The sequence below is a fragment of the Blennius ocellaris genome (assembly GCF_963422515.1).
Source record: "Blennius ocellaris genome assembly, chromosome: 7".
Classification (NCBI taxonomy): domain Eukaryota; kingdom Metazoa; phylum Chordata; class Actinopteri; order Blenniiformes; family Blenniidae; genus Blennius; species Blennius ocellaris.
In genome coordinates, this window is record NC_137656.1 from 6,410,312 (window position 1) to 6,482,400 (window position 72,089).

A 72,089-nucleotide genomic window follows, 5' to 3' on the forward strand; every position below is an offset into this window, starting at 1 on the left:
CTTTGTAATCAGCAGCGCCAACTGGACACGCGGTCCTGCACTCCACCGTATTCATTAGAAAACATGGAGGAGAAATAACGGTCCCCTTTAAGTCCACACTCCGACCAGGCAGGAAAAGCTGCAGCTCATCAAAGTGAAAAGAAGATTCTTTTGAGGCCGCAGCTCACTTTTCCAATCCAGTGACTCAAAATCCAAAGACATTACTTTGTAATTGGGGCTTTTTGATGTTTTAAAAATCACTTCAGTGTTTCATCTTTTTTTTTTATTTCACTGGCAGGGACAAGTTTGTTTTTTGCTCGAGGTGCATCTGGTACTAAAACAAACACATGCACAAGCAAACACTAATGAAAAAAAACACCAAACCAAAAAAAACCCAAACCCATACTACACTTTCATTCCCAAGATGAGTTTGTGTCATGAATAATTTAACTCCCAGAGCCAACTGCCAAGAGACCGGAGCAACTTTTACTGGATAATTCAGATGACATGGCTCCCTCCCTGGTGGATTTCCCCACGTTGTTTTGTGACGGGTCATAGAAACAAAATGTGAGTCACACAATTGTCAGGTGGAATTTCAGTTGATACTATGTCACGACCACGTCGCACAAACTCCAGGGAAAGTAGCTGTACAAACTTATCAGCAGTTTTCATGTGTGCTGCACAACAGTCGCTTGAGATTTGCAGAATCCTCATGTCATTTGCATGGCACACCCTCGATGCTTGCTTTTTTTTTGGCGTCTGCAATGATACTGAAAGTGGCTAGATGAGGACCCACGCCTTAAAACTTTCAAATTCGAGAACATTAAATGATGATTAATTCGATTCCACAACCACTATGGGGTTAATTAAGCCCCGGTCCCACCGCACACAAGTGCCGGGACGGCGCGGAGCGGCACGGAGCAGTACGGAATAGAGACCCCCGACCGAAATTTTGGGTCGCGTCCCCACTGCAGAGAGGAGCGTGGAAAGTGGGCGGGGCTTATGAGCTCCGCAGAAATGTGACATTATAACAGAAAAGAACGTCGTCAGATGTAGATCTTATGAATCCTCTGTTGTTGTTTAAATTCTCCACTTTGCACTGTTATTTTTTGCAGCGGAAAAAAAAAAAAAGTTACTTTTTGCAGCAGTCATTTTTTGCAGCGGAGAGCTGCAGCCGCAACTTCCGTGTTTGTTGTGAGAGAGCGAGCGCTCGGCCACTTGCCGGCGACTTGGGGCGACGTGCCCCGCACTCGAGCGCTCGGGTGTGGGGCAAGTGGCCGGAGCGTTCCCCCCCAGTTGGCTGAGGCACAGGAGTCTGAGCATTCTGCTCAAACGCAGGAGGCTCTCCACTCCGGCGCTGATCGCGGTCTGGCAGCACGGCACCGGAACACGGAGGCGCCGAGCTCCGAGCTCCTTTTCATCGCTTCCGCGGTCCGTCCCCGCGATAAAGCGCCACTGACCGCGGCTGAACAGAACGCTGACCGCCTCTGGAAAGCGGAGCTGCCGGAGCGCAGTCAGCGCGGGAGACAAAAGCTCCAGACTCCGGTGTCCCGGACGCACATCCACGCCACGGCGAGCTATGCTGCAAACAGAAAACTCCAACGCGATGCAAAGTCCCGAGCCCCGGTCTCCCCCTGCCTCAAGTCACTCTTTCACAACAAACACTAAAGTTGAGCCGCAAAGAAAAGAAAATGAAAATAAAAACAACCAGTGCACAGCTGACCACACTGACAGCAGAGGATTCAGCCGGCACATTAACATATTGAGGGCGTGTCGTAAATCACTGACCAATCAGCAGACAGCAGCTCAAACTCAGACCCGTTCCATGGTCCCCGGCACCCCAACGGAAGGGGAGCGGAAAAGCGGTCGCCTTTGGAGCGGTCTGGAGCGGTTTAGACTGCATTCCTGTCGTGACACGCGAACCGGAGCGGTTTAGACCGGTCTAGGCAGGTACTTTTTGTGCGGTGGGACCGGGGCTTTAGTGCAAAACGAAAGTTCACACGATGAGGTTGTGAACCCCTGCAAATGTTCCAGGACATCTTGGAAGCTCTTTTCTGAAATTCACTTACAAGATGTTGCCAACATTTCAGGTGGGGGATGATGTAAAAGTAATGCAACCCCAATAAGGTGCATTCATAATTTGTAGACCAAATGTCTTCTCTGCTTGTGTTAAAATGAAACAGTGGAGCAATACACGAGATAAACAACACAAACATCCTGATCCTCAGACTGTTACAACAGAATTCTGCAACGAGAGTACAAAAGAAAAAAAGTTAAGGCAACGAATCTGACTCTGACACACAATCCACACCTTCCTCCTGTTTAGGCAAATCAATAAAAGGTATTTTAAATAAAAGGAATGTATCTGGTCTTATTTCAGTTTTGTCAAATTTCATAAAGTGATGTTTTGACACTAAATATATATATTAAAGAATAACTTAAATTGCATTTTACTTTCTAAAACAATCCAATATGTATGAATTTAAATAGTTTGGAAGTTCAAAGAAACATATAATCATTGTTAACAAGATAAAAAACATCCAATTATGATGTTACAATAATCAGAAATTTTGAGGAAAACTTGAGGCCAAAAGATATTTCTATATATATATAATTTTTTTTAATTCAGCTATTTGTGGATGCTAATGCTCGTTTATTGAGGTGAATAAGCAAAAAAACAACCACAGAGAGGGTAAAAACTCAATAACTGATGGTAGTGTTTCAGGTAAGCTTCTATTAATTTCAGACATATGACCAACACACGAGACTCATCGCATTCATTTCAACATTTTCAGCATTTTTCCCACCAGATTTGTTCATTTTGGTTTTGTGCAATTCATTGCAAAAAAAAAAGAAAAAAGAATCACCATAAATGCAGCACGGCTGTGAAATAGTTTTCGTTCTACTCCCACTCAAAAGTATACCAGCAGTGAAGGTTGGGTATCCCGAGGAGAGGCTTTGTTAGGAGGAGCCGGGCTCGCTGGTTCAGTCAGCAACAACCAGTGGTGTATTTACTTTTTTCTCAAGCGAGAGGTCAAACATACATTATCTCCTGGGTAGCGGAGAACTTCATGATCTTCTGCCTCCAATCAGAATATGACACTGCGAACAGTCTCTTGGCTCTGCTCTTCAAAACAAACTTGGGATCAGAGTCAAACCAAACACATAAAAACAGCAGCGGTAGAGATCTGGAAAACCGGAAGAGCTGAAGCCGCAACAATGAGCATCCAGGCTTGCGGCATGGTTGCTTGTGACCAAGGGGAATGCAAGACTTTGCAAAAAAAATATCTTCCCTCCGTCAGAGAATTGTATTGAACAAATTCAAGAGATGGCGGAACAATTCTATAATTTTGAACCATGGACCCAACCAACTCCTGCGACGAGTTTCCAAACAAAAGCTTTCTCAATTTCAGGCTTATTGCTTTGCATGCCGTGTTAAGCACTGAACAATACATCTGTTTTAGCAACGTTGGCCCAGAGTTTTGCATACTCTGACTCCTCCACATTAACTGAGGAGTGTGAAATGTAAACGCATGATTCGGATCACAATGGCACTGCTACATTATTGCCGAGAAGCATTGTTTGTGGGCGAGACTGGACAGGCCTGAGAAAGTTGGCGTGACGGCAGTTGCCAGAAACAAAATCAAACAGACGAAGGGGAGCAAACGGAAAGTGCCAGAATCAGAATTCTGGTTCTCAATACCCAACCTTACTGGCAGTACACTGCCGCTATGGGAGCCCTGCCTGCTTCCGGGAGAACTGTGGGGGCAATGAAGGCGTTCCCCTCCAGCTCCCAGATCCAGCAGATCAGTCTCTGTGGTGGATCCGAAGCGCCGACTCAAGCTTGTTCTTTGTCGGCTTTCCACAGCTGTTCCTTCACCTCGGTAGGCAGTGTGTTGAACAGGTCCTCCTCCACCACCAGCCCAGTCCGCTTTAGCTGCCGGCACTCTCCTAGCTCCACGGGCAGACACTCGAGACGGTTTCCTCTCAGCTCCAGTTGCGTGAGCGCCGTCAGCTCTCCGAACCGTGACGGCAGAGATTGCAGGCAGTTGTTGCCCAAGTTCAAAGTGCGAAGCTTCTTGCACTGAAACAGCTCGTTAGGCAGGCTCTCGATCTAGATTTTAACGGTATGGAAGGAGGAAACAGAGAGATATCATTATTTGTAATGACTATTGTGAGCAGTAGACAATAAATAAATATAACATTGCACGTCCAATTAACCAAGATAAAGAAGTTTGAAGACGGTGACTGTGTGCTCACCCTGTTGGCGGTCACTGCCAGGTACTGAAGATTCTGGAGGGAGCCGATGTCCGTCGGTATATAAGTTAGGTTGTTATGGCTCAAGTCCAAGAAGCGCAGTTTGCGGCAATAAAAAAGCTGGCCAGGGATCTTTTCAATTTTGTTCCTGTTCAGGTACAGCTTCTCCAGGTTGGTCAGGGTGCCTATCTGAATGGGAATGTAGGCGATCTGGTTGTACCAGAGCTTAAGGCAGACCAGCCGATGGAGGTGCTGGAAGCTGATGATCTCCTCAATGGTCTTCAGGTTGTTGTCCTTCAGGTCGATCTCCTGCAGGTTGTGTAGGCTGAAGATCGAGTGTGGGATGCGCTCCAGGTCACAGCGGATGAGCTCAAGCTCCGTCAGGTTGACCATTTTCTTCAGGCTGTTGAGCACCATCAGCTTGGTGCCTTCATTGTTGATGGAAAGCTTCTGGAGGTGCAAGCCCACATCGGTGACCACTTGAGGTAGCTTGGTGAGATTGCTCTTAAGGCGAAGAACTTTGAGCCTCTTGAGCTCTCGGAGCCCATCGATGACGATGTAACGGTTGTTCTCAGCGCTGAGGTTCCCCGTCAGGTGAAGCTCGCTGAGATTCTTCAAACTGTAGATCCACAAGGGAATTTCTTTGATGTCTGTGAACTTGATGTGCAGAGACTTGAGGTTCTCACGCAGAAACGCCAGCGCTGGGGCTTCAATCTTGGCCGGCGTGTGATAAAGCCACATCTCCCGCAAGTTGACCAGCTGTGCGATAATCGGCGGAATGGTAACGTCTGGGATTAACTCCAATTTGAGGACCTCCAGCTCCATCAGATCAAACACTGTGTCCGGAATCCCGCTTAGCATGAAAAGGTGCAGCTCCAGCTTCTCCTGAGAGTTCTTAGTTATCCTCTGCCTCAGCTTGTCAAGCGTCCACTCATTGTTGAGGTTGAGCTGCCTCAGCTTGTTTTCGCTGACCTCCGAGAGGAACACCGCGAAACGCTTGGAGTACAAAGGGTCATACTGGTCTATCATGTGCAACATGAATGCAAAGTCGTTCTTGACGTCCGGGATGTCGCTGTAACTGCTCTCCTCCCGAATCGACTCAAAGGAGTACTTCTTCAGAGAGCGCCGGAGCATCCAGCAGAGCGTGTACATGCAGATCAAACCGTACACCACCACTAAGCTGATGTAGAAACAGGCTAGGATTTTAAAAAGGGTAGCCAGTGGGTGAGCACAGCGATACACGCTGTAACCGGTGAGGCTCTCTATATTTACAGAACAGTCAACACTGAATTGAATATCGTGCACATAATACCCTGTGTAACAGATTATCAAAATAAACTTGATGACCTTGATAATAGTCTGACGGATGTACAGTCTGTACACAATGTCTCCCTCTTCCACGTGTATGCGGAACTTTTTGACTTTCTCGAACAGAGCTTTGGCCTGCTCGCCCTCCTTCTTGTCCAACACTCCAGTTTCTGTTCTGTCGACGATGCCTTGCTCAAAGCGCGTCTTTGTGCGCTGGAGCATGGGAACACTCGCTTCCACATCCTCGCTGATCACAGACTCCTTGTGGTCCATTGAGCCGTTCATTTTCATTGGCTTGGGGTCGCTTTCTTCGACCACGGTCTCCGAAAGTGCACGGGTTGTCCATGGCGAATCAAAGCATTTCAGCAAGATGGACACAAAGTGCTCAAGTTTAGAGCTTGTCCGAGGAAACTTGAACCAAAAGTTGCTGCATGCTAGGAATATGAGGGTGTGGAGTAATACTAGGTAAGGGAAATACTTGGCGAACCAGTGCAGTCTATTTTCGTAACACACAGCGTCGACGTAGTTGTACTGGTGGCGGTCCAGATCATACTGGATCCCTTTGGGCTCCAGGAATAAGGAAGCAGAGAGATTGGAACTGAAGTTCTTTTTGCAGGTCTCATTGACCACCCATTTGCAGGGCAGGCAGATCATCTTGTCCTGTGTGACTTGCAGTGTCCCGCCGAACACTGAAATCATGAGCATTACAATGGAGATGTAGTCGGTGAAGACGTCCCACCATGGCTTTAGGATGCGGTATGCTGGCTGTGTGTCCACAAAGTACCGCAACTCAGTGATGGGGATCATGGTTTACCTGTACAAGTGGATAAAAAGAGTTCATGGCATGATCATAATAACATGTAGTGAGGTAAAAAGCCTTTGAAAGTATCACAACACAATACCAAGCAAACTATTCTGTACTGTGATTCTAACAAGGTCATCCATCACGACACTTCAAATGCTTAATCTAAAGGGTGCTGGGAAAAATGAACCAGCGGTTGTGACAAAGAATTGACTGTGTGACATTTCTGAGTGGACTTTCACATTATTGATCGAACAATTGTTCAACGGGTTCAATTTATCTTCCTTTGATGGGCTGTCATGTTGAAACGTAGCATTTTAAATGGTCCGGCCAAATGGCAAAATGGGTGTCGATGAATTTATAAAGTCAACTTGTCTGCCGTTTTAATTTACACACGGCACAACTTAAGTCAGGAATTAAGGAGCTGTCACTGTAAAACAAAAAGAAAAAAAACAAAAACAAAAAACCCCAACTTGACAGAGAGGTAGCTGTCTGGGAAAAAATATGCTACATAACAAACGGACAAATTAAGGAGAAGTAACACATGCTGGCTTAATCATAGAAAAGCTGATGTAACTGATTCTAATCAGCAGCTCAACTAGTAAATATAGACACATTACATCTTTTTCTACTGGAGCTGATTATCACACTTCTTCTGAGAACTTCACATTTAGTAATTTTTGCTTCCTTTAAAATACCACCTCGAAAAAGAAGCTCTAAAATTCTCATTGTATAACGACTGCAACATCACATGTGGGACAACAAACTGCCTCAGTAATGACACCAGTACTGATCCGGGGGATTAAACAGATCCATCATCTCTAATGAGGCCTCCAGTTTGATGATGATGGATAATTTGGAGACATGCACACTTGCTTCTAGGAGACATCATCCCCTTTTAAATACATGCACGCAAGGCCGGGGTTTGAGCAGTGACATTCGCTTTAAAAGTGTCAAAGATTTAGTTGTACATCTAAAGGGATACAGATTGCAAAAACAAATAGCACTCCATACATATTTCTCCTGAAAAAATGTGATAAAATCTATCAGAAAAATCTATCACAAATTTATCAATATTGTGATAAGGTGCATACAGTGTATTCAAACTGGATTATGTTACCACGTACTGTGCATTCACACCTTATTTTAGCCATACTGCCTCAACATTTATGTAGATGACCATATCGTCTACTTAAATTTGTGTATTTATTGTAAATCAAATTGTTAACGCAAAGCTGGACATGTTTCATTTTTAATTTATTGCTAATCTTTATATCTAAATATGAGAAGCTCTCTGAGAAGCAATAAGAATATATATAAATATCTATTAATAATTTTATGTAGTCAGTCAGTTTTTCATATCTTTTTCCGCCTCACATTTGTTGCCTTACTGGACAATAAACCTTACAGACCTCCCCTTTAAATCAGAAATCCATAAATTCGATAACATGCGGTTGAATTTATATGATAGTGCCAACAATCAACTTTTAGTTGGTTTAAATTGATCAATATTGTCATTGAAATTGAATTTCAACTATAACAAAATAATTATTTAGTTATTTGATGCATGCATCCTTAATCTACACGTGCAGACCTCAGGACTAAAGCGTAAACACCTGGCAAACACTTATTCAACCTGAAAAAGCATTAAAATATGCAGTGATTAACATAATATGATATAAAAATATTCTATGGAAATAACTTTACTTACAAAGCACTCCTGAAAAACCCAACAACTCCATGCATGAACAGCCGTGTGTACATTAGAGTCCCGTGAAGCCCTCTAAATCAACCTCCTGCCTTGTGCAAGTGAGCCACACCCAGAAGTCACTCTTCTAAAGATGATGTTCCGTTTTGGCTCATTTAACCCAAACAAGGCGGCCGCCAGAGGAGCCACCTTGCTCCCCTGCTCTCTATTCTTAGCCATTTCCGTTAATAATACCCAGAGTATTGTCTGTGGGGGCCTTGAGAAGCACCTCCCTCGACCTTCAGGAGGAGATCCTGTTTACCTTATAGACACCGCTGTCTCCAGTCGGTGTCTCTCTGGAATACTCCGCCGTCACCTTTTGCACCCTCAAAGCACACACCTCCACGCACACATCACTAGGCAGGGATCAAGAGTTGGCACTCTGTACTTTGTTAGGAAGCAGTAAAAGGCCAAGAGTCCAGACGTCTAGTCTGATCCTTGCCAAATTGAGTGTATTTACCCTGGCTTCACTTCAGAGGAACTGTCACACTACTGTTCCAGTGCAGCGGGGTTGTGAGGGAAGACGATGTCGCAGCAACAAGTCGTGTAGAGACATGACACTACTTGCCAGTTTGGAGGTGTTATCTGTGCTCCTTTGCCTGATGATGATGATGGTGATGATGATGATTGTGGTGGACCAGCCACATCTCGTCACGAAGCATTGCCTCTCTCAGAGCCATGCGGTTTATTCAGAACACCTGCAAGAGACGAAGTGAAGTTACGTTCAGAGCATATTCAGAGTTAAACCTTACCCACAACACTTGATCATATATAGATTTGCATGTTTCGTGAGGATCACATGACATTAGATGAATGACACGATGTAGTTTGCATGTTTGTATTTGCCTCTCTGGTAGGGCTAGCATGGCACGTCTTTGTCATCTCTATGTATCCGTGCGAGCTCCTCGGCAAAAAGTTAAAAGTCACGATGCGTTTGCCCGTACCCTACCAGCATCTGTGACACACTACCACAACAATCAAGCATAAAGTTACCGTCCTTATCACGGATGATAACAAAGCGAGAGCATTTTCCTGATGCTAAAACACGATAGCAAAGTTAGCTGTGAGGCTAGCAGCTCATGAAGTTTTACATCCCACCGAGCGCCGCGCTCAATAACACCGCGGTACATCTGTTGCCAGCATTAAACATCATGAGGACGTTCAACTTACTTCGTGCGGTGTGTTGCTGGTTACTTCAATGAAACATCAGTTGCTGAGGAATTCAGTGCGGTGCGGCTAGCAACTGAGCTAGCTGTTGTTTCCACTGCGATTCCACCGCCGGGCCGAACGGTGGCGCTGCGGGCTGCAGACAAACAAGCGAAGCAGGATGACTTCCGTGGGAGTGATGCTCATGTCATAACAGGGCTATTTTACTTGTTTTCAACTGGATCTAGTTCATTTTAACCTCTGATATGTTGACAGCAAAGTGCCTGCGAAGCGTGTGTTCACCCCGGCTTTCTGTGCCTTCTTTGCGGCTGAAGACGAGCCTGCAGCCGGCTTGTAAAGCCGCTCCATGCGGGGCTCTTTGCAGGTCTGTGAGCTTCGGTAACAAGGACACATGGCACAGCAAGTTCTCTCCTTCGGGTACCGAATTGTCTTACTACACAGCAGGATTGTGTCCGATCAGGAGGTGCTCCACAAGTCCCATGAAACAAAGCTGTTGGAACTGTCAGCAGGTTCTTGACAAAACACCCGCTTTCTTCTGCATGGCATGCAAAGTGGTGCAACCGCCAGATGAAGGGACCTCCTATTTCAATATCATGGACTGGTGAGTGTCTTGAGTGCACAGCTTTTTGTATTAAGCCAGCTTTATCACTCAAGCCTGAGCCATTCATGCAACATGGTGCATCGAGTTTATTTTCATCCATTTGCTGGGTTCGTCTCGACCTGGGCAACATAAGGCTCGTGGACCATATCAGGTCTTTTGGATCTGCGTGACTGGCCCTGTCACTGGGAAATCCTGACTCAAATTAAAGTTAATGTGCACGATTCAAGTAAAATTTCATGATTACCAGGCATTAACTGGAATACAAACTGTTTTTTTTATTTTTTATCAGGAGATAGTTTTCTTATTGAACAAAACTGCAGTAGTCTCAGCCCTGAATAGGAGTACACATTTTTCATCTGGCCCCTTGGGGAAATTAGCTGCTCACCCCTTGTCCTCAGTAACCCCAGCACAGATAAAGTGATCAATGAGGATAGATAGATTGTTCACAAATAGTTCTTCCTTCCTTGACATGCAAATACTGTGTGCATTGATATCCTGATAATAATCCAGGTGGTCCCTCTCCTCTTAAGCTTGCAATACACAGCAGCCACACGTTCCCAACATAATTGAATACTTTTGATTTATCACATTGCTCTTCACCCGAAATTATTTCAGACCCACAGAAGACAGATGAATTCCCGAATGTTGTTAATATCTCGTTTGTTGTTTGTAGATTAATATTTTCCGAAGTTATCGCTGCAGACTCGTGTCTGGGTATGATGTTGCGCAGATGGAAATACTTCTTTGGATGCACTTTGAATTATTTTATATGATAAATAATAAAGTTGATGCAGAGAAAGTAAGTTTGACTGACTACATGCAGTGAAGTTATTCACAGTGGTAAACCTCTTTTCAACTTCACTGTCGTTAGTGATTAGAAGAACTTGCTAATGTGAGATCCTTTGAGCTACTTGCTGATGAAATCAGTACATGAAAACTGGTGGAATAGATTGTATGTACTGCTTCCACAGAGCAAAACATTGGTGTCATTTTTTCATGTGGGAATTTTACATCCTGATATATATTTTTCAAACTTAAGATGCTTTGCTCAAGTTATTCATTTGCATCAAGCTACAGCCTGATAAAGTTTCACAGTGAAATGTGATAATACGTTGGCACATTTTATACTGATAATGTTCCTGGGTGGAAGATGAAAGTTTTTACATTTCTAGCGTGATACATTTTTATGTTGCCGCGTTTCACATTCTGATGATATCGGGAAATGATGTATTATCATTGTTGCAGAAACAAGGAGATAATGTTCAGCAGCTCGAGCAGGGAGTGCAGAATGAGAATGAAATGTGGGTTTGGCTGCTTGGAGATAGAAGCTGTTTTTATTGGTTTTAAAGAGTTAGTATCTCTTTCCATGAGGCAATAGGGAGAACAGATGATATCCAGGGTCAGTACGCCTCCTTGTGCGGCTGGTCTCTGGATGGAGGTCTGTTTATAATGGAATCCGCCATCAGTGGTCGTTTGCTCAGAAAATCCAGACTCAAGCGAAGTCCAAACGTTTGGTGAAATTCTGACTTCCTAATGAATTTCACAGTTAAAGGTTTTGTTAACAGCTGTTGTGATCTATGAGCAATAAAAGTATTTGAGAAAAGGTGCTGGTAAGAAGTTTTCACTTTGAAAGTTGAAGTGAGGAGGGTATCTTCAAAACACTCATGCAACATTACATTTACATTACATCCACTTGATCGAAATCACAAACCGCACATTGCTTATAATTCCATAATCATGTACTTGTTTTGTGAGTTAAGCCATTGGATTTCACCCTGTGTTACCTTCTTTCTTTCTTTCTTTCTTTTCCCCAGCGATCACACATTCACACTGGACACGCACAAGCTGCAGAGACGATATCTGCAGCTCCAGAGGTCTCTTCACCCGGACAACTTCAGCCAGAAATCTCCGGTAGGCCAGAGGATGGAAGGGGAATAGAGATCAGCTGAATGAGATGGTTTAGTGAGTCAGAGGACGCTTTCCTATCTATTAGCCACACCGTGACATGGGAAAATTGGGTCCAACCCCTTTGTCCCCTATTAGGATGCTTGAGTGTGCATTTCTGTTTTGTTAGCAAGATTCATTGTGACTTGACCAAGGGAATAACTCCGGGCAAACTTCAGAGAGATATTCGGTGAAAGACATTGACAAATTATGGCCCTCGGTGTGCTGCATTTAATGTTTCAGGCAATCAGTGGCAAAGCAAGCAAAAGCAGAGAAAAATAAAAAAGGAGAAAAAGAACTCATACAAATGCAAATATTATTGATATTGAGTGGTTAGTTATACTTTATTTATCCCGTGTGGGGAATTGTTGTGTTGCAGCAGCATAGACAACAGGAAGAGTGCGATGGACATACAGACATATAACATACAGTAATTACTGTATAATACCAACAAGCAAAAGAAATAAAGTATGTGATAAGAATATGATATAGTATAACATTTAAGTATTAAGTTATTATTGTATAACTTATTTGTTTGTATGAGGAAAAGCCATGATTATTATTATTATTATTATTGTTACTGACACTTGGGCACAGTCATGTCTTTATTCTTAGTCTTTTGTTTTTGTCTTTCAAATTATCTGTTGTATTTCTGGTTTAGAGCCCATCTTGTGTGTTTTCTTTTTGTCCCTTTACAGTTGTTTATGAGTCTAATTGTCTCTGTTTTCTTTTGGGTACCATCGCTAGTTGGCTTCTCTGTCATTTTTACAGCTTTTTCTGTTTTCCGTGGCATTTAGCTTATTTTTTTTGGTACTTTTTCTTTTTTTTTTTTTATGTGCTGAGGGCCCATTTTAGCTGCTGTAACTGGTGTTGGAAAGAATCTCATAAATACTTTCCTTTTGGATTCCCTTCACATATTATGGTTAGGCTCTGTTTACACCACATTTTCAAGTGAAAAGAGGAAACCTTTGTTGTGTTTTGGTTGTCTGTTCATACAACATTGGTGCTCGTAGCCAATAAAAACACAACTTTTAGCTCTGATCCCGTCGGTGTGAGAATTGTTGAAACAAAGTAAATGAACAATAACAACAATGGCGGCCTCCAGAGTGTCTTGGCTCCCAGTCTATATCCTCCTGGGACTTGGTAGTTTAATAGTTGACAGTCACCCAGAATAACAATCCAACTTGGTCATCTCTCCATACCAATGTTTGTATACTCAGTTATTATTTGTTTTTAGTGTGCTGTTCTCTGCGTGATTGTGTGTGGTTTCATTACAAAAAAACAAAACTAGCGCCAACTCTTGGCCTGGCATGCTAACTATATTGTTTTCAGTGTTTCTGCCATTTCTGTGGAAACAGACGTCATTTCCAAAACATTGCAGTGTAGACATGAAACACATTTTTACCTTCCTCTTCTTCTTCTTCTGACATCCTGAATTTTTCTATAGTTTTTGCATTCTGTATTTTTGTCTTCTTTTTGCCATTATGGCCTCTTCGTTGTTGTCTCTGATTGTTTTGTATGTCTGGCGTCATTTATTGTTATTTATTATATCATCTGTGGTTTGTGTCTCTGTCCATGTTTACAGTTGTTTTGCTGCCATGTACAGCATTTTATAGGGGTTTTCATTATCATCTTTACCGCGTTTTGTGTCTCCTTGTGACTGTCTGACCCTGAGGGCCCCTGTGCCTGTCAGGCTTTTCCAGTAATCTTTCCTTTGGGAGAAAAGTGTATCTAATGACATTAATCATAGCTCACCTCCAGTAAATCTCCCTGGAGGTGATTCTCCTGTGAGCCAGAATGTACTTTACAATTACCTTGGAGTAGGATGTGCTAGGCCGCCGCTAGCATTCTTAATTTCTTCCTATCATCACATGCAAAGACGTCCATCGGGGCATTTAGCCTAAATGCAGTGCACTTAAATTATAATATGTAGGAAGAAGCTGATAAAATGGCTTATCTATAAGGATACATGAGCTATGGAAAAATATGTATAACAGTATAATATAACAGTGTGTTTACAAAACAAATTGTGAGCTAAAAGTCAACAAGTAAAGCCTGAGTGTAGAGACCTTTACAGTTCACATGTATTTAATGATGTTGGTCAGTGCTATGAGACAAAAAAGGAGTTAGGTTCGGCAAACTGCCATGATTTTGCATCTTGATAATTTCTTTCTAAACATTGCAACCAACCAAAGTGTCACGTATGAATATATGCAATTGATACGGCGTAACTTATTAAAAGGAAAGCAACATAAAGCCTATGAGTCAGGTAGATTGATTAACAACAAAGGAAGAGAGGCAAAAGGAAACCCAAACCAAAAAAAATCACATTCTCCAATAAAAACCTGGGGAGAAAAGAAACACAACAAAGGCCAATAATGTTATTTCCAATTAAACAAACGCAATCTTAACCACAAAGGCTTCACACGAATGTGAAAAAAAAAAAAAAAGGTCAGCGAGTCAGGCCAGTGTTGCCGTGACTTTAGCACTTGTTGTACAGAACTCTTCTAAAGTCTTTACAGCTCCCAAACAAAGTTGTTACCCAGTAATCTTCACAAGTCCAACCAGAAAGCCAGAGGCACAAAGAGAGGTGAGCTGTTTCCTCCAGACTGCCTACAGTAATATGATGGGCTTCACCCGTCTCATATAGACACTCCTGGTTGCTTGTATTTCCCAATTTCTTTTTTTTAATTTGTACTCACTCAGTGTGAAACCTGGACCTGATTGATGAACACAGAGCTGATATCCTGGTTAGATTCTTCCTTTTCAAAAACTTCTCCATCACTGTCACTGACACAGTACTTTGATACAAGATGGGAGCAGCTGCAGGTGGTGGTGATAAACAAGACTGACGTCTGTTAAGTTTCGATTTCAACGGCAACGTTCTGTGCTGCCATCTATTGGCGAAGAGTATTAATACATGATTACTCTGCAACACAAATGTTTTTTTAGAAAAAAAATGTGAAATTGGATAATTTCCCACGGTACACCTGACTATATCTCGCGGATCGCCAGTGTGCTGCGACACAGTGGTTGAAAAACACTGTCCTAGAGAAACGCATCAGGGGTGGGGGTGGGGGGGAGGGATGTGTTTAACAGCCACACCACAGCAAGAGTCCCATCACATTTGAAACACACAGCACGGCCACCCCCCCCCCCCCCCCCCCCCCCCCCCCCCCCCCCCCCCCCCCCCCCCCCCCCCCCCCCCCCCCCCCCCCCCCCCCCCCCCCCCCCCCCCCCCCCCCCCCCCCCCCCCCGAGTCAAAATGTGTATACATGTGAGTAATGAAGCAGAGGGAAGCTGATAATAACTCCTAAAGGCATCAAATTACAAATGAGACATTCCCATGTTGTCAAACAAAATTGGGTTTTATTTACATTGCTTGAGTAACAGAAAACAAACAACAGGCTCCCAGAAAATGGCGTCTCTGGTTCACCATCGTGAAGCTCTTCTCTTCTTCTGTTGTTTTGCTTTCTTCTCTTGTCTTCTGGTCACAAACTTCTTTCCTTGCCCCATATCTGAAAACCAAAATGTGTTTTGTGTTAAACAATGCTGGTTAAACCGCCAATCAACCAAGGTTAGTGCAGCTCTCCAATTAACTAGATATAAAATGAAGCCCATCCAACCGATCCAGTCACTTTTCAATGATGAATAACAGCTTGTCTTGTCATTGAGGTGCTTACTTGGATTATTGTTGGGCTGGTTCTTTTCTGTCGGGTTGGAGGAGCAGTCAGAAGTGGTGACCTTTGTCTCCTCTTTATTAGGTTGTGGTGATCTTTAATAAGCAAGAAGGAAAATTGTTAGTTTCAGTTCAGTTAGTCTTTTTTCTTAAAATACTAAAACTCCTCAGAGCTGTAGAGTTTGGACAAATACCTATTGACAGACGCTGCAGGTTGTTGTGAGACATGTTGTGCTGGGGCCTGGTCCTGCTTGTTCAGGTCAGACGGACTATATTTGGACCAATATTTGCATCCGGGCCAGGTGATGCTGGCAAGTAGTGGCTCAATATAGTCAAATTCATAAGAACTGCAGCTGTCGCACTCCTCCAGGGGTTTACTGTAAGATTTCACATTGGAAGATTAACAATCATTACACTGAACAGCTTGCAAAAGAACAATGATGTTGAATATTTGTAACACTTAGCAGCTATTGTATTGGTCTGTTTGTTTAAAAAGACTCAAAGTCATCAGAGATAAAGTTTGGACAAAATACCTGTTGACAGTCTCTGCAATGTCCAACTCCTCCAGGTGCTTTTCGTCATTTGAAGTCTTTTCTTCAGTGAAGGTGATGCTGGAGAAAAGAGGCTGAACATAGTCATATTCGTAAGAACTGCAATTGTTGCACTCCACCACATGGTTGCTGTTGGACCTGGTGATGCTAGCAAGAAGTGGCTCAATATATTCATCCTCCTCAGAGCTGCAATCATCAGAAAGATAAACATTACAGGTCATTACACTCAACTGCTTGCAAAAGCACAATGATGTTAAATATGTGTAACACCTAGCATCCAACTCATCATTGGGTCTGTTTTAAAAGACCAAATCATCAGAAAAAGGGAGTTGTGACAAATACCTGTTGACAGTCTCTGCAATGTCCAACTCCTCCAGGTGCTTTTCGTCGTTTGAAGTCTTTTCTTCAGTGAAGGTGATGCTGGCAAAAAGAGGCTGAATATATTCCTCTTCCTCAGAGCTGCAATCGTCACACTCCACCACATGGTTGCTGTAAGAGTTCACAGTGGAAGATAAACAATCATTACACTGAACAGCTTGCAAAAGCACAATTATGTTAAATATGTGTAACATTGAGCAGTTATTTTATTTGGTGGTGTGTTTAAAAAGACTCAAAATTATTAGAGATAAAGTTTGGACAAAATACCTGTTGACAATCTCTGCATGGTCCAACTCCTCCAGGTGCTTTTCATTGGTTGAAGTATTTTCTTCACTGAAGGTGATGCTGGCGAAAAGAGGCTGAATATACTCATATTCGTATGAGCTGCAATTCTCGTACTCCACCACCTGGTTGCTGTTGGACCTGGTGATGCTGGCAAGCAGTGGCTCAATATATTCATCCTCCTCAGAGCTGCAATCATCAGATAGATAAACATTACAGGTCATTACACTCAACAGCTTGTAAAAGCACAATGATGTTGAATATTTGTAACACTCAGCAGCTACTGTATTGGTCTGTTTGTTTTAAAAGACCAAATCATCAGAGAAAGGAAGTTTTGACAAATACCTGTTGACTGACTCTGCAAGGTCCAACTCCTCCGGGTGCTTTTCGTTGGTTGAAGACTTTTCTTCAGTGAAGGTGATGCTGGAGAAAAGTGGCTGAATATATTCCTCTTCATCAGAGCTGCAATCATCACACTCCACCACGTGTTTGCTGCAAGAGTTCACAGTGGAAGATAAACAATCATTACACTCAACAGCTTGCAAAAGCACAATTATGTTAAATATGTTTAACATTGAGCAGCTATTGCATTGGTTTGCTTGTTTGTTTGTTTGTTTGTTTAAAAGACACAAACTCATCAGAGAGAGAAAGTTGTGACAAATACCTGTTGACAGTCTCTGAATGGTCCAACTCCTCCAGGTGGTTTTCGTTGTTTGAAGTCTTTTCGTCACTGAAGGTGATGCTGGCGAAAAGCGGTTGAATATATTCATCTTCCTCAGAGCTGCAACCGTCACACTCCACCACGTGTTTGCTGCAAGAGTTCACAATGGAAGATAAACAATCATTACACAGCCTCAAGCCCAATGATGTTGAACATTTGTAACACTTAGCATCTATTGTATTGGTGTGTTTGTTTAAAAGACTCAAAATCATCAGAGAGACGACGAGAGGGCAAATACCTGTTGACAGACTCTGCAAGGTCCAACTCCTCCAGGTGGTTTTCTTCAGGTGAAGCCTTCACTTCTGGAAAGAAATCTTCTTGCACTGAGGGAAACTCATGGCTTGTTCTTTCCTTGCCATTTTCCACCTCTTCATGCAGGTCCTTCAGCTCTTTTTTCAGAGCACTGATTTTCTCCTGCTCGTCATTCAGATTTTTCAAGTACATCGCTGCAACTCCCATCACCTCCGCCGCGAGGGTCTGTCTGTTAATAGTGGGAGCGCCACTAATGTACTGTAAAACACAAGCAAAGACCATCATTAGACCTGCTCAATTAAATTTTTGCCTCAGTTACTGTGGAAAACCTTATTATGGTCTTCAATCTTCCTCTCATTTCATTTACATCCAAAATTACATGGTTCTACTGGAATTACTTGTATTTAACAACAACTTACATTCAAAATCTGGACCACTCTGTGAAGCACATTCCCCTCTCCGGTCTCCATCTCTGGAAGCTGTGGTGGGACCGTCAAGTTGTTCATCGTGTTGTCACGACAATCTGCAGCAAATATTTAGAATAAAATATTGTCAATTTGTCACACAAAATTGACAATTGGTAAGGTAACCAAATGTACTTTTTTGCATTCAACTCACAGTTTTGACAGAAATAGAGAATGTTGTCTGAAATCAAATCCTTGAGAAGAATCTCGCAGTGGGTGAAGTCTTTCAGAGAATCGCTGTCGCGTGTGTCACAATCGCTGGAGGGTGAAGAACTGGAAATCGAACTGGAACCTGGAGAGAAACAAGTGACTGCCAACGCTGAACGAATCTGATCCGGACTGAAAGGAAAAGGCCAAATGGGTTCTATATATCTGCTGTCTGTCCTTTGATGTGTCCTTTGAGGGCCTCAAGGGGCGGGGCCTCGTGGGGGAGGAGCCTCGTGGAGGATATCAAAGGACCTTTTATCACTTTGATCCTCTCCAGTTTTTTAAAGAGCCCTTTATGGCACATCAAAGGACAGACAGCAGATATATAGAACCCATTTGGCCTTTTCCTTTCAGTCCGGATCAGATTCGTTCAGCGTTGGCAGTCACTTGTTTCTCTCCAGGTTCCAGTTCGATTTCCAGTTCTTCACCCTCCAGCGATTGTGACACACGCGACAGCGATTCTCTGAAAGACTTCACCCACTGCGAGATTCTTCTCAAGGATTTGATTTCAGACAACATTCTCTATTTCTGTCAAAACTGTGAGTTGAATGCAAAAAAGTACATTTGGTTACCTTACCAATTGTCAATTTTGTGTGACAAATTGACAATATTTTATTCTAAATATTTGCTGCAGATTGTCGTGACAACACGATGAACAACTTGACGGTCCCACCACAGCTTCCAGAGATGGAGACCGGAGAGGGGAATGTGCTTCACAGAGTGGTCCAGATTTTGAATGTAAGTTGTTGTTAAATACAAGTAATTCCAGTAGAACCATGTAATTTTGGATGTAAATGAAATGAGAGGAAGATTGAAGACCATAATAAGGTTTTCCACAGTAACTGAGGCAAAAATTTAATTGAGCAGGTCTAATGATGGTCTTTGCTTGTGTTTTACAGTACATTAGTGGCGCTCCCACTATTAACAGACAGACCCTCGCGGCGGAGGTGATGGGAGTTGCAGCGATGTACTTGAAAAATCTGAATGACGAGCAGGAGAAAATCAGTGCTCTGAAAAAAGAGCTGAAGGACCTGCATGAAGAGGTGGAAAATGGCAAGGAAAGAACAAGCCATGAGTTTCCCTCAGTGCAAGAAGATTTCTTTCCAGAAGTGAAGGCTTCACCTGAAGAAAACCACCTGGAGGAGTTGGACCTTGCAGAGTCTGTCAACAGGTATTTGCCCTCTCGTCGTCTCTCTGATGATTTTGAGTCTTTTAAACAAACACACCAATACAATAGATGCTAAGTGTTACAAATGTTCAACATCATTGGGCTTGAGGCTGTGTAATGATTGTTTATCTTCCATTGTGAACTCTTGCAGCAAACACGTGGTGGAGTGTGACGGTTGCAGCTCTGAGGAAGATGAATATATTCAACCGCTTTTCGCCAGCATCACCTTCAGTGACGAAAAGACTTCAAACAACGAAAACCACCTGGAGGAGTTGGACCATTCAGAGACTGTCAACAGGTATTTGTCACAACTTTCTCTCTCTGATGAGTTTGTGTCTTTTAAACAAACAAACAAACAAACAAGCAAACCAATGCAATAGCTGCTCAATGTTAAACATATTTAACATAATTGTGCTTTTGCAAGCTGTTGAGTGTAATGATTGTTTATCTTCCACTGTGAACTCTTGCAGCAAACACGTGGTGGAGTGTGATGATTGCAGCTCTGATGAAGAGGAATATATTCAGCCACTTTTCTCCAGCATCACCTTCACTGAAGAAAAGTCTTCAACCAACGAAAAGCACCCGGAGGAGTTGGACCTTGCAGAGTCAGTCAACAGGTATTTGTCAAAACTTCCTTTCTCTGATGATTTGGTCTTTTAAAACAAACAGACCAATACAGTAGCTGCTGAGTGTTACAAATATTCAACATCATTGTGCTTTTACAAGCTGTTGAGTGTAATGACCTGTAATGTTTATCTATCTGATGATTGCAGCTCTGAGGAGGATGAATATATTGAGCCACTGCTTGCCAGCATCACCAGGTCCAACAGCAACCAGGTGGTGGAGTACGAGAATTGCAGCTCATACGAATATGAGTATATTCAGCCTCTTTTCGCCAGCATCACCTTCAGTGAAGAAAATACTTCAACCAATGAAAAGCACCTGGAGGAGTTGGACCATGCAGAGATTGTCAACAGGTATTTTGTCCAAACTTTATCTCTAATAATTTTGAGTCTTTTTAAACACACCACCAAATAAAATAACTGCTCAATGTTACACATATTTAACATAATTGTGCTTTTGCAAGCTGTTCAGTGTAATGATTGTTTATCTTCCACTGTGAACTCTTACAGCAACCATGTGGTGGAGTGTGACGATTGCAGCTCTGAGGAAGAGGAATATATTCAGCCTCTTTTTGCCAGCATCACCTTCACTGAAGAAAAGACTTCAAACGACGAAAAGCACCTGGAGGAGTTGGACATTGCAGAGACTGTCAACAGGTATTTGTCACAACTCCCTTTTTCTGATGATTTGGTCTTTTAAAACAGACCCAATGATGAGTTGGATGCTAGGTGTTACACATATTTAACATCATTGTGCTTTTGCAAGCAGTTGAGTGTAATGACCTGTAATGTTTATCTTTCTGATGATTGCAGCTCTGAGGAGGATGAATATATTGAGCCACTTCTTGCTAGCATCACCAGGTCCAACAGCAACCATGTGGTGGAGTGCAACAATTGCAGTTCTTACGAATATGACTATGTTCAGCCTCTTTTCTCCAGCATCACCTTCACTGAAGAAAAGACTTCAAATGACGAAAAGCACCTGGAGGAGTTGGACATTGCAGAGACTGTCAACAGGTATTTTGTCCAAACTTTATCTCTGATGACTTTGAGTCTTTTTAAACAAACAGACCAATACAATAGCTGCTAAGTGTTACAAATATTCAACATCATTGTGCTTTTGCAAGCTGTTCAGTGTAATGATTGTTAATCTTCCAATGTGAAATCTTACAGTAAACCCCTGGAGGAGTGCGACAGCTGCAGTTCTTATGAATTTGACTATATTGAGCCACTACTTGCCAGCATCACCTGGCCCGGATGCAAATATTGGTCCAAATATAGTCCGTCTGACCTGAACAAGCAGGACCAGGCCCCAGCACAACATGTCTCACAACAACCTGCAGCGTCTGTCAATAGGTATTTGTCCAAACTCTACAGCTCTGAGGAGTTTTAGTATTTTAAGAAAAAAGACTAACTGAACTGAAACTAACAATTTTCCTTCTTGCTTATTAAAGATCACCACAACCTAATAAAGAGGAGACAAAGGTCACCACTTCTGACTGCTCCTCCAACCCGACAGAAAAGAACCAGCCCAACAATAATCCAAGTAAGCACCTCAATGACAAGACAAGCTGTTATTCATCATTGAAAAGTGACTGGATCGGTTGGATTGGCTTCATTTTATATCTAGTTAATTGGAGAGCTGCACTTACCTTGGTTGATTGGCGGTTTAACCAGCATTGTTTAACACAAAACACATTTTGGTTTTCAGATATGGGGCAAGGAAAGAAGTTTGTGACCAGAAGACAAGAGAAGAAAGCAAAACAACAGAAGAAGAGAAGAGCTTCACGATGGTGAACCAGAGACGCCATTTTCTGGGAGCCTGTTGTTTGTTTTCTGTTACTCAAGCATGTAAATAAAACCCAATTTTGTTTGACAACATGGGAATGTCTCATTTGTAATTTGATGCCTTTGGGAGATATTGTCAGCTTCCCTCTGCTTCATTATTCACATTTATACACATTTGCTCGAGATCAGTGTTTTTCAACCTTTGTGAGCCAAGGCACACTTTTTTCTTTGAAAAAATCTGGAGGCACACCACCACCCGAATATGTTAAAATGTGAAACTCTGTGGCCTATATTAACAATATAAAGTCATTCTCATCAAAGTTTTATCAACAGGAATCAATTAATTACAGAAAAAATTATTTCCCAATTTCTTTTTTTAAATTTTTACTCACTCAGTGTGAAACCTGGACCTGATGGATGAAGAGCTGAGATCCTGGCTAACATTCTTCCTTTTCAAAAACTTCTCCATCACTGTCACTGACACAGTACTTTGATGTAAGATGTGAGCAGGAGGTGGAGATTAACCAGACTGACGTCTGTCAAGTTTCGATTTTACCGGCAACGTTCTGTGCTGCCATCTAGTGGTGAAGAGTGTTTATACATGATTTCACACTACTCTCACAGCTGACAGCGGCTGTGAGAGCAAATGATTTTTAGAAAAAAATGTGAAATTGGACAAGTTCCCACGGCACACCTGACTATATCTCGCGGAACACCAGTATGCTGCGGCACAGTGGTTGAAAAACACTGGGTTAATGCACCGAGTTGCTGTGCCTATCAACAGGTCGGCCAAATTATCCCAAATTCCACATTTTCCAGATGATTTGCATCTTTTTGTGACTATTTTCTTTCTCCACCTACTTTGTGGTGCTCCATGGCCATTATACTTATTGGGTGTAGATATTTTGTGGCTTGATGTCAACAGTTTGGATTGCTTTTTTTATATTTACAATTTCCGTCAATTTATTTGTCCTCAGGTTGCGCTTCACAGCACATAAAGCAACATAAAGACATGTGACATATAGGCATAATGGAGACACAAAAGAGGCCTCATATATACATGAAAAGCACTCAAATAAGCATATACCGGGGTATGTAAAGCATAAGTGAATGTAAATAAATGTATGTATTGAAATGATAAATATGTAAAAAGGCCTTGCTAGAGGTCACAAAACCTCAAGTATATATACTAATGCTGTCAATCAATTAAATGTTTTTTTAATTAATTGCATAATTTTCTGTAATTAATCACATTATTTTTCAACTGAAGCTTGTAATGGATATTTATTCAGGGAAAACCACATAATTATTGTCGACTCAACACACAGACTATATTTAAATTCAAAGATTATTTTTAGAGAGCGATAGAGAGGGTGGGGGGATGGATGGACAGATGAGCCAGGGAAAGAGAGAAAGAGGAGAAATTAATATTTTACCGACAAGTATTTCCTCCAGCTTTAGCAGTTTGGTGGCTACTGATCAGCTGACATGGCAGCCTGCTGTTTTGCTGCAGAATTACTTCTGTGGTCACTAAATCCGGCTTTACAAAGAAAAGCTAATGACTTTCACTTTCTTAATCAGCTGTCGGGTATCTTTTTTAAGTGAAACTTTCTGCCTTAATATTATTCCACTCGGTATTGGGTTGCGCTGTAGTTACGGTGCTGTGCACAGAGATGCTGTGCGTGTTGCTCCGGTAAGGGAGTTAAAAAAAATAGGAATTAAACAAAACTGCGTTAATTACGCGAAATGTTTTTAACGAGTTAAACATTTTAAATCAATTGATTAAATTAACGCGTTTTTCACAAAGCATTTTTCTCAATATAACTGGTTTGTGTCTTGGTTTAGTCACGTAGGTCAATTTGTATTGTTTTACGTTTGCACCTTTGTGTTGCATCTGTTTTGTTTACAATCAAGATCAAGCCACAATCTTTAATTTTGATCCTCTCATTTGAGTTCTTCTGTCTCTTTCTTGGATCTGTTATCTTTCTGAGTTAAAACCCCAGGTCCTGAGCTTGTTCACGGACGTTTTCCAAAATGAATTCCTCTGAGTATTGTTAGATTGTGGCAATCACTGTTATTATGCATATACTGTAGGTCAGTCTCTTGTCAGAGGAGCCCCATTCAGCTAATGAAATGAAAACACAACTATAATTGCTCTGTTGCTGTGGAGAAGCTTTGGCAAATCAGAGAAAATTACCTTGGTTATGTCTCAGGGAGTTCATCGAGTTTAGTGACGACTAATTTGGAGTTTGACATCTGGTCATGTGCAAAAGTAATCATTCCAAAGGGACTTCACTGAGGGAAGTATTGACATATGTGAACTATCAATCTTCTCTGAGATAGAGAGAGAGGAAATCCTTCAGTTTCCTTAGAAGGCTTTCACATTTGCTTATATGTATCTGGATATTTACTGAAGTAATGTCGAAGGAAAGGAGCCATTCTATATCCCTTTACCTCACTTTCTCCCTCCCTTTACTGCCCATATTGCCACAGTGATCACTAGAGAAGCTGGAGCATCCCTTTTTCTCTAAATATTGCCGTGCATCCCAGGGGGCCCAGAGCAATCTGAATGCAAAGTGAAAGTCATAATCCCTCCATTGGAACCTGTACTGACTTTGAAGCCTGAATCCAGTTGGCCAATACTGTGTCGTGAGCCTCCTGCTTAGTGTGAAGGAGCAGCGGTTCTGCTTTCAAGCGGTCATATTATACCACATTTCAACACTTTCATGTGGGTCTCGTTGGTCCAAAAACATGGTCTTCAAAGTTTATTGCCCCAAATCCAGCTTTTCCTTGATTTTTCCATCTATTTGAATATCTGATCATATGAGCTGCATTCAGAATCTGCTGTGTCTGTGTGAGCTGAACTGCTTCTGCCCACACATGACCATCTTAAGAAGAGGAGGAAGTACTTTCTCTTGTGGTGCCAGAGCAGAGCTGCGTAATTGTAGGAGGGCCTACCTTTATCGGAATTGGCTAAACCCCCTCAATGACACTATATAGGGTTTGATTTGTGATTCACTCGTTGGACCACACACTTTTTAAAAATTGAAACAAGCAAAAAGAGAGATGACAGATTTTCTAAAATTCTGGGGCATCATTTCCAGCCATGGGGATGCACGTTACCGTTAAAAAAACGTTTGAAAGTGAATTTCACGTAATGTGACCCCTTTATACTCCTCCAGGATTGATAGGTGTGTGACTCCGACACAAAGAATGGGACCCGCCAGGTTTGCAGTTTGGTTCAGGCCAAAAGTTCATCCACCACCGTTGAGGGCGATAATGTATTCTCTTCCTGTTTCAACTGGTAACAGTGGAGGAGTGTGTATGCAAGGATGGGACTAAAGAACACATAGGCGATGGAAGATTTTTACGACGTTATGAAGTCAGAGGAGGTTTCCGCTGTCAGGCTACAGCTGGCGAGAAGGTAAAAGCACTCAAACTCCAGGATGTTGAAAAGAATAAGTGGATAACTTTCCTTGAGAATTGAGTGTCAGATTTGGAGCAGTAGAGGCGGGTAAACGATGTGATCATCAGTAGCCTTGCTTGTATGTGCAAGAGGTTATAGCGGATATGGACGTGACTGTAGAAGACAAAACTGTGAGCCTATTGAGCAACAGGGGGCTTCTTTTCTCTTGTCCAATGGAATAGAGGTTGAAGCCTTTCACCTGCTGTCCGGGAAGCACATTGATGACAAACCAGTCATGATTATGTTTGTTAACTGGAAATATTAAACAGACTTGCTAAAACAAGGGAGAAAATTTTGTTGTTTTCTCTAAATTAATCGACATTAATGAACATCTGACCAAACGGAACAAGGACATTTCCAGGAAAGATCCAGGCAATGTAGCCCTCCAGTTGTGAAGTCTTCATCCTGGGCTTGTCTTGATTGATGATCCATCAATAATTGATTATCCTTTCAATTAAATGAAAGGATAAAGGTTACAGTCACAACAACTAAACAAAAATGACCAAAAATCAAAAGAAATGAGATATTTCCTGTGGAAACGGCAATCGCATGGACGATGGAATAAATAAAAAAAAGCAGACTGCTCTGACAACCCCTTCTCTGGTAATATTCTGTAATAACTGTCCCACAGGGAAGCAATTAGAAGATTTGATTAAGGCCAAGATCAGCCAACTCTAACGTGGGCAAAGTGGTAAACGGAGTAGCTTCATCTTTTCATAACTGTCCACTGCAGTGAGCAAAATTAATGCTTCATTTGCCTTTCAGTCAATCAGACAGTCCCCCCTGACATTGTTCATAAATAAGACCTTGAGATGGTTCTCTTCATTTGAAACAGAAATGCTGTCTAATGCCAAAGAACCACAGACTTAAGTGCGTAGGTGTATTTTAAATTACGTTTTTGGACACTTCTGACCAAACAGGATGGTTCCTCTTTGGTCATGCCAATTTTGTGTGGAGTCATGGCGATATGGTGAAAGTAATAAGAAATCTAAATATGACGCACCAAAATTCACTATTCTGTGTTAAACTTTTTGGAAGTTCAGTTATTGAAGGTCATTTTTATGAAGCTGAATATAATCAACATGATGCACGGAATAGATGCCAAAGTACAAATTCCGGAAAGAGCTTGAATTTTGGTTGGCTTTTGTGTTTTAATGGTATCAAGTGTCTTTTGTAAAACCAGAACATAGTGAGCGAAAATGGGTTTGGAGAAGTGCTTGTTAATTCAGCCCACAGTAGAGTTATGCTCAGGAGGCTTTTTAGCTGATGTTTTACACAAACATTGTAGACCCGGGCAGCTTTCACAGAAAGAAATGAGATCTGTGCTCTTGGATCTAAGCCGTGTAAAGCTAAGTGGTGTTTGTGGTTTATTTTACCATGTTGTCAATTGTGGCAAATTTTCACATTTTCCAATTTCCCTGGATCACTAAGAAAACAGTTGGGAAGAATAAGCATTTTGAAAATAAGATGGGAGAGGAATAGAGGAGACGACGAGCACTGCTCTCCACGCAATTTATTCTGTACACTCAGGTGGAAACGCACAATGCAGAATGTTTTCATGGCATGACTTGAAAGCGAAACTCACATTCGGCAGTGAGGAGTGAAAGCATAAATGGCTCCTTCACGCACAACCTGTCCAATATCATACTGATTCTGGTTTATTTATCAGCACCTCTGGCTATTTCTTCTTAATTAGACATCTTCCCGCCTCAGGGGTCTTCATCACATATAGAAAACTCATTACTTATACAAGGCTACAAGGCAGCCACCTAACTGTAATGGTTATTACAGAAACGGCTTCACACGAAGGGGCCCATGGGCCAGAGCCTATTGATTTCCACCAGAGCTGACAGACCCGATAGCTGCACAGTGCGCTCAGATCTGCCAAGCATTTCCGACATGTTTTCCTCCCTGTCTCGTTTCCACACATCTGCCCTGTCAGGCTCACACCTGAATCTCTTGAAGGGTCCCAGAAAGCTCAAATTCAACAAGCGGAGCTGCCTGCCATAAACCTAATTGTCAGCATCACCAAGGCTTTGCGTCTCAAAATGTGACAGCGGGTGTAGATTGAGATGGTAAGGTGTAAAACGGCTCCGTTGTTATTCCCTTCTGTCACACAAGACTGTAGCAGTTTTGAATGTATATCACAATAAAGGTTTTTCTGTGTTTTCAAGAGTGAGCCTGCATTCATTAGACACAGACTTAACCAAACACTCTCTTTCAGAAAGAGCAGGAGTATTCTGAAAGCCAGTCGGCTCTGGTGAACAAAGCATACAGGACTCTGCTCAAGCCTTTGAGTCGCGGTCTTTATATGGTGAGTTTGAAATCTCTGACTTTCACTTCTAATGAATAGTTTATTTTCATAACAGCCTGTCGCTGTCTGGCTCCTCGTTTGTTCTTCGCCGCCTCACAGTCAAGACGCACATTTAAGAAAGCGGATTTCTATTGTGTGTGGATTTTTGTCTTCCAGCTGGAGCTGGCGGGGATGCACTTAGATGAGGGGACCGACTCCGGAGCCCAGGTGAACTTTTTGATGGAGCTGATGGAGATCAATGAGGCCCTCAATGAAGCGCAGACTCCAGCAGAGGCAGAGAAGATCGGCCACGACATGAAAGGTAAAACACATGCGTCAAACCTAAATTTAAATTCTGGTTACTTTATTTCAGGCGAAAATGTCTGTAGACATGTCTCAAACAATTGGAACACAATTTCTGTTTTCGCCAGAGATGCACACAGACAACTTTTTATAGGAGTACTAACCTTTAGCTACTTGCCAATGCTGAGTACTGATACGAGTACTTATTATTAAATACCGTTAAGCCTGATTTATAAGTCGTACGTAAACAATACGCGGATTGAATTGTCGCAAAGCACCTCCGCACGGCCCCTGTGTCGATGCTATGCGCAACAGCCTCGAAGGCTACAGTATACTACAGTACGCATAGTTGTAGTGTCTATTTACGTACTAACCAATGATTACTATTGACACAATGTGGGACTGAGCTTGCCGTGTGCCGCCACACGCTCCAGCTCACCGATAATGAGTGTATCAGTCACACTTTAATCTGGTTTTAGTACGTTGCATCGCTGGTGTGCGAGTCTCGAAACTCTTTAGCATGTTGCACAGCATGTAGCATGTAGCATGGCTCAGTGCAACTGGATCCACTCTGCAGGTGATTAAGGTGCTGGTGTTGTACAAATTAGCTCTCACTCTCATTAATGTTATAAAATCTCCAAACTGCAGGCATCTCTCTTATCCACCTGCTGCTGACAGATGACATCACGTAATACTTGCCAATTTGTATCAAGGATCTTTTACGGGTATGAGTACCCCGTGGAGTATCGGTCCCTATGTACTGGTGTTGTATCGGTGCATTCCTAGTTTTCGCATAATTTAATGAAATCAAGCACACTGAAATATTTCCAGCTTTTTTTTTTCAATGTTTCATAGTTTAGCTTAAACTATTAAAATATTATAGAAGATTTTTTTTTTCTTTTGAAACCTCAGGGCCATAGTGATCATTATTAAAATTGAACAAATGCATTTGATTGTCACATATGGAACCTTTTACATTTTTGCATGGTCTCTAGACTCCAAACTTCAATAATCAAAAGCCCTTTTATATCTGAGACATACTCAGTGTAAAGTTTTCATCCTTAAAGTTTGTGTAAAGTGGTTGCTTTTCGGCTCGTTTTCCTTTATATTAAGCAATAGATATCGTTTGAAAGATCTTGTCAGTGAAAAGAGAGACACATCAGGCTCGAATCATCAGTTGAAAAAAAAGGAGTACTTTATAGACATCTTAAACCATGTCTGGAGGGGATCTTGCAGATTTCTGCTCCAGCTCATCTGGAAGCACCTGTTGTTACCATGGTAACACCCAGAGCAGAGCAATATTAGCAGATTGAGGCCTCTCGAAGAGCTGCTCAGTCAGAACAGCAACAGAAGAGCAACTGGTGTGCACATTTACAGTGCAGGTAAATGGAGCGGGGTGGGAACGGCCCACTCAGCCACCAACACCGACTGTTATTCTATCCAGAGGTAATTACAGAGCATAATTGCAAATGAAAGCCTAACCGGATGAGTAACACGTTCGTGCCTGTTCTCTGCGGAGCACGGGCTACGTGGCACACTCCTACAGCTGTGTCAATGGGGCACAACTTTGATTTTTCTATAGTGGTTTGTTTACTCCAAATCAAGCAGTTGTTCTCAGCAGTGAGTGTGCTGTTGAATTTCTAAGAATAAAGAACCCCACCCACCTCCAACCTGGCCTCCCCCCCATGTGGCCCTGTATGTGCCATGGCTTGTCAACACATGCATAACCGGAACTTGTCTGTTCCTTATCTGCAGGGAAGCTGACGGACTTAACAAAGCAGATAGATGCAGCCCTCTGTGAAGGTACAGTCACTCACACAAACACTGTCTGCTCCTTACACCAGCAAACAAAACACTTGAGACTATGTGGATAATGTAGATAACAAGGGTGCAGTCACTGCCTGGGTATAGAAACTAGTAAATCACAGTAAAGATAATTAGAGTTTAGCATTCTGCACAAAAAAACTGGAATAATTAATGAAAAACATTCCTCAATGTGAATTTGTGAATGCTCTTGATGAAATCGTGGTTCTGAAATTGTATAGAGCTTTAGCGAGGGTGGACTCCTGGGATTAGTTTCCGATAAAAACCTATAATTGAAGTGAAAAACTATGAAGGATTTTATCAAAGCACACATTTTTATCACAGAGTTTATTGTAGGTGTAATGGAGATGAATGAAAATCATAAATGATGCTTAAAAACCATTAGTAGCAGAGTATACGGTTCATGTTCACATTTCATATTAAAGTATAGCTTGAGAAGAGGCATGCTTTTTTATTTAGATTAAAAAAAAAATCAAACTGATGTTAAACAATTATTTGTCTGCTGCAAATCACTGTTTTTCTTAACTATGTTTTTGTTACTTGATTTTGTAACTATGTTTTAAAATTATTAGAAGCTAAAGAGAAAACTGTTCTGTAATCAGATGACTCAAGCTGTGAATGAATCATGTCCTGCAGCTTAAAGGTGAGAGGGACCATGGAGGATGTTAGGAGAAGATCATTCAAAACCCTGCATTTCTGATGGTATGAGGTCAAATTGATGAGTGTAGCATGGACAGTTTATGCTCCAAGAGCATCCCTCAAACAGAAAGACTCCCATATTTCAGCAAAACAATGCTATAAAGTAAATACTGCATCCATCACAACAGTATAGTCCTGCAGTAAAAGTCCAGGTGCTGAACTGTTGCTTCCAGTGTTTTTCTGTTGTGACTAAAATACAGCTTTATTAGATTAGCAAACCATTTTGTTTCCCATTTTTACACATTGTCCCAAGATTTTTGGAAAGGGTTTGTGTGATTAAGCTTCCCATTAGGTTACCGAATTATTAACTCACCACGTCTTTACTCTCTTTCTTTTTCTTTTCCCGTCATTTCAGGGGAGCTGCAGACAGCCAAAGCGCTGCTGGCCCAGATGAAATACTATGCAAACATCGAAGAGAAAGTCAAAGAAAAACTAGCAGAATTTATGTAGATTTGACCTCTATTTAATATTATAGCCACTTTACAGTTTTATACAGAATTGCACAAGTTATTGTACATCTGCCATGTGATGATGTAATGGTATTGTTTCAGATGAATAAAAACAGTTGTGTTGCATTATACACAACCAATCAATGATTTGTAGTGATGATTTATGCTATTTTCATTGAAGTCTGCATACATTTATAACGATTCCTTTGAATTCTATGAAATCCACAAGCTTAATCACATCCACTCGTCTCTAATGTGTCAGTAGATATTACAAAGATCTACAAATGCTTCTGATTAAAATGCCACATGCAGTGGTTATTTGATTATCCTGCATATTAGTTCAGCATTTGGTCATGTGGGACTCAAGCATGCAGGCGCATCCCTCTCGCTCAGTTCCTCAGGTTACCTTTAGGTGGCGACACAACACCTTGGCAGTCCTCTTGCACAGGACTCTTCCATGTTGTTCCAAACTAGACATGGTACCAGGAGGAAGTTCACAACTGAGGCGGACAACCTATTGAATTATTAACGGCGGCTTTATGAAACTGGAGGCTTGAATGCTCTGATGATCAGGAAGACCCCACATGAATGACGACGAGGCAAAGACCTGTGATCTCTGGGAATCGTGGGTAAATTGCCGTGCGTTGACCCCGCGTGCCTGTGCCTACAAAATGCATCAGAATGCAAATGATTCCATCTTCTTTTCTGCCTCACTTCATTTTTCTTAGTAGAATAAAGGGAAAAAAGTGTCATAATCTGTAATTACTTTGCAAATTAGAGCTCAAATTGTGTTAAGGCCTTTTGATACAGGAAACTGATAGAGGTGTAACTGCTCAGTAATGTGGTGGGAGTTACTGTATCTGATGGAGCCATCACATTTCATATCAGATTTGTTATACACGATCCTCCAGCACCTTTCTCTCAGCTGTATTATGAGTTTTGGTGGTTTTCACACGGGCACTGTTTTTCTGTGCTGCAGACCAGCAGAGCGTCCCTCCGTAACACATCCCGACTGGTTGTTTATTAAGTCCAGAACAACAGTGTCACATGTCTGCGGCTGTTTGTGCTTTTTTCGCTACAGAGGAGCAGTTTTCTTAATACGCCTGGATAGACAGTGAATTAAACCGGGGCTTCTCCCCCCGTGAGGAGACAATCAGTCCTATTTATTATTCATGTCGTAATCAGAAGGCATCAACGGTGCCTTTAAATTAATGAGAAAACTTCGATCGACCGACAGTAAGGCCACTGCTGTCTCCCAGAAAATCTTCAGAGATTGAGTTTGAAAGAGAGGAACGGGTGAAAGAAAGAATAGAAGGAAGGAAAAAAACTCAGTAGAGCCAAGCTGTGAAATTGACTTGGATGGGAAAGCTTGGCAGAAGAAGGAAGGACATGCGACAAATGTGCAGCTTGTTGTGCAAGTAAGGCCTGCATCTGACATGCAGAGCTTACCGCTGTTATTGAGAGGGTTTTCTGGTCACAGTCTCCTATAGGTCTTTATCACCTAGGAAATGAATATCCCTTTAGTTCTGGATGTGCTAACATGTTTGGAAATGACTTTATTTAAAGAGTTTGAATGGCAAATTTCAAGATGCAGCCACCAGCTGCTTAGTTTAGCCATTTGGTTGTCCCAGATGAGCCTGCAAGAGAAGAAATCTTATATAAAATTCAAATTGGTGCAGATCAGGGTTTTTTAACATAAGGCTCATGAGCAACGACCGGCCCACAAGAGGTCCAATCCGGCCAAACCACCCAAAACAATTGTAAGAATTTCAAAGACAACATTGATTTTTTTTTTTTAAACAAAGTTCTTAAGAGTAGCACACACAACACAACACTGAGACCCGAACTGAGATATTGACGGTCCTGCCATTAAGGATAGCTACCTTCTTGTAGCAAACTAACCTCAAAGCCATGCTGTCAGGTTAAGTTTGTAAAAACCTGCATAATATGACAGCGACAGAAGTTTTTTTTTGAGATTTCACTGTATTTTGCACCAGAAGATTTCATTAAAACTGCTTTTATTAAAGTAATTATCGGTATTAATTGTTTGGGTTTATTAAGATGTAGACATTTTCATCACATGTACTCTGCATCACAACAAAGTAGAACATTACATTTGAGAGTTATTATGGCACAATTTTACCGGTTTGACCTATTCAAGGTGAAGTTGTACTGTATGTTGTCCTTGAACTAAAACGTGTTTGACATGTGTAAATGTGTAGTCTTTTGTTTCTGTGTTTGTGTTGTGATGGAAATAGTGTATCCTGTCTTAGTCAGCTGGCATCAGCCCCAACCTGCCTGCAGAGGTGATGCATGATATAATTGTTTTCATTTTAAAAGTTAGCGGCTTTGTTATTCTCAAAAAATGCAACCACAAGTTTTATTTTATTGATTATTTTTATTTTTATTTAGACTGCTTTTTCTTAGGCATTATCTGCTCTTTTACTAACGTTTTATTACAATAAATCGCTAAGCATTACTCTTGGTTTTATGTTTTTAGCTCTGTTCACGCCTAACCTACATCCTTTTAGAGTTCTTGGGCTCCATAAATCCCTATGTGGCGTTGTTGGGTTTTCAAATTCTAATCTTTTTATATTTTCTCCAGGACATGAGCACACGGGCCACGGCCATAAGAAGTTACACGTTTGCATATGACATCAAATTGGTTTGGTTGTGATGTTTGACTACCTTATCTTTAATCTTTCAAATCAAAAATGGACTTATCTACAATAATATACTGTACCATCTGACTTATATGGCTTCATACAGTATTTAGAAAATGTGCATTTCTATCCAAATCAAGCATGATAAATCTAAAATTGTGTGTAAGTTCCTCATTTTATCAAGACGGGCAGAGAATAAGTGTGGGACCTATAAAACATAATATAACTGAAATTACAATTTCACCTGGATTAAGTGTCTAAATAAGCTCTGACCAACGTGACTAATAGTTGATGTCATAATTGCTGCATTAATCATCTCCACGTGGCCTCAACATAAATATCATAATGGGATTAATGTGTTCTTGTGACCCATGTCTTAATCGTATTGCTCTCATAATCACATTAAGGCTGAAATGTTGGTGGGCTCATGACGAGGGAGAACAAACACCACGGGATTCTTTATGGACCTCCAGCTATGGATACGAACGGTAGCCAATGAAAGGTTTGACTGACAAAAGGTCAGAAGCAGTGGAGGATGACTCACTGAAGTCGCGCTCTTTTCTCAGAGCACCGAGTCTTTATGATCCTCGCCCCTCTGCTTAGCTTCTGTGTGACTCAGCCGCCGAGTGTCAGCACCATCTTCCCACAGACACCTCGAGCCCGCTGTGCGTGCTTGTGCCTCACCAGGTACTAATGCCATTATAATCTGCCGCTATTAGGCATTCTTCCCACCCTTAATCCGCATTTTAATTTTGTTTGCCTTCCTCTCTTCACCAAGCTGTGTACTTTCTTGTATATAAAGCTTCTCTGGCACACTGAGAAATGATTCTCCAAATGAACTCTTTGAATGTATGCCAATCAGCCACAACATTCTGCTCACGTAAAGTGAAAAACAATGATTATCTCTTTATCGTGGCACCTGGTTGGGGGAGATTATAGACTGCAAGTGCACAGGTCATACTCAAAATAGATGTTGGAAAGGGGGGGGGGGGTCAAGTATTAAGATTTGGGCCAAATCAAAAGATTTTAGTGGGTTGGTGAAGGTGGTCAAATGAAGTCAAAGCAGTAAGCTGGTGGCCCATTCTCATGCTGAAAGCTGACCCAATGTCGTTCCATCCATCAGATGATCTTTATCTTCAGCTCTTTGTGATGGTCCCGATAGAAAGACATCAGGAACACATTGCATCACAGTTATAAAACCTTGATTTGTGTAGGTCTCCTGTCTTGCGTTACATTACTTCTCAGTGCACATATTTCAGCAAGCTATTCGATGTGAATCACGTCGTATTTCAAAAGCACTACCCTGTTCACTCATCCCTTTGTATTTCAAACACGTGGTTGAGTGCCGTCTCCATTTTCTGCCCATCTTCAACATTAATGCGGAATTAGACCATTAAAACTTTGGAAACGATATATCGAGTGCTCCAGATTGCCTTGTTTCTCCTCATTGAACGTAATTACCAGTCAAATCGGAATCCATTTTGACAATCACCGCCTTTGTTCTCGGCTCCATGTTTGCGTGGAGAATTCCCGGAGGTACGAGCCTTGCTGCTGCCGACATTGCGCTTTTGCTATAGGCCCCGTCAAGAGATTCCTGGGGGAAGAATCTCTTTTCCACAGCAACATGAGAAGAAGTCTTATTCATTTAGGTGCAGCTTGTGTATATATGTGTGCACAGATTGTTGCACATTCTTCTCAAATACGTTTAACTTCTAAGAATAGGTAATCAACTACATAAAGTTACTCTCAAGTAGCATTAGGCTGACTCCTTGTCTTTACCTAGCGTTTTATCAAGTTAGGTTATGCACATGTCAAGTGAATTTTCTGTTGTGTTTTGAAGCCAATGGCAGAATTATAATGTCTTAAGGCAGGGGTGCCAAACATAAAGGCTGTTATATGCTTGACGTGTCCACAAGCTCTGCACGGCTTCATGCGCAGTGTGGCCAGATCTGATTGACAGTTTCCAGCCCAATGACATCTTAGAACCTGCCCATTATCCAATAAAAAACAGCCCAAACCATGAAGTTGCCAGACACCCGTCAAGTATAAAACAGCCTTAAGGCCTGTGTGCCAAAACGGACCTACAAGAGCCTCCAATCCGGCTGCCAAACAACCAAGCAAATGGTAAAAATACCTCTAAGAATACAATGCAATACTATTGCAACAACACATCATCAGTAGCGCAAAACTAACCTGTCTCACGGCAGTCTTATCCAAGTTCACGTTTGATCGAAGGATCAATAAAACAATGTTGCTATGAACACTCGACTGCCACAAGCCAGTCATCCCTGGGGTAATATCTCTGACCCTTGCTTAAAACTGCAAAAAGTCTGAAGTATTTCAATTGGATATTTTTAACAAATATATAAAGAGTAGTGGCCACAACGCAACACTGAGACCAGAGCTGAGATATGAGTGATCCTGCCTTGAAAGACAGCATTTGCCTCAAAGCCAAGACAATGGACATTCTACTGTATTATGCTCCAGAAAGTTTAATTAAAATTTGTGTCAAGATCGTAGTCATTTTCCACAGCAATTGTTTGGCACCACAACAAAGAAAAACATTCAAGTTTAAAGTCAAAGTTTATTATGGCAACTCAAGATAAAATTGGGCTGTATGTGGCTCCTGCTCCTGGAATTCATTCAAATTGATTTACAACCAACACAGGGTTTCTTTTTCTAAAATGACACAAAATCAGACAGTCTTTGTAATATTGTAGTCACGGAAGAAGATGATGTTCTTTTCAAAGGCAGCAGTGGGTCAGGATGTCTAGACAAGAATAAGACAGACTCAGATGTGAGGAAGTCAGTGCAGGAAGGTAGCAAGATTCTGGCTCAACCTGACGGGCTGGAAGAAGAGTGACAAGAGGCTGGACCAACCTGACCACCAACACTGGAAAATGGAGTCTCAACCACAGCTACTCATGGTTCTTCTCTGGGGAGGTTGGGTCTCGACAACAGCTCACCGACTGTCATTCTTCTGAACCAGATAAAAACCTTTGTACAAGCTTTTTTTTGGTTTCATTTTTGTTTTAGTATTGAAATAAATTAATGAATTTGTAATCTTTCAGCTCAGAATCAACAAATGTGCTAATACCTCTTAACTGTAATGTGTTTGACACTCGTGTCTTAAGGGATTCATTGGCTTTCATTCAGATTATATCAGACTTATGTAGTGTGCTACTTTTTGATGCTTGATCCAATATCTTGCTCGGTAAACTCACTAATACCACCATATGATTACAGCTACTTGTTCAGGTCATAACATCTATGAACACACTTAATGGAATCCATTCATACTAATTGGAGCGTAACTTTGCCTCAGTTAGAAGTTTCCTCAAGGAAAGTGGTCAAACAAACGGAACTTTGGGTTTTTGTGCTTGTTCACAAAACCTATTTCAATCTGAGCATATTTTCTATATTTTCATTTTTCACTGCTGCAATTCCTTGCACCAACATCTGCAAAAATGTGCAAGGGACAGATGCTGGAGTGCATCAACAAAGTCAAATAATCCAATGAAAACAAATATCGGTAATGTTTACAATGTCTCCACAGCTCACTGGAGTCTAATCTCCAAGGCGAAGGTAGGGTCCCGTTTTAATTAAACGTCTCTGAAGAAGCAGGCTGTGGATTTTTTTGTTGTTGTTGTTTTTTCTCCTTGGCACACACCTGTCCCATTGAAACACCCGGAGATATTGCTTCAAAAAGCTCTTTTTTTTGGTTCTGGAGTTTGGAAAGACTTTGAAGGTGAAGAACCATGGGTTTAAACAAGGTGTATGTGTGCGGAAACAGAGATCAGCCATTTAGTTCCAGATGAGTGGAGCGCAAACTGCTCGCTGCTGGCGAAATCGCGCTTACCTCATCTCGTCTCCTGCGCTGTGCCGCAAATACCCCCGCTATTTCACACCCATCCCACTGTCTGAAGTTCTGGTCTGGCTTTGTTTTCCCATCTCATCTTGAGAGCTGATACTGTTTTGTATTTCAGTGCTTTATCAAGCTCTGGATTCCACTCAGACAAAGTGAAACAGCTTAAACCTGGTACCAAGCTCTGAATTCAAATGAACAGATTTCCAGCTTTTTTTTATTTACTTTCTTGCCTTTGATGATTTACCCAACCCCCCCCCCCCGAAAAAAAACAAAAAGTTTGGGCTGATCTCTTTTTGGCCATTTTCAATGATTTTTCTGTGCTACCACGAAATTCCAGCTTCAGCTCTCAAGCCCCTCGAATTGGAAAAAAAAAAAAAATCCGCTCACCAGTTATCATGTATGTATTGGTGATAACATGAATATATTGAAAATATATATATGTAGTTTTTATATACAACAGCTCAGTTAATGGAGGCTATGAAAGTTCCAAAAAAATAACACTTGGTGAATGTTTATGAATGAATGAAAGAAAGACCTGGATCTGGCATCAAACTCAACGTCGTTACTGCCTGAATAAACACACCAGGCAGTGCCGAAGCCTTCATGGGAAAGAATCTGGCTCAACACATCTCCAATTTCTCACTTTCACATCATGGCAAAATTGAATTGAAGCACAAGCACTTGCTACAAACAGCCCGGCACATTAAGGATTGTAACCAGCATTGTGGACGCTTTCTTTGTCGACACGAATGCTAATGCAAGTGAAGAGACATCACGCCACGGCTAGGCTTTCCTGCAGGTGGGCGAGGCAGGATTCATTTCCGAAAGGAACACAAGATGATTGCATCATGGTTCAAGTACATGTCTGAGCCCAGAAAACATTAAGAAAAAAAAAAAATCGAGTTTTATTACTATGCAGGAATTCAGCCAAATCCCTGCACCTGCGGCTTAATATTGCCTTCAGTCGATATTGTCCGTGTGCATGGCCTCCTTCTCTTGCCTCTTTATATGTGGGCCAAGGGCTGAATTCACACGTACTCGCGGACATTAATTTGTTAGGGCTCGATTTTAAGCACACAAACCCAGCAACGCAACCCACCAATCTCTTCCTCTCCGCTTGTGGCAGCGATATCTCACATAATGATGACTCTTTTTACTCCCATGCATCCCAGCAAGTTCAACAACAATCTAACCTTTTTTTTCTTCTTCCGACTGCAGCTGTTTCTATGACAACGCCAGCTCCTGCTGCAACTTTTAAAGTGTGATAAACACAAAAGCCAGATAATGGAATTGATTGATCTCGTTTTCCCTCCACGGGACTGATATCAAGACTGATCGGGGTTGTTTAAGCTAACAGGCAAAGGTCAAAAGGTTATAATATTTCTTGTTCTACTCAGACATTTTGTAGCAGTTGAAAATTTCTGAGCACTTCTTTGGATTTCTGAGCTGTGGTGAGTGTGAATGATAGTTGTGAGGTGGGTCACATGCAAGGATGGGAATGGTTGACACCCTTACAGTTGAATTTATTTATTTTCTTTTTTACCAGAGAAAGAGATCATATGTATATCTACTGCATAGTGAGTCAGACATAGACTCACACACAACACACACACACTTTTGCAATGAGGACATTTTGGTTGGATTTACGCATTTTCTGAACTCTCAAAATGAAAGCTATCTTCAATGACTGGTCTATTATCAAAACATTGTTTTGAGGCTTTCACATTTAAAAGAAAAATAAGTATTTACTGTGACCATGGTGTGCATGCACAGAGTGGCAACATTTCAGAAATGTTGTGTTGTTCCATTTCCAAAGTTGTGTTTTCCTCCATTTCAGATGTAGTTGAAAAGTTTTGGGAAATTTCCACCTTGGAATTCGTCAATAATAAGTTTTGTCTCTGAGCAGCGTTGTCGTGATAATGGACACCCAAAGCGCAGGGATTTTATTTTTCCCTTATCGCTTAAAAATGTTGTATATACAGGGCCTAACTCTTTGAAACCAATACACTTAAAACTTATGATGGTCTTGCATTACATTTAGTTAGCATTTCATAATTACATTTATGACTTTCACGTTGTCAAATCATAAATGTGTAGTAAAGCCATTTTAATAAAGACCCCCACTTCATCATAAATCACTCCCTGGTCACAGGTGTATATCCAAGTCCATTCAGATATCAAGTTAAATCTCTTTCTGAAGCCAAGATGTGGATCTGTCTCTCTACGTTATGAAAACATAACTGCATTATTGCCTTCGCAAGCTATTGAATAGGTGTTATATATGAAGCTCTGGTTGTAAAGAAAAAAAAAGTACCTTGGGCTTTCCTCCACCTTGCTTTCCTTATTGCATTTGACAGGACACTGACCACATAAGACAATCCTGTCTGCGGCTCAAATTGAGATCTCTGAGAAAGTGCTCTGCCATTGACCCCAGGGCTTCAGAGGCTCTTCAGCTCGGAAAGAAAGAAAAAAAATAGGAATGTGTTGTCCACCTCACCCAAAAGCTTCTGGAGACACAAATCGAAAGGCTACAATTTCCTGTAAACATGCGATTTTGCATGACACAATGATGGCGATGAAGCGCCATCCTCAGTTTGAGTCTCTTGCCAATCACCCGAGCGGAGTGAAATTAATCACTCTCGGGACTGTCAGTCGGCGTCAGCCAGGAGACATTTATCTCTGAACTCGTGTCAGTAATTTGGCAATAACGATTCCTTTGATTAATTCACTGCCTGAATCGCAGCCAGGAGAGCAGGAGTTCAGAGACAGTGACAGATTGATGGTGCTTGTTTCCTGTGATTCTGTGGCCCTCCAACTTTATGATGATAAGACTTGTGTAAAAAAAACAACAAAACTAACAAAATTAAAGCTGCAAAGCAGGCTTGAATGGGCCGTCGCTACTTGCAGGACTCCGACCGAGGATGTCAGTTGGCATATGTGTACTGCTCCCGGCATATGTGTTGTACTGCCGCAGTGTCAGTCAAACTCTTTTGAGAGCCAGGGAAATGAACCGCTTTGCTCCTTTAATGACTTGTTGTAGTTAATGGCACTTTTCTACTTGTTCCTGCTCAGCCTTGCTCGCCTTGCCTCAACTCGACTCAGCCTCGGTTGTTTTCCATTACACTATTGTACCACCACAGCGTGGGCAGAGTCGTTAGAGCTTTTCCCCGTCGTATACAACTAATCACCCCTGATATGATGTGGGGCCAACACGACTTGGATATCAGCTCAATTAATAAATTAAATAGATAATTATATTTATTAATAATATTCCAAAATGTGGATTGTCATCGTGCTTCACTATCCGGTGTTTCAAATATTGTGAACAAACAGCCAGAATTACCACCAAAAAGAAATTATCTATAACATATTCTCACGTGCCTTGGAGCATTTCATTTCATATGTTATGAGTTTAAAAGTAACTGGAAAAAAATTACAAACCTGTGAAAATGGTTGTAGGTGTTGCAATCTAATCCATTGGGTTCAGTGTCAATCAGTGTGGGGAACGTCTGTGTTTGAATCATGGTTGCGACATAATCTAGTGTAAAAACTAGTAAAATCTCATTTGTTGGCTTTTGTTTCACTAAATTGTTTGAGATGAGGAAATCGCCATTTAAATGCCCTACTTCCATGACATAATATCACCGTGGCCAGAACATTTGAACATGTTCCATGCATTTCACTAGAAACCGAGAAATCACAACCTGTTTAGTGAGTAGTGCTTCATTTAAAGTATTTTTTCTATATACTGATGAGCATTGTATATACCGAAAGTGCTACATCATAGTCAAAGTGCAGTTTAAAAGGATTTTACTCGGTTCACTAGGTGATATTACTGATAAAAAAATGTAAACACTATTAACCCATGTGCAGTGCAAAATTAAAGTACATGTCTGCTGAATCCAATCACTCGCATTCAATTCATTGTCAATGTGAATTGCACTGTGTTGCTTGCTGGGATGTGATGCGCTGCGTTTTGAGCTGCTGCGCGGAACCAAGGAGTTGCCCTCACTGCATTTGCATAAAGTCAAAGCCAGCCAGCTTTATGCAAAATAGGCATGTGGCATGGCATATGGCAGCCTGGCATGGCGCAAAACATTTGTAAAATGTTTAAACTAGCTATAGTGAAACCAACATGGCAGATTCAGCAACTGCAGTTTGTTTCTCACCTCAAATGTTTTCAGAAATATGTTTCACTGAACCGTTTTGTTTTAGTAAAAAAGAAAAGAAAGAAAGTTTGTGACATAGTTGGGTTTGGTTTGAAATCCAGGCATCTCCTCTCAGACGATGTCAACAAGTTGGTTTTGTCTTAGGAGCTGGCTGAAGGAGTAACAGGGTGTGGCAGTAGAGCATGCTACCGTCAGGTTCACCCACAGAGGCATGGAGTCAGGAGTTTCCCCAAACCACTCTTTATTAATAAATGGAATGGAATGGAATGGAAACAAAACAAAATTAAACTAAACCAAACTTCAGCCCAACTGCTCTTCTTTCAGGCTCTGTCCAGTGTGCCTCTTCCACCTGTCATACCAGTGTCCGGGCGGCTCCTCTTTTATGGGCAGAGAGGCGAGGCCGCACACCTGATTCCCATCAGGGGCTTAATCACCTCCCTGCCATACAGGACAATGTTAATGTGTTTAAATGTTTGTTCTGAAAAAGATACGTTTCTTTTGGTAACATAAGCAGTTAAAGATGTTTAATTACATTAATAATACTTTGACTTTCGCAGATATATATTTCTGTCTTTCTTGAGTGTGTTTGCTCATGCAAAATGAAAGGCAATTAATATGAATTAAAAATGAATCATATTTAATCGTGATTACGCAAAATTATCCACAACAACCTTTTGAAAATTTCACATTACATTTCTATGGCTCATATAATATTATTACCAAATTTCACCAACATACTTTCTCAAAGATGTTCTTTTCTCATTGCATTGTGCGCGCGCACACACACACACACACACACACACACACACACCACTCACACACACACACACACAGTAAGTAAACCGTGAGCATTGCCAGGAATAAAAGTTTAGGATCTTTTACTCCCATCAAAGCATGTGGGACTGGTCTTCCAGGAGCAGGAGTTACTGTCCCTGCACTAAAAAAATGAGACGCCAGGAAAAAGCCCATTCAGCAGGTGTCATCACAATGACTTGATTTTGTCTTCCGTGCAAACTTTGTGCTCCCTCCAAGAGTCTCTCGTGGGGCTTTTGCCTGGTAAACAACACTCTCAGGATATCTTACTCTTTTCTTTATTTGACAGCGATGCAGTCGACCGGTTTCCTGAGGTGTTGTCGTTCACACGCACACACACGCACACACACACACACACTTCTACACAACACCTTCTTCAAGGGACTAAATGGAAATTAATGACTGTTATCTTCCAGACTATTGAATCTATTAGTGGCACACGTTGGAATCTTGATTTGAGCCTCGTCGGTGTTATTGTTTCAATTCAGCCATATGTCAGGATGAAAAATTGCAATAATTTCTACATTAATTGGTATTCTGAATCAGAAAAAAAAGAAACATTCTCCTGAAGCCGTTATGATTCACACACACACACACACACACACACACACACACACACACACACACACACACACACACACACACACACACACACACACACGCACACACACACACAGAAAAAAATTACCTTTCAAAACAAATCTGATCAGCCATAACAGTATGACCACTGAAGGAATATAGAATATTACATATTGTATTCAGTTGTCTTTCTACACGGCTGGGATTTCTCCCACTGCTAAGTTGGGAATAACATAGCTATAAATCCTGTTCAGGGACTTTCCAAGTTGGTTGGCGATGTCTCCTCAGCGCTCCACTTTGCAAAAACATGGTCAAGGTAAGATAAGGGGTCAGCGGTCACTTTGTCCCACAGAATGTCAAGCTCTGAGAAGAACCAGTTTGAAGCAGTTTTGGAGACAAAGGAATAGCAACTTCACCATAGCAACGCATACGTCACGAGGAACTGACCAATGTGAGGTTGAGGTGGTGTATGCAAATGTATAAATATGAACCACGCGTTGCAGTTGGGCCCTTCTTCATTGTAAACCTGGCCTGTATACTTGGGTCTGCAAGGAAGAACGGTCCGAGCTCATATTATGCAATCTCTGATATATGGAATTTTGTAGCATTATGTAATCTGATATATACATTTTTGTAATCTCTTGTTTGTGTGATTATTAAATCCACTATTGAAGAAATTAACTCTGTTTCTGCCTCTCCCGGATCAAACGAACACACAGGAACTCAGGGGAACACAGGTACGAATTCCAACACCACTGAAGGGAAGTCTATGGCATTTGTTAGTCAGTGAGTTTATATTAGGCACTAAGTGAACACTTTCAGTCATTCCATGATGATTTATAAAAGCACCTCATATACAAAACCGGGGCTTTAAAATGATAAAAAAAAAAAAAAAGCCCCACTACCCAATCGTAACGTACACATGCAGACACACAAACTGACACACAGACAAAGAAGTGCATAATATCAGGTCAACTTGTTGTTGAGGAAAAACAATATGAATTAGGTTAGACATCAAAGCAGATTATGCCTTCAGATTTTATCTTTAAAATTTTATCTTTTATTTTATTATTTGTAAATTTACTACATTTTTTGAATTGGTTAATCGCACGACTTGTGGGAATTATTTGTGATACTTCCATTTTTCTGTCACTCTTAAAAGTCTGCATTTTTAACATGCGTGACATGAAATCACAGTGCATGGGAACAATTTATTTCATAGCCCATTCGTGTTTTATTTATAGCTCATATTGCTATCGCAATAAATTTGAGATATGTTTGTCTCCTGTCTCCTGACAGTCCACACTTGTATACAACACAACCCGAAGATAAACCCACTCTAATAGAAAGTGGCTGATCGTATCAAACCATAAATCATGTTCTCAAAATGCAAGTTAAATACGAAGGAAAAAATAGGCAAGTTAAGAGACTTTGAGTTCGATAAATGGTTAATGGATTTCACTTACATAGCACTGTTCCACTGCTTGAGCAGCCCCTAAAGCACTTTCCACTGTTTATCACATTCACCCATTCACACACATGCACGACAATGGCTGCAGCTGGCATAAGCAAGGCACTCAATCAATCTATTGACAAAAGACCAGATTGTATTGGCTAAGTGATTAGGTTCAGAGTATTTTAAAACTCTGAAGCTACTGCAAAATAGTGTTCTGTACTGGACACGATCGATCAAAAGTCCATGCTGAATCATATTTTCTAAAAACCTGGGTACATGTAATTGTGACAAATCACAAGCTTTTGGAAGAAGGCTCATATCTTGACACAGAAATGGGGTACAGTTGAAAACAATCAAGGGTAATAAGGGGCCGTGAAGGAGCACAAAGGAGGACAAAAGAGCGAAGCTAAAAGACACAACTGAAAACAGACAAGGAAGTAAACCAGATTGGAATAAAACCTAGAACTTAAAACACTAAAAACAATGACATATAAGGACACCAGGAAATATGCAAAAATCTTAAAAAACATGAAAACAAGGCAAGGCACAAACAAAAATATTAGCATCATATGAAAGAAGTGTGAACCTTGGGCAATGACACCATTAGTTATACAGTCACACAGCTGTACTTCACTTTCACCAGTAAATTGAGTAGGTTAGACTTTCAATGATTTCTTCATATGAACAATTAGTGTTGTCTTTCAGTCTGTGAGGTTAAAAAGCAGCGACAAAGCCAGAAATCTTAGCACTCTGAAAGAAAATCATGGACTCTGAGCAGCATATTAAAACATTCACAAAGATTAGTGTCACCTGAATGCAGCAACATTTAAAGGACTGATGCTCAAAGAAATTAATCTATGCATTTGTCCTGACTTGAATACAGTCGCCTTTTTTACTGGTCTTCCTAAAAATGTCAGTTGCAGCTGATTTGATAAGCTGATGCTCAAAACTTCACAAATAGTAACAACTTCTATTTCAATCGATGTTGGTTTTTATGACATTTAGTCAACTTCATCCAAAATCGTACACGTTTTAGTCCAATTAATTTTAATCATTTTAGTCTTTTTCAAGAATCCAGTAAGCGTTTTAGTCTACATTTAGGCCCTGTTTATGTGACATTGTTCAAGTGAAAATGCATCGTTTTTGCATTTTTTGTGTTGGCATGGCAACATTTTGAAACAATGTTTGTTTACACAGAAATGGCAGGAATGTAGAAGATTATGTAGTTTTAAGAATGTCGCTCTACTGTGGCCATCGTAAATAGTTTTTGTGCACATGTGCAACAACACTGGCCGCATGACTCCCAGTCCATACTTTCCTGGAACTTTTTAAGCCACGTTTATACGTACCTGGGTTTTTAAAAAACATTGACATTTCTCTGCGTTTGGGCCTTGCATTTATGTACAAACACAGCTACGAGTCGCCACAAATGAGGATTCCTCAAAACTCTGGCCACAGTGGCGATCTGGAAAAACTGATTTCAGTCATTTTTCACTATAACCATTATTCATTTTACATAAAAACATTTTTTGAAGCACAACAGAGATTTATGCAATTTTAAGTCGACACCAAGTCCATCCCACAATATGACTCCCAAAGTTGAAACACATCTGGTTTTTTTAACATTGGCTTTCACATTACCCTCTGCAAAGATACCCAATCTAAAAGAATAATAATTTTCTTTCAGTTGAAAAAGATTTAGAATTCCAGTGGGAATACTTTATTTTTCACTTGAAATAATATTTCTCAGGTTTTTAAGTACACAATATGTACAAATTTTAATGTTCAAGATTCTTGGCAATATAGTCAGCTATGACATATAAAATCTGTTTTTTTTTCTCTCCCAGCAGAGGGTCTCATCTCGCTCGTGAGAATTTTCCCACCTCTGTGTGGATCTGTCATAATCTCTTCCCTCCCTCACTCAGTCGTACCTCTGCCACAATGTCTCAATAAAGGATGTGCGCCTCTTTCTTTTTGTCGTACCTATTCAGTTGCTGCGTGACTGTTTAGACAAACGCCATCATCCACCCATCCATCCATCAATTACATGAACTCGCACTGTGGAGCAGACTTTGTGTGGCTCCATCTGTTTTCGCTGCCTGACAAATACTTGCCAGTTGATGGGTGGAGGGAGTGAGTGTGGGGGTATTTTCAAGTCTTGAAGCCATGTAGTGTGCGTGGGTGTTACAGTTCACTCTATATTTCATTCGCTGGCGGTGGGATTTTGTGGCTGTCGCCATGGAAACCCAGCCGCACGGTGACCCCTCCCTTGGGAATACCTTATTAAAGTGGAATTTTGTAATTGAACGTAATAGAATAGCTGTAATTGGATTAGTATACTATTACAGCTATTACGCTTATCTTCGCAGCTCTCCCTGAAATCTCCTAAATGTTCCTCTCACTGATGTACTTTCTAACAGCAGTTAGTCCCCTGGCAGAGCCAGAGCTAATGCTCTCGCTGCCATATCATTCACACACGCTTGCAAAGATATGCCTGTCAAATAGCGACCTGTTACATATTACAGTTCTGAACAGGGAACAGTTTATACATTTAAAAAAAAAAAGGAATTACAAAAGTGGTTTGATGTTCACACTGGATATATTTTTCAAAAATATATAAAAGGCTCTCGGTTGGCTGCGAGGCTGCTAACTGCTTCTCCATCTCTGCCATGTCCCCTCGGCTTGTTCCAGCTGCCTGCTGAAGGAATTAAGGAGATTTGCAAAGCCCAGGCAGATGTAACAGCTGAGCTGACATTGGCCTGCGTGGGACAACATACCACACAGATAGAGAAAAAGAGGGAGAGAGACATGCTCGGCACTGGTAGCTGGAAGGCTTAAGGATGTCGCGGGCTTCATTATGTCCCAGACAAGCTTCCTGACTTGGCTAGGCAAAGTGTATTTTCTGCCCAGTGCCCACGAGTACTTAGAGGCAGACGAGATAGAGGGGCAGGTGTGTCCAGGTGTGAAATGCTGCTGGACCTGCATTATTTGACAGCCTGGGTGGACTTGAGGGAGACAAGCCTCTAACTTAGTGACACCTAACATTCAGAAAAAATAAGTCCAGTAAAACTTCTCTCGTGTTATCCAACTGAGAAATAACCTACAAGGTTCACACTGTGGCATTTAATCAACTATTTAATAGTTGTTGGCAGGTCTCAAGGCTTCGCTTTATGTTACACTGACACAAACTGTCTATCAGGATGAAGACTTGCTGTCCAAGTGCATTGGCTGTCCTCTCTACATTCACTGCAGCAGCTGGGGACTGTGCTCTGTGAAATGTGGTGTGCAGGTTTCATGATAAGGAATGACATTATGTGATATTCCACATGCTGTAAATGCTATGCCGTACTATATGCACATTTAAAACAGGGTACCTTGCACTTCGGATTCAGGTTGCTTTTTATATACTTGTTTTAATAATGGAGTCACACACACGTGCATGCAGAGAACAATACACTATAAAAGCATGTTGTTGTGTAAACAGCAGTGATGCCGGTAACACGTTAATTAGTAAGGCGTTACTCTAATACAGTGGTTCTCAATTATTTTCTGTCATGCCCCCCCTAGAGGACAGAATTTTTTCCAGGCCCCCCCCCGAATTGTACTACCATTGAGAACCTGATAATATTTATTTATTTATCTATATAAACCATGTACGAGTTGCTGCACCAGCATTCTGCATACAATCACCTGATTATCAAAATAAATTAATAAAATGAGCTGAGAACAACTTAAAGCAATTTCCAAGTTTAGTTTATGAATTGTGATTCTCAAAACAGAAAAAGTGCAAATGATTCACTGGGATGTGCATTTTTAAAAACTGAACACAGTAACGTTCAAAACTTTAAACAGTAAGATGTTCTGCTAGTTGTTCTTGGAGGTGGTCTGAAATGTCAGGTCTATGTCTCCCGACCGTGTCATTAGAAAGACGGACAGTCTTCAGTGTCTCTCATTAGAAAGAGGGACAGTCTTCAGTGTCTCTCATTAGAAAGAGGGACAGTCTTCAGTGTCTCTCATTAGAAAGAGGGACAGTCTTCAGTGCCTCTCATTAGAAAGAGGGACAGTCTTCAGTGTCTCTCATTAGAAAGAGGGACAGTCTTCAGTGCCTCAGCACTTTTCTCACCCAGCATGATTGTGACCATGTCCAATGCTGTATTAGCTCCTCTGCTATGATGTGGTGAGGAACTTAGTAAGAGGCTAACAGGCTTCTTTGTTTATTGAGGCCGCGCTGACACAATGAGCCGCTTGTTGGCCATACTCCTCGAGTTTACCATGAAACAACTCCAGTGCCTTACTGACATAACTGGGGTGTATGGTCTCCAGGTGTATGGTGTATGGTCTCCAGGTGTATGGTCTCCAGGTGCCGTCTTCATTTATTTGGCTTCATGCTCCGCTGCCATAGTTTTTAGGCATAAAACACAAACGGGTGTTTCCTGGTTCCCGACGTGTTCACGGTAAACCCAAGGCCTATGTAGGCATCGTCATACCTTCTGCTCTTACTAGGTTTATGTTTACTGTCACCTGTTTTCTTTTCCTCTGACGCCTCATCCTTTCTTCTTTTCACTCCTGTCAGAAACTTCTCCTCCTCTCCTCCTCCTCCTCCTCATCCGCCAGCTCTGTGCACCGGTGTTCATGTGTAGTAGTTCTTCTCCTCTACTGGTTGAACAGGCAGCCTGTTGATTAGTTTGAGCACTGCTGCCACCTAGTGGCTGGAGGCCCTTTTTTTATTGTTCAAGCATGAATAAAGACACTAATACTGAAAGTCGCGCCCGCCTCACGCCCCCCCTGACACCCCACCACGCCCCCCCAGGGGGGCGCGCCCCACCATTTGAGAAGCACTGCTCTAATATGACTTTTTTCAGTAACGAGTAATCTAGCATGTTACTAATCAATTACTTAATCAATCAATCAAAGACTTTATTTGTCCACAGGAGGGGGCAATTAACGTAGCATAGAGCAGCCAGTGCAAATAAATAAAGAATAAAGAATAAAGGTAAAATATGTATAAACATGGTGCAAGAGGCAGGGAACAGCAGAGTTTGGGGCAAAACCAGTTGTAATTTTTATGTTAAGATGATGGGGGTGTGGTCGACAGCTGCTGAAAGTAACTAAAAAAGTAACGTATAATATACATTTTCAGTTTTAACTTAAAAGCATTGCCATGTAAACGGGGCTTTTCACAGTTGTTTCGCATTGAGATTTTGACACACATTGAAAAAAATTAATTATTAAGGAGCCTGTTCAGTTTTCTAGTAATTAAAAAAACAAGACAGACCCAGTCATAGGAATCTGAAATTAGTGAAAATGACTATGTTGTGCAGGTATGGTCCAACAGACAGATAGCGAAATGCTAATACATGCTACAGGACCAAAGGTTTCTGGTGCAAAAGGAAATTAATAATAGCAGCTTCCTGTTTGTTGAAAATGTACAGGTTTTGGGTCACTATTTTTAATTGTAAAATCTGTTTTTTGAAACAGGTCATCTTTACAACTGCACACAATAGCTACTTTGTGTTACAGTAAGCAATTAACTGTTGCTAATAGTTAGCATCAGTCACTAACGGTTAGCATCTGTCAGCACAAAGGAGCGATCGTGGAAAACCAGTTCCGTATCATCCAGAATACACGTCACAACTGAGGTTGATATCAGTTGCAAAAATCCTTTGAGAAGAAGAAAAAGAAGATATTATTGGATGAGTTTATTTTATCTTTGCATGCCCAGACTTAACTGAAAAGCCTCTGCCAACAGACGTTGCTGAAACATTTGAGAATTCGTTTCTCAGCTCTGGCCATCTTTGTTGTTTTCTTCGTCACAGTAATAATAATATTTCTGTTATTCTCCAGTTTCTCGCCATCTCTTCAGACACTCCAACCTGTTTTCCTCCTGCTTTATATTTTAGTTTAAGCTCTGCTGTATAGCTTTCTTTTTGTTGTGTTTTTGTTTGTTTTTGTTTTGACACAGTGTTATCTGATGGTCAAAGCTGGTCGTACTGGTGTATTAAAATAGTTCAGTTGCTTCTTTAATAAAAATTATCACCAGCCACACAACAGAAAAATAAAGTGACTTGTCATCCTGACACCTACAGTGACTTTAATGCACATTTGTTAGTATGAAATTGCTTTAAATGCAGTGGTAACCCTTTTCTTTATTGTAGCTGCAGGTTGTCTTGCTTTGCAGTATCTTCACACAGTGAAAATGATAAATGGTAAATTAATTTGCTCTTGAGCTGTTCCAGTACAGATCGGCTTGTTTTCAGCATTTTGCGGTCATGGCAAGCTGCACCAAGTCCATCTATATATCTCAATAGAAACATTAAATATTCATCAAGGTTAAGGCGCTATGTCTAAACATGAAAATGCAAGAGAAATAAATTGTTTCCAGTTGGTGAACTCTTTGCTCTCTGCTCCTCCAGCTATTCATAGCTTGTGAACAAAACGATGCAAGCTTTCACCTACTCTCTATTAGATTCTAAATGATCAAACACTATTTGTTTACTTCATCCCAGTGGACGTCCATATGTATGGAAAGCTTTCAAACGAGACAGTTTTCAAGGCCCAGCAGGAACCACAGTTTTATAGCTCAATTACACATGTCCACTTAAACAGGATAATTGCTTTCAGTTAGATTTTATGCTCTGTAACAACTAACATAATAAAGTGAAACAGATACACATGAGGCAACATTTCTGATGGCATGAAATGGCAAGGCAACACATTTATTTATGACACATGGGGTTGTTTTTGAAATCTCTAAAAGGTTTGGTCCAGAATTGACTGACACTGTTGAATTTCAACAGATCTATTAATGAGCTCTCTGGGCCTGGGAGGCATCCATAACAAACTATTTCCACCTGTGCTCGTACATGCGAAACCAGCCTTACCAATGCAGTTGCATGTTGATTAAGCTTTGATTGGCTTCCCCCTGCATTCCACACAGAAATTTCATCAGAACCCCCCCACCCCCTTTGAAAGCTGCTTAGGTACATGTGCCAGATATCTCAAATCCACCCTCAGCAGGAATTACATCCTCACTGACAAATCTCTGCAGCTCGCTCCGCCCTAAACCCATCTTAAAGTCTGTGGGGACCTTCACTTGAAAGAGACAAACAATTTAATAAAATTGTCTCATAAATACAAAATAATTAACCCATCAGGATCATACAAAGAAAGCAATATAGTTTAATAAAAATGATTTACTCATCTAAATAGGGTCAGTTGCCTGTTTGATGCAAAATATCGATGCATTCAGTGGTGTACACAATAATAAGTGCCGAAAACACAATTTTGATGTCCCAGCTGTTGAGTTTGTCCCTTTGGGTGATGACTTGGGTGTTTTCCAGCCAGAGGTCAAGCAAACCAAATATTTGATTATTTGAAAGATATCTTGAGCCAAGAGATGAAATTATGACCGCTGTCCATCATTTTGACAGATTAGATTACGAAGGGGTGTGACGAGTGATCGAGTGCGAGTCGGTGTTAAAGTATTGATACTTCCAATGCCAAATGTGCCTCTCTGACGATTGGATCCAGACTTGATTCATGAATAATTTCTGGAAAATGTGCTAAATTAGACAGTTACACAAAGCATGCATGATTTACTCAGAATAAAACCATGAGCAAAAAAAAAACGCGCTGTGGAGAGAATATGTTGTGAAAAAGCAGCATCTCTGTAGAAAGTTTGTTTGCTCGTGTGTTTCGAACAAATTTAAAAGGATGCAGTTAACGCAACAAGTGTTTTAAGAATCACATTGCAAGCTTCATGTTGGTCTATGAGCATAACCTCCTCCAAATTAGTTTGCATCATGTGGAATACACACCCAATTTTCAATATTAATGAAGGCAGACTGGCTAAATCCATAGTGTGTTGAGTGCAAAATCATTGACACGCGGGCTTTGCAAGCCTCTTTTAATAACTTTCTATCAACATTGTAGTTATTTTTTCACCCATGTTTGAGTAGGGAATAACCTAATAAGCTGGCTCATAGAGACATTTTTTTATCCTGCATTGAACAAAGATTATTTGATTGTATCCATTTTACAGTGTATACCTTGAAATATTGTTGTTTTTGAAATCTTACTGGACTTACGGGAATTTAAAGTTCTTTGCTTTGAAACAGAGTGTGCGAGAGAAATGAGTTTTTAAACCCTCTGCTGATATATTGTGGTCATTTTGGGCTATAGGGCAGTAAAAACCATACTTATTGCCACCTTACAGGTAGTTTCAGGTCTCTAATGAGTCGGTCTGTTTTTCATGAGTTTCAGTCTCCTCTGTGGATTACTGGTGGAGATGAATGAAACTCATCTGTGGCTATTCTTTAAACAATCGGTCCCATTGTGTTAGTTTCGATAAAGCACTTCAGTGGACATAAATTACAAAAAAACCCCTCCAAAAAATAACAACTATACTTATCAATGAGAAAGAAAGCTTTTGTGATGCATCAGAGTCGCCATCTGAGATTCAGATTCATCCTGAATATCGCCCTTTACACAAATTACACAAACAGATCGGCAACAGCTAATTGAAAGATCAAATACGACATTCCAACAGGAGACCTTGTACACTGCGATAAGGGAGTAAAAAAAAAGATAAATCACAGACGGCAGTTGTTTCATAATTGTGGCTGGTGAGATCCCTGCAGACTGAAATGTTTAATCACGCAAGCAAAACATCTGCTTTCCCCTTCACATTGTTCATGCTGCATTCCCAGCACTGATCTATTGTACTTTATTATTCACAACGTATTTTGTACACTTTGTGCCGGTGATTGAAGCTCTACTGTATGAAGGTCACCCATGAAAACAATTGTAAACTGGAAATCTAAATCCTGTAGTTTTATTGGAGGGTAGAAATATGTTTGCCTTCCATTATCTCACCAGGGGTTTTAATGATGAAACCCATTCGTGATTGTCATTCAGTACACTGGACTCGATTTCCATTCAATCGATGTTACAGATGTCCCAACCCATCCATAGATAAAAATAAAAGCCAGCTATCTGTCAATCAAACATTTGCACTGTGTACAGCATTGCACGCTGGTGAATTTTATTTCTTTTTGTAACTAGAGTAAAGGGTCCTCGAGATGACAATTATTGTTTTTGCCTGAGTCCACTGGCTTCTTGTCTCTTTTAGAATTGGTTTTAAGACTTGAAAAACTTGAAGACTGAGGTCAGCAAATCAGATGGTCCATGTTGTACCAAGATCCAGACTAAAAACGAGAGGTGACCGAGGCTTTTCTGTGGCTGCTCCCCGTCTGTGGAAACGTTTGCCTCTCCACATTAGAACCGCTCGGTCTCTTGAGTCCTTCAAGTGTCAAGTCAAGACTTACATGTACTCGCTGGCCTTTAACAGTAATTGAGCACTGTGATATAGTGGCATTGTTTTTAACCTGTTTTAACCTGTAGAATGGGTGTGTTTGGGCATTTATAATTTTTTTTTCTTCTTTTCTCCTTTATATTTTTCACATTTCTTTATGTTTATCATTCACTTATGACTATTACAAAACATCAATTTAATTTGATGAAAAAAATAACACAAATATGACTGACTACAACTGAGGTCTGCAAACTTTACGATTGCAAATGTTCCAGAAAAACAAAGTTTTGTGGAAAGTGGCAAAAAAACAAAATTAAGATTGACCCCTGGTCAAGTAAGTCATATTTGGGATATTTTTTCACAAATACATAAACACATTAAATTGTGGGATGGTAGACTTAAGCATATATACGATTTGACATGAAGGTCGATCCTAAATGTAGATAAATCCATTTACCTTTAAAATGAGGATAGCACAGCTCATAAAGTTGTAAAGGTTTCATAACTACATTTTGCAACAGAAGTCATTTTATCATATATTTGGTTTGACCTTTTGTAGCTGTTATCAGTCTTGTTTTGTTTTCTCTTGAAAATGTTGTCATGTAAATGGGGCTTTAGCTATTTTACTTGTTTCCATGTTTGTTTGTTTTTTGCTGTTTCAGGTATTGTAGCAATTTTGGCCGTTTTAGTTATTTAAAATTTTTTGTCTACGCTATTCTAGCTTCTTTCCCTTTTTCATGACACCCGACTGATCAGTCTCTGATTAGGTGCACAATTGCACTGACTGGGAGGAAGAGATTTAATTCACTGTATTACGCGTATGTATTCATTTGGAAGAAATGGAAGCTATCGAATATGGCCACTGACTCGATTGAGGGTTAACTTTTCTGTTGGTAGATTAATTCACCGGCAGGTTGTGTCTCTGCTTCTTCCACGTCTTTGTACTGGCGGCGGTGTTAACGATTCATCAGCTGGGGCAACGCTGTCACAGTTTCTTAAGGCTACTACCGCAATGATTCACAAGAGTGCACCATTAGGAAATGGATGTTTTCATGACCCTGTGAGGATGAGAGAGAGTGGGTTGAACGTGCAGGCTTTCTGAAAGGCAGGCACTCTAATGGCCCGCTCAGCCTCTCCGTGCATGAGAGGACGATAAGATGTAGGCATAATTTGATGGATCTGTCTTTGTTAATTGTCTTTACACTCCCATTTATGAGTGAGTCATTGAAAAAGGAGCCAGATGCAAAAAAAAAAAAAAAAAAAAACTGCTTTGAGCACATTGAGAGCCCGTTGGAGGATATTGAGGTTCCACTTTTCGTGGATAAATCGTTCGACAAGGATTCAAGTCTGCGTCTCTTGTACGGACACCCCTGTTAGGCATTCAGCCTGTTAAGAGCTCTGTGAAAACACGAGAAACACTTATTTCTTGCGAGGAAGGATCCGTTGTTTACAATGTGCCGGGGCTTTTAAAGATGCTGAATGTTTTTCTCTTTTTAACTCAGAAAAGCTTTGGGTGGAAGGGGAGGCGGAGGAAAAAAGGTCTGAGGAGCCGAGAGCAACGTTCTCTGATCTCCTCCATTTAGAAGCTTAAAAGGGCATCTCCTCGGCTCGATGTGTTTAATTCATCACAGCTTCTCTTTTTCATGTTCACCAGAATTTCTTTGCGTCTTTCTGCCCTGCTGCACACAAAACAGCCAACGAATTCAGAGTCAGGATCGCCGGGCTCCGTGTCCCCTTCCACTGAGAGCTGAGGAGCGGCCATGACGCTGACCCGTCGCACTCTGGAGAACGAGGCGGCGGGGCCAGAGGCTTCAGAGGATGCCTGCGGGGGGAAATTACTCGCCCCGCTCCTCCTCTGTTGCTCCTCTATCTGCTCTGTCCCGCTGCAATGTCCAGCACTGTGAGCGCGTGGCTGGGGTCCCGCCCCACCCTCAGGGACCCATTTGCCTTCCATAAAGCCCACCGCTGTGGAAATTGTGTGTAATATCAGGAGCTGTTAACGGTGGGGGAGTGCAGGCGTGCATATAGAGCGTCGCTATCATCACACAGGAGCGGCAGATCACCCAGGGGCAGAATCTCACACTCGTTGCTCCTTTTGCCAGTCTTTGCCCACTCCTTCTTCTTCTTTTTTTTTTTTTTTTTTACACAAGATGACATGGATCGCCCAGTGTGAGCAGAATAAGGGAATGAGTGACTGGGCGAGTGGGCAGCCTCAGCAAGCAGCTCTGAGTGTCACAGGAAAAAGAATAAAGGGGGGATGCTTAGGGAAGATTGGAATACTTTATGAGAACGATGGAAGCAGTGAAGGAAAAAGCAGCGGTGGTGCAAGGGAAATCTGAGGAGAGAGAAGCCTTGAATCAATATTTATACTGCGAGGCGAGACAATTCTGAGGCAGTAATTAAATTGCTGTGTCATTTTTCATTCCATTACCAGGCCGAGCGTGCATGCAAATGATCCAAAAGGCCTCCTTTTCGAGTGGATTTCATTTCCTTTATGACAGTGAATAGAACTGAGCCAGGCAGAGGAAAAATAAAATCCTACTTCAGTATTCATGAGCTCATTGTTAGGAACTTGGGGACCATTCAGCAGCAATTCAGCAGGGGGTAGAGGGGGAGGACGAGGCTCCTCTGTAAACTATTTCTTTTTTTAACACTAAATCTGGGTACAGGGTGGGGAAGTAAATCAATCTCATTTCAATAATGATTAGCAAAATGAGGCAACTCCATCGCCCGATTGGAAAAACCGTCTGATTCCCAACATCGCCTCCCTTCTTCCCCTCCCTGGAGTTGAGCAAAATGAATAAAACATATCAAAGTAAATGTTCCACTGGAGCACTGCCGGTGCTGATATTTTGGGTCAGACTCAAACATTTCCACATAAGTGTGTTAGCTCACAATTTGAATAACCACTCTAGTGTTGCACCGGTTAGTTATCTCATTCCGGAAATTAGAGAGATGACTCTGGAAGGTGACCACCCCTCGGTAAATCCTTGCCACCTTGTTTACTGTAAGTATTAGTTTCAGGTGCCTGCCTCTCTATTACAGTGCAGCGCACTTCTGACAAATGGAATTTGGGGGGAAAACAAAAAATCGCAGCTGTGCTCAGTGTAGCCAATTAAAAGTTTCCCTTCCACCTCTCTCGGTCTCAGTATCGCCTGATTTTTTTTTTTTTTTTTTTTTGCAGTTTCAAGTCTGCTGTGCAAGAAAAATAAAGGATCAAAAGATAGAGTAGAGAGTCCAGAGTACAGCACCAAGGATTTTTTTTTCTTTTAACGACCCAAAATTGCTTTTTGGTTTCAGCGTCTTTCTTTTTCTTTATTTCTATTTTCTTTTCCTACCCAGTCGATCTCCCGTGAGAGAAAAATGACCCCGGCCCAAGGAGTGAGTACCGAGGCACTAAAATGACAAGGGATGGGAACAACCTCTGGAGTGGTGCCATGTTCACAGAGCACAACGTCTGCCAGGGGCATCTGAAGTGCTGCCAATGGGAAGCACAATATTAACGTCTGTAAGGCTGGAAAGAACAACAGCTGCTTGGGTCGTGTCTTCCTGTGCCAGTGCCCAAAGGGGAGCCAGGGTGTCAGATATGACGTGGCCCTTCTGGGGGCTTCTGTGACTTGTGTGGTTGTATGAGCTCGTTACGTGAGTTATCAGTTGCAGAAAATAATCCAAGCAGCCGTCGTGTGGAATTTATTCTTGTCATGCTTATTGATGAATGTACACACCGCAGTGTAAAAATACTCCACCAGGGGAAAAGTCATGCATTATTCATTGTCTTCATCTGTAAAGCAAATTGACGGAGTTTTTATCAATACGACGAATGTAAATATTTGGAAACTTTATATGATCCTCTCATCACAGTGAAATACTGTTTCATTTTATGTGCATTGCCACGTCAATAATGTTTTTAGATAAAAAGTTTGTATGAGCTGTAATTTCCACAATTTCATTGTACACATAATAATAATTAAAGTTAATTGAGTCTTTTTATTAAATGTTCTGCTTCTGAAGTTAAATAAAACAGTTCCTATATTTGGATCAAATCATGTGAGGGAGAATTTATGTAAAGATTTTGTAAAACTTGATGGTATTACATTGGTCTCCAGTACCATTGTGAAGAGCCTCTGAGTTACTGTACATTTGACCAGGACTTATCCTTCAACTTCCTCATTAAACAGATCTACAGAGTTGCCGTTTTTTAATGTCTTTAAACTCAGAGTGATGCATCGAAACTAAGCCATGCTTCACTTCTGAGTATATTATTGTAACTCCCTATTATCAGTGAGTTCTAATAACTGTTTAAAACATCTTCAAGTGATTCAAAATGCTCCAGCAAGAGTACTGACTGGAACCAGTAGGAGAGATCACATCACTTCAATAGTAGCTTCTCTTCATTGGCTTCCTGTTAAATCTGGAATAGAATTTAAAATCCTTTGTTTGACTCATAAAGCTCTGGGCAACCAGGGTCCATCATATCTCAAAGGACTGTACACTGTAACTGTAAAGAATAAAACTTTGTTTTCAGAGTGCTGACCTACTGGAGGTTCCTCGGTTTCAGGCTCCTCTCATGTGCAACCAGCTCCCAGTTTCAGTTAAGGAGGCCGACACTTCCCCTTCTCACTGCATGTATCACTTACTGTACATCTCTCTCTCTCTTTCTCTCTCTCTCTCTCTCTCTCTCTCTCTCTTTTTCTCTCTCTGTCTCTCTCCCCGACTATTCCTGCAGAATCTCTGAAGTTGAAGTTTGTGGTCTGAGCCTCTGGTCCCCTTGAAGTCTGCAGTGAGTGGATCATCTTGCCTTCGTATGACAACCTTTTTGTTGCTTGTTGCTTTTTGTTTCTGATCAATCCTTTTTAACCCCAAACAGAGCAGCAGAAAGTCTCCGCTCCTGAATGTGGTTCTGCAGGTTTCTTTCTGTTAAAAGGAGGTTTTTCTTTTAAACAGCTAGGGTTAAACTTGCTCAAGTCGACTAGTCAGTTTTTTCTTTGTAAAAGTGTCTTGGTCTTTAGCTCAATCTGGGTTTGCTTGCTGCAGAACCACTCAAAAAAGTTGAGGCAACAAAAATGGTTTTAAAAAAGAACAGCATTTTCCAAACAGTTCAACTGTCAGGCATCGAGGACAGAAAACCGAAAATACACTCACAGACCTAAACAGCACATGGAGACAACAGCAGGGTTACATGGATCAAAAACAGCAACGAAGCAGGAAAGACTGCAGGGATCAAAGTAATGGAAACAAAGCAAGGGTGGATCTGGCCAACAAAGACACAGAGACAGAGTGCTTAAATACACAGCAGGAGGAAGGGCTCCAAGACACCACACAAGCAATATAAATATATAAAACATGTATGGACAAAACCATGATTAAATCATATAATATAAATACAACCAAGCAACAAAATAATGGTAGAAAACGGGAACCATAAACAAAGAGTACTAAGCATAGGCGGCGCCAGAGAGGGGGGCTTGGGGTGTGTTGCACGTCCCCTAAGGCCAAAGCACCCCCATAGCACCCCCATGAAAAGTGATTTTTTTTTTTTCAGTGGTTTATTTAGATTATTTTTTCTGTGTGAAGATTAGAATTTGTTGCCTGGTTAACCCTAACCCTAACAGGGCATGTTAAGGTGGCTCAATTAAAGACATTCCTGAGCATTCCTGAGTCTCCTGGCCCCTGTATGCGCACTGTGGCGCTACAATATAGACCGAGAGTCAGGACACTGTGGAGATTGTTGTTATTGATCATCTACTTGTGCATGTGCTAAAGAACTATTTACTATGGCCATGGGGTGCATATGCAGTGGCAGTGTTGAAGAAAAGTTGTATTTTCTACTGTTTCCACAGAGACAAAGTCAGACATTTTTTCAAAGTAGCATTTTCAGTTGCTCTGCCCATTGTCATGTAAATGATCACCCAAAACGCAATGCAAAGTTTGTTTCACTTCAAAACACCATGTAAATGAGGCCCAAGTCGTTCTTTTTTAATATGCATATTGTGCATGTTGAAAATGATCTATTCCTAGTTTATTGTGCAATCCTACATTTGACGATCCTGTCACCTTCAGTTCCCAATATCATAAAGAATCTGTAGAAATCGTAATTTGCAAAATCCAAAGGTCAATAGTAGCTAATCCAAAATGTGCAGGCCCTCAGCACAAGATTAATTACAGTCAGGATTCAGCTAAAAATCACTGCACGTGTGCTTAGAAAACTCCAGGAATGTTATCTGTTAATCCAGTCCATTGATGTAAGATATAGCTGTGCAAAGAAGTCATATGTGACTAAAACATTGCTTGAAACTATTCTCTATGAGTTCTTGTGAATAGAATATTTGTTTATAAGAATTGCAAGTCATTCGATCTTGCTGTTCTTTTTTTTTTTCAATTGTACACATGGTCCCCAGCCTTCTGCTCTGGGGATGTAAAAAGACAACATATCAAAGCTAGAAAGTAAAAGCTTGTATTGTATTTCAAAAATATGGACCCAGTCAAAATGTAATGCCAGCAGAATATTTCAAGAAAAGTCATGACATGGGCAACAAAGTTGTGTTGTGCTAACAAAGTAAAAATTATTTTGCATTTTCAGAAGTAATAATGAGGAGCAGTGTGAAAGAATGAACAGGGAAATAGAGCAGCGATTTAACAATGTTAGATTTCATTCAAAACATCTCAATAAACCAGGGGATTACATCAGCTCCAGAACATATTATCGCTGCAAGATTTGGAAAAACTGGAGAAATCTTTGTACAAATCTTTATAACCAAGAGACCAGGATGAAAACTCGATGAGCTTCGGGCCCTCAGGCAGCAATACATAAAGAACAGGCACCATTCTTAGTGGTTGTCATAGCAAGGACTCAGAAAATCCTCTGAAAAGCAATTTTTAGTTCTGTGAACGCAGTCGAAGCGATTTGAAAGTTTTACAAAACCCACACGAACCTCACCAAGTGGAAAAAGACACCTGCATGAATAAGATGCTGAGATGCTGAGATGGCGCCGTTTCAGATGGACTGAGGTGAAGCACAAAGCGTCCTGTGGTTTACTCAGACAACATGCCTGAGCAAAACACAGTACAAACCAAGAAATGTCACTTCCACAAAAATAAGGTTGACGTAAGACAATATTTCTGTGAAATACAAAACACAAATGCAAAGACACAAACGATAATGCCTTGTTGTTAGGTAAATATGTGACATATGTAAAAGCCTTTGATGGTGGCGATGACATGAACAAGACAGAATAGAGACGTGGAAACCGAAGACAAATATTGACATTGGCAGGCAATGCTCACAACAATGAAATAAGCGCCATAATCATCTTTAGAACTGATAAATAGGGATCAGTTAAGAAATCCATAACCATGAAAGGATGGTCTAAAGCTTGCTATGTTATGAAAGTATTTGAAAATCATTATTTAATTAATTCTAAAGACAATAATCTCTGCAATCAGAGGCCTTGAAGACAATTCCTTTCTGTTTTCAAGCCTCATGTTTGACGATAGATATTAATTGTTTGAGTGAACATGTCATATAAAAAGGTAAAACAGGTGAAGCAGTTAACGTTCAGTACATGACTGCATCATCGTGATTTGTTGAGGGCTGTGATTCGCCGGGCCATACCGAGCACCAAAGTCAGGAATGACAAACCTGTCAATGATCCTGGTGCTGCTGGGAGTTACCAACCTTAAACGATACAGAAAAGTCAAACCACGCAACAAAACCTACTGCAGTGAAAGATAATCGTTCGGCCGGTTTTGACGAGCCTGTAAAACACGCATGGCTTCTCACTTCATCCTGTGCGTCCAGCTGAAAGAATGACATATCTGCTCATTAATGTGGAGAACACATGTGAGAGCTCACAGCTGCCAGTCATGGCTTCCTGGCTGGTGCATGGCGGCCGTGGGCGAACTCCCCCCCCCCCCCCTGCTGTGTGCTGGTATGGGCTAAAGATTAGTTCAAAAGCAAAAGAAAAAAAGCAAAGAGCAATCTGCGTGACACCGCAGGGGGCTACATAAAAGCCCTAATTTCCCCATCGCAACCTTTAATCACAAGCAACTCAAGAGAGAGGCCTCTTTTCCTCTTTTTTGGTGTCACAGAAACAACTGCCAGTCGTGTTTATGCATTCATTCATCTCATCATTTGAAGGATTGTCGCCCATTAGCAACTGCAGGAGGAGAATCAGAGGAACATAAGCATGCAAACTCTCCCCCTTTTTTTTGTCCTCTTTGAGTCACAAGGGCAATAAAACTACAATCATAAATCTAATATTAGCATTTTCCATGCACATTTCCGCAAACCAACTCTAGATGGCACTGGAGACCCAGTGGACTACCCCCCCCCCCCCCGCCCCCCCACCCACCCACACCCCATCCGCCACTCCCGATTTGTGTGTGTGTGTGTGTAGCATGTGTGCGCATGCAAGTGAGTCTGTGTCTGCATCTGTGTGTATGCCTCCCAGATTCAATTATTCATCATTTCCAGTGCAAATATGGTTTGCCTTTTTTTTTAATGTCTCTTTCTTTTTCCTTTTTTTTTCTTCACCTCCCAGTTTTGTTTATTATTTATTATGCTGAGGCTCACAATGTTTGGGTAAAATAGAAAGCCGAGTAGCAATAATGTCACTGTGTGGGTGTCATAATTATGTTCCGATGCAAACACACAGGGAGAGAAAAAAAGAAAAGAAAAATTAAGGTATTGGCTGTGTGTTGCTGCCGAGTTAGACACATTTGTTTGCTTGGTGTTTCTGAACTTATAGCAGGTACTGGGCAACTGCATTATTTCATCAGCAGAATAACAGACAGGATTCTCACATTCTGTATCTGTTTCTGGCATAGGATGCAAATCTTTCCATATATCATCCGGCCCCACTGCTCCACTGTAATGTTCATGTGTTTTTTTTCTAGATGAAAAAAAGAAAAAAAAATGATGACATATTGACTTAAGTTAAAGACTTTCCATCTATGTTAAATTCATGAGTCACTCAGCGGCCATGGTAAATATGGGTATTGATCGCCCGGCTTGCCAGGGCACATGCTGCTATTTATGATGCTTTCCAAATAGTGTGAAGAATGCCGGGGTTTGTCTCACTGTTATGAATTGAATTTAGAAACAATGTTTAGAGATATTATGAGAATATTGGCAGAAAGCAAAAGACACAACAACCTTTATTTGAGTGTTTTTGTATCTCGCTGCGCTCATTGAGTGAATCATAGCTTTGGGAATGCTTAATAAAGCTTTTGGCAGTAAGACAAAAAAAATACCTGATCACATTCGTGAAATTGGTAGCACAATTAATGAAATTTCTGTGATTTGATTACTCATTCGTTTTGTTCAGCAATGAAACAGTTGGAGGCAGTGCGGTAGAGAACAGGTAGGTATGACCACCTCACAGTTGAATGATCCCGGGTGTGGGGAGGGGTCTTTCTGTGTTCATCACCTCACGATTGTGTGGGTTTCTTTTCACTGTGAATAAAACATGTGTTAGAAGTTTATCGATTGCCCATTAAGTGTGTGTGTGTGTGTGTGTGTGTGTGTGTGTGTGTGTGTCTGCCTTGCCATGGACTGATGGCCTGTTTACTGTGCCCCTCATCAGCTGGGAATCGGCTCCAGCTCAATGTGACCTTTAGTTACAGCACGTCATATCAATGAATGGGAAACAGTTGCAGAGCTGCTGTCTTGAACAATAGCACATTAGCTTTAACCAAACTGTTGTAAATGGCAGGTGGACTTCACTTAGCGATATAAACACATCTTCAGCACTTCAGAAGCCTTGAGATTGAAGGCGGACCCAACCGAGCCAGAGATTGTGATGTATTTGCAGCCTTGACCATGATGCTTGGAGTCACAGAAAATGCAACTTTCAGAAAATGATCTGAAAGGGGGAAATGCAACTTTGCTGAAATTCTGCTTCTGCATATGAGCAATTGATGTACACTAACAATAATGGCGGCCTCCAGAGTGTCATGATTCCCAGCTCATATTCTTGGTAGTTTTGTAGTTGAGAATCAACCATAATAGCAATCCAACTTTGTCACCTGTCCATTTACGAATGTCCCTGTATTCTTGTGAGTGTTTCATTACAAAAACAAACAACAGCCCCCAGTGTTGGCCTAACATAAAGATTATGTTTTTTTTCTCCAAATGTTTCTAATGTTTCTGTGTAAACAGACATTGTTTTCAAAACGTTGTCGTGTAAATGTGGCCGAAGACATCAGGCTGGCCAACGCAGTGCAGCAGCATGGCAAGAACACAGCTTATATGCACATTAATAAGACAAGCTTAATTGAGGGAAATAAAAATATAACATACTTTCCACAGTAGTCAGGTACTTTCTTGACTAAGTAACTAGTAACCGATTGACAACAAATTTTCAATGACTTCCAAATTTTCTGCTTCATGAAATTCCATAAAAGTTCATTTCTCTTTATACCATAATTTTGATTCTCGAACAAATAAAAATCCATCTTCATTAAATATTTAGAGTGATTAAATATTTGGGAAGCGGTGAACATGGCACTCATCGCTTTAGTGAAAAGGCTCCATAAACAAGCACATTTAACACAAGCAGGCCAACAGTGATGCAAATGCATCCTGTCATTAATGCTCACAACACAACAACGGGGTACCCATTTGTTGCAATTTGCTGGCTTGGATCACATGAGCCGAAAGTGAGACTGGAATAGAATTAATAAAAAAGACAGGATGAGAACAATGGCTAACTACCCTCCAACTCTTCTCTAACTCCCTGCTGTTCGGAGTTTTGTGTGGTTTACATGCATCTGAGTTAGCGTAAGGTTTTTGTTCAGCTCTGCCAGGATTCACACGTATGTCTAACTCATCCATGTGGAATAAAATCCTAAAACAACAATCATCTGATGTGAGGGCCTGTTAGAATAGATTAAATGAAAAGGTACAGAGATTATTTGGCTCTTTCAGTTTTGTCATGTCTGCTAATATTTTGGTTCTGATTGTTGAGTCACCATATGGGTTTGATTTGAAGCTTCTACTAGCCAATGGGCCTTTACAAAGTGTGCTACACTGAATGTTCATTCAAATAGATTCTTTTTTTTTTTTTTGGTTTGTGTGCAGTTTGCAAAATGATGTCCAAACAAAAGTCTTCAGGAGACGTTGTTTCATTGTTGTTTTTTTGCATTTGGTATCATTTCTATGTATCATTACTTGAGTTCGCGATAAAGTGAGTGGATGAAGCGTTGAGCAACAGTGCTATTGTGCTTCATTGAAAACAGAAATGAGAAAGGATCAATCACAAAGTCACAACGGTGGGAAACAGAAGATTTTCAGACCTAAAAAAGTGTGCTTCATGGGAAATACGTTGGATGAAGTCAGCGTACAAATGTGGTGGGGAACCAGCTGAGAAAATGCTGTCAGAGTGCACATTTTGTCTTGTCTCATTCCTGTTGTATGTTGTTGCATGCTGTCCGTCATGTCATTCTCCATGGCTTCCGCTCCTCGTGTCTGATTGTTGTTCCCTGTCCGGATTTGTTTCACCTGTTCCTGAGTATGTGATTGTCTTCACCTGCTGACAGCAGAATATATTGGGCTTCACTTCCGTGTCGCGTTTGTCTGTGTTCTTTGTGCCAGTAGTTCCATGTTCTGATCTGCCTTATGCCCATAACTCTGCTAAGCCCTCGAGTGTATCATTGGATTCTGACCGTCTGCCTGCTGTGCGATGTCCCTGTGACCAGCCCTGACCCTTGCTGCACACAACAAACTCTGCCTCTCCTTTCCTCTACTCTATAATAAAGAGAACTCTTGATCAGCCCTGACTTGTGACATATGTCACTATTAGCAGGATTTCTACGAATGGCTGAGCCAACTCGCATCACAATTTAAAACTAAATATAATCAACGCAAACAGTTTTAAGTTATATGTCAATTTAGAAATGCCAGAGCATAACCTCCAAGCATTTTCCATGATCAATAACACACACCTTATATATTCCATATTCAAGAAAGCAAATGCAGTAAATGTATGTTATTTTGCATGTTTGCAATACATAATCCTCAGTGTTCCCTGTCAGGAGATCAGCTTCTGTGTGTCAGAGCGATATCACACATGTTTCTATGTCCAAACTTTTGGAAGATAAGATGTGTTTTAGGCTCTGTTCACCCTCAGCAGTTCTGGTTCTATTGAAACAAACCTCGACCCTATGTGGAAGTGTATGTACTGCCTTCCAAAAAACTGATGCGCATAAATTCAATTGACAGCATCAGCTTATGAAGCATCTTGGTCAGTTTGGAACCCTCTTTATACATTTTGTAAACAGTTAGTGGGCTTTTAGCTGGTAAGATTCCTCCTACAATTGTCCAACATACATTTTGTTGTATTCACCTGAGTGCAGTGGAGGTTACTTCAACACTGTGTCCAACACTGATCATGGGGTTCAATCATCTGCATGTTTTAGATCTCTTCTTCCTGCAACTTACCTGAATACAAGGAGGAGCTCCTGATTGGCCTTTCTCAGGAAGTTCGTGATGATATAATCTTTAGATTCAAGTGTGTTTATACAAGACGTCTAAAACATACAGCACTGAGGCTTTCCACGATCAAGGTGGAGCAACCTGGAAGAATAACATTAAATTCACCTCCCTGATATATTGATCGCCCTTTCCCAACGTTTCCTCGCTTGAGTCACTTTTGATCAGATATACATGCATAGGTCAAATTGCAATGATCCAAGATGCATAAAAAGCGACAATTGTGCACTGACAGCTCCAACCACTCAACAAACTCTGGTTTTACAATAATGGACTTTAAAACTGCTAAAAAAAAAGATCAAAACACGACCTTCCGGGAATGGGTTGAGGAAGGGGTGGAATGAAGTCCCAGCGAGGCTGCTTCTTCTTGCTACGTTTTGACGAATAATGTATCTGCACATCGAAGTGGCTTTGCAACCGTTGAGCTTTTAGGGTTAAGAAAGCTGTGTTACAAATTCAGTGCTTTCTTTGCAATTTTGAGGATTTGCTTGTTAAGTTCATTGGCCAGTTTGGAGCCTCTTGCAGGCCGGTTTTGGCCCACGGGCCTTATGTTTTACACCCCTGCTCTTCAGTGTCTGTTTGCCAAATAGTTGGGCTGTTGGTAAAAAGGGGCATTGGATGAATAGACAGGCTTTGATAAATTGGTTACTTTCTGAGTTTTATCAACCCAAAAAAGCTTTTAACTGTTACTTCATTGTCCGTATTTATTCATCATGTAAACTAGGATATTAAATATTACAACAAAACCAAAGTGCTCTCATTACAGCAAAACTAAATTTTATCTCAATGTCATTCCGGTTTCTGGAGTGAGATGAGTTCTTTGAACACACACACACACACACACACACACACACACACACACACACACACACACACACACACACACACACACACACACACACACACACACACTCTTTCATTCTTTCTGTGGTTTAAGTAACTTGCACCACAACCATCCTCACCGGTAAGTTAGCAATTGTGTCACTCATCCATTAACATGAAAACTCACAGCCTTTGAGGGCTATTTATGTACAGCCCATTTATCATTTGTATGTGCATTTGAAATTACATCTGAGCTTACACCCTGTGGAAACATACTTTCACCTGACTAGGGCTTGATGGAAGACTTTTTAATGAGCTATAGATGTCAGAAAGGTGTGGACGGTGGTAATAGCAGTAGCAGCTGACTGGGTGTGTTCACATTTGACTGATGGATTCATTGGGATGAGATGTGTTTGCTCCCCTGGTGGCAATTAATGTGAGGATTCCTTTCATAGGCCAGAAATGATGCCATTCAAACTGCATTCTTCATGCATGTTGGTTTTCTGTGGAGGAGAAATCCTTGATGTAGACTCATTGCAGTGCTTTTAGAGGTGACCACAAAGTTTTTTGAGCACTTCTGAAAAATTCCTGAGGGTAAAATAAATACTATTGGAATTGATGTGCTCAATAACTTTTTCGTAAAATTGTTCGTTGGTGGTACTCAGACTGAGTCGACTGCTGGAACGTCTGAGGAGATAAGGTGTTGAAAGTGATAATCTGCCTAAGTAAAACAAGCTTTGCCTAATTTTTTTTTGCCTCCCTTGTTCTTCTTCTGTTCACTGGCAGGCAAACACATGACCCCACCAGAGCCGCGGGGAAGGTGAGAGGCAAAGAAGGTGGCAACCGGCCAGAAAACATTTAAATCTGCTGTTTTTTTTTCTGGTCATGGATGGCGTGATTACATGGAGGAAGGAGATAAGATGGGAGCCAGGAGTTTTGCTTAAATCTAAAAGAAAAGGGGGTGGGGGTGTCTGAGGTTGAAATCAACAGGAGAGACTGAGTTGAAGGAACAGGGGGAAGAGACAGGGAAGATAAGAGAAAAAGAAGAAACAAGAAAAAGGAGAGGCTGGGCTGGAGCTGGAGGAATCGGCCAGGAGAGATTTAGGGGGAAGAGGAGATGAAGTGAAGGGATGGGACTGCTGGGATACAGAGAGAGGCTCAGTTTGAGAGAGGTGAGAAGGAAGCCAGACACAGAGAGTCAGACACACATGATCAACCTGGCTGCTATGTTTAAAGAGAATTCTTGTGAAAGACAAGAGTTTTTTCTACTTTTATTTTCTTTTACAACATGCTCAAATTAAATACAGTTTTCAAATCAATGACACGCTGTCATTGTGACAATGTGGTAAAATTACTTATGGCCTTAATTATGAGGAAAAGACCAGAATCATAATCCTTCCAACCGCTGATGATAATAATTTCAACCCCAAATTCGAGACAATTCACTTTTTTCCCCCAAATTACATACATTTCAAATTTCCAAGCTGCTATTTACATAGAGTTTATATTTTAATTCTGTATAATCCATTTCCATTGGATTCTGAGCTAGTGAATGTATTCAATTTCAAATCCTGAGACATTTGACTCATAAAAACAAAAGGAAATAACTTCACATGAAATGAACTCAGCACTCAACTGTTTCTCACCGATCAAGTGATGAATGAACAATGAGCCCTCAGACACAAAAACGAGAAAATAATCTAGCTACTCATGCAAAACAACAGACATTTCAATATATTTCACAGCCAATTGAAATCACAGCCATCCATGACAATCACCACATTAGGGTAGCATATATACGCTCTATCAGGGGAGTCACACAAAAGGCCAATGGGCCTAAACTGGCCCATAAGAAGCTCTAATCCAGACTGCCCAAAAAATAAATAAAAAACAAAAATTCTTAAGAGACCCGAGACTGAGACTGAGACTGAGACTGAGACTGAGACTGAGACTGATACCCAAGCTGAGATATTGGTGATGCCATGAAATTTCGTCACCTCATTGCTATCAATTTAGCCTCAAAGTCATGCTATCAGGTGGAGTTTGTAAAACCTGCATAAAGCAACAGCTATAGGGGAAGTTTTCTTAAAATTTCACCGTAACTATTGAAATTGTAGTCAGTTTCAGTAGTAATTGATTGTTTTTTGTGAAAATATATATACTATTTATCGCACATATATATAAATTACTTTAAAGTTTAAATTTAAGATTATTAAGGTCATTGTGGCACTGTTATACAGGTTTAGCCCCTCAAGATGAAATTGGTCTTTATGTGGCCCCTAAACTAAAAAGTGTTCAGCATACAGCCAGAAAACACCCTTCCAGCAAAGCAAGTTTGAGTATTATCGAGGCCATTACATACAAAAATGTCTGGTCCTTACAATTTCAGGACCGGATCTCAGCCTTTGGTCCTCAAAATTAGCTGGTAGCTTTTCCAAACTTTTTACGCATTTTTCAGTGGCGATTGCTCTGGTACTGCAGGGTTTTCCAAAGGAAAGTGAAACTTCAAGTTGAGCGATTACGCGTGTGTGTGTGTGTGTGTGTGTGTGTGTGTGTGTGTGTGTGTGTGTGTGTGTGTGTGTGTGTGTGTGTGTGTGTGTGTGTGTGTGTGTGTGTGTGTGTGTGTGTGTGTGTGTGTGTCAACCTGTTCAGGATTCCTTTCACACTGTGTTAGCTGGAACAGGCTAAATCAGCCCAAGTTTGGCGAGAATATTGACGGTTGGATTTGCAATTCATTATTTATCTGATGCTTCATGATGTCTTTCTAGAATGTGATGAAAATCAGACACATTTTACATGTAGATCCAGTGGTGTGCAATCTGTTCTTGGAGCAGAAACTCTCCTGATGGAATGAATGCTCATTTGGACTAATGACTTCTGTCTAACGACGATGGCAGGCAAAGAAAATTAGGGAAGAGTTGAGGAGAAGGTTTCACCGCTGAGTCATCCTCTCTGAGGAGGAACTGGGACTGAGAATTTTTAGCACAGATTAGAAACCAGACCTTGCTGCGAAAGCTTCCAGCAAGGCTCTCTGGGTAGACAAAATTTACTTTGAATCATGCTCATTAGAAAATCACGCTCAAGCATTAACTAGATATTTTCTTTTCCCTCCTCCCTGGGAAAGCCTTTGCCTTGTTCTTGAAATAACACACACACACACACACACACACACACACACACAAAAATTCTCCCTGCAAAAGTCTGAAAACCTCAGAAGTGGTGGAAATAACATAGAGGAGAACCACTTTATTGAGGTTTGAAGTATGTCATGTAGTTGCCCTGGTAGAGTTCAGTCCCGCATTAGTAACAGTGAGTGCTGCCTGCCACAGACAGAGACAAGAGAAAAGAGTGTATTCCTCCTTGTTATCACAGTTAATGGAGCAGCTCCGGGCTGTACACCGATGTAACAATGCAGATTAGAATTTCAACACTTTCGGGTTTTGAAGCTTTGGAGGGAAGTTTTTCCAACACCCAGTGTGAACTTTCTAGCGCTGAAAGAAAAGCACAAACAGACTTTTCAAAACGAGTCTCATTTCCATTCAAAACGGCTTGAGCAGGAGAAAGCGAAATATTGTAACGCTGTCATCTGGGTGTAAAATGTAAGATGGTCAGACAGCGAGAACACCTTTAAGAGTATTTTACAATTCATGATCATGGTACATCAGATGGTTGTAAAGCTGCTTACATCTTTATGTATCACATACGGAAAAAAAAAAAAACGTTTCTTGGAAAGTTTTACAATGTGCTTAGTGGTGTATTGCAGACAACGCTGACACTCACAGTGTGTGTGGATGTGTGTGTAGTTTTCAATCAATACTGTGGTTAATCCATTTTTATCATTTATTCCTCCTCTTTTAAAGACACCGCTATGCAGATGGGATCATTCTGTTTTTCATTGTAGAGAGGCACTCTCAGGTAATAATAATGATTAAAAAGATGTGGGCCGGGCAATCAGGTACAGTTATTGAAATCCACTGCTGTCTCTGGCGGCTGACTTTAATCCAGTCCGTCAACAACAAATGACCTCTCGTCTCTGTATTCACATTAAAATGGTAAACACTGTAGCTGTAACAAGAGTTTGCGGTACACCTTTTTATTCTGTGTCTCTGATAGCATCAAAGACAGATGTTCTATTACAAAAAAAAGAATATGTCAAAGTGTGTTGTTCCTACTTTCTTTAGTATTTTAAGCAATTCAGAATTGTGTTGTGCTGACTTGAAAAATTGATAATTTAAATGTATAAGCATACATAAAAGCTTGGCTGTTTGGAAAGTTGATGTGATTCACCCGAGTTAATCCATCTGTACACTCTTGTGTCTGATGTATAATTGTGGTGATGTATGTGCTTGTTTAATGTTTTAATCCACTTCCTTCATTCATTGTTTTTGGGACCATGTGTCCACTACTCTTTAGAAAACTATTAAAAATCAAATGGTTTCTTAACATTTTTTTTCAAATCATTTGGTCTTTTCCTGGTCGGGATCGGAGCCTCAGGCAGGCTGACTTTTGCCTACAGGCCTTATGTTTGACACCCCTGGGTTATAGCATCGCAATATGCTATTTTGAATCAGAATATGGACTTTTAAATGATGTGGGAATCTTTGCAGTGGCTCGTGTTTTAGATTTAATGAAGCATCCCAACGTTTCCCACAGTGGTGGTGGCGTGGTGGCGTGGTGGCGTAGGGAGGTAAATAACAGTACGTTTGTTGGGAGAATCAACGTGGTGCCCATCAAACCACAGTCTAATTTAGTGAGTGATGCATTATTGACTGCTCCCGTGTCAGGGATCGTGTTGTTGTGTTGTTCGCATGTCTGCATGGACAGGCACAGATTGATGGTTTGATAAGACCTTGAGGCGGACTGAAGCCTCTCCTGAAAGTCTCATCATCTCAACCCCATTCTTCAATCTCACCTGTCTGCCCACCTGCCTTCATCCTCACTGCTTTTGTTTGTGTAATTGTTGG

General features: G+C 41.1%; 2 protein-coding genes across 3 annotated transcripts; one reads left to right on the forward strand and one right to left on the reverse strand.

Moving 5' to 3' along the window:
- Positions 1 to 3,540: 3,540 nt before the first annotated feature.
- Positions 3,541 to 6,351, reverse strand: LOC308131967 (volume-regulated anion channel subunit LRRC8A; the record flags this gene model as incomplete). Its single annotated transcript, XM_080498892.1, has 2 exons — positions 3,541 to 4,093; positions 4,240 to 6,351. The coding sequence occupies 2 exons, from the start codon at positions 6,349 to 6,351 to the stop codon at positions 3,818 to 3,820; spliced, it is 2,388 nt and encodes a 795-aa protein (XP_080355018.1). The 3' UTR covers positions 3,541 to 3,817.
- Positions 6,352 to 9,432: 3,081 nt separating this feature from the next.
- Positions 9,433 to 31,021, forward strand: hscb (HscB mitochondrial iron-sulfur cluster cochaperone). 2 transcript variants are annotated; one of them, XR_013936677.1, is made up of 7 exons: positions 9,433 to 9,861; positions 11,676 to 11,772; positions 27,609 to 27,698; positions 27,855 to 27,999; positions 29,736 to 29,783; positions 30,441 to 30,506; positions 30,859 to 30,909. XR_013936677.1 is itself a non-coding variant. In XM_080499039.1 (6 exons), exons 1-6 carry the CDS (start codon positions 9,506 to 9,508, stop codon positions 30,951 to 30,953), a joined length of 831 nt encoding a protein of 276 aa, XP_080355165.1. In that variant the 5' UTR covers positions 9,433 to 9,505; the 3' UTR covers positions 30,954 to 31,021. The 2 variants fall into 2 exon arrangements, 1 of the variants encoding a protein (XP_080355165.1); XM_080499039.1 differs by lacking the exon at positions 30,441 to 30,506 and having other exon boundaries at positions 30,859 to 31,021.
- Positions 31,022 to 72,089: the final 41,068 nt, after the last annotated feature.

What these genes read in the sequence shown, in the direction of transcription:
- hscb (XM_080499039.1), top strand. Translation starts at nt 9,506, where the DNA reads ATGTTGACAGCAAAGTGCCTGCGAAGCGTGTGTTCACCCCGGCTTTCT. An exon ending in TATTTCAATATCATGGACTG is followed by an intron (nt 9,862 to 11,675) that starts GTGAGTGTCTTG and finishes TCTTTTCCCCAG; the next exon opens with CGATCACACATTCACACTGG. An exon ending in GATCGGCCACGACATGAAAG is followed by an intron (nt 28,000 to 29,735) that starts GTAAAACACATG and finishes CCTTATCTGCAG; the next exon opens with GGAAGCTGACGGACTTAACA.